This window comes from Mytilus trossulus, chromosome 3, assembly GCF_036588685.1.
Source record: "Mytilus trossulus isolate FHL-02 chromosome 3, PNRI_Mtr1.1.1.hap1, whole genome shotgun sequence".
Lineage (NCBI taxonomy): Eukaryota > Metazoa > Mollusca > Bivalvia > Mytilida > Mytilidae > Mytilus > Mytilus trossulus.
In genome coordinates, this window is record NC_086375.1 from 58,341,643 (window position 1) to 58,394,007 (window position 52,365).

A 52,365-nucleotide genomic window follows, 5' to 3' on the forward strand; every position below is an offset into this window, starting at 1 on the left:
CTATGGGACAGGTGAGCTAAAAATATTTGGTTGAACCTGGTTTTGTGGAATATAACATTAAAATAGCAACAGTACATGATAGGACTGCAATACAAATAAATTGGAGAACATATAGGAAAGAAAAACACATGAATAATAGCTAACAAAAGGTATAACAGGTCTAAAATTTAATATGGGTTTCATCCACAAAAGAACAACCAGTGACATTGTTGTTTTTTTGCCAATATTTCAACACAAAAAGTTAGGAAGAAAACAAGTTTAATTATTATTATCTACAGTTGCAGGTAAAGATTACAGCTTATAAAATTACTAACCTTATGAGTAGTTATGGTTTATCCCAGTCATTAAAGCTTATAATATGAATAAGTTTATGTCAGTCATTAAAGCTTATACAATGACTAACTTAATGCAAGTCGTGACTGTAAACAATTTATATACATTTCTCACAAAAAAAATTATAGTTTTATAGATACAATGTAAACTGATTGTAATAGAATGGCATAATGTGAATCAAATATCTGATATCTATCTATCTATCTTGATCTTCTGCGCCATGTTGTTTATGAATACTTGGAATGTAATAGGGCTGATCTTTGGTCTAATTAATAATATCACACAAAACTACATCTAAAACTGTTCAGTAGTTATATAATTACAACCTTCTTGATGGTTCATCAACTTATTATGATCTTGTTTGTTTGACTAGATATTCACAACATAGTCATCAGCAATGTCACGATGGAAACAGCTCTAGTATACAACATAGTCATCAGCAATGTCACGATGGAAACAGCTCTAGTATACAACTGCTCATAGTATTCATGTATCTGTCCCATACAACTTGTAATAATGGTTGATATCTAGAAAAGAAAGAAAACCTCAAAATAAACAAGAAATCATACACCAATACTCATGTTCAGCAAAAAATATGGATCATTTACAGAAGTTTTAGGTAAAATCGTTAGAAAATATACAGACACCTATTAAGTAATCTTGACTGTTCTATTATCCAGATATTTTTTTTAATTTATCAACGTATAAACATATATTTCTTTGATTGCAATTACTAAAAATAATAATATTAAAGCATATGTGAAGCAATTTCAATCATGTAGGGATATATACTGTCAAGATTTATGAATACAGATGACTTTCAATATTATTTTATTCAAATAACCGTTGTTGCATTTTATGGGATTGTGGTATTTTTTTCTGTTCTAAACCTTGGTTCTATAATAGTTTTTAAAACCTCTTTAAAGGAATTTATTTGGGGAATAAACTGGAACAAGTGACACACACACATTTTATGATAAGTTTGATACGTTTGTGACTGACTTGGTCCAGTTATACCCCCAATAAATTTCTTTAAAAAGGTGTTTAGTCCTTATAATTCTTTAAAATTATCATACATGAATTGTATTTTTGTGTCAATGACCTGGCCTGGCACATGACTATATGTTTTGGTTGAAGCATGTGCTCTGTGGAATTTAATATCAAATGAAAAATGATCTACAAAAATATCTTATCATTATTTAAATGAATGTTCATTATTTAAATGAATGTTTTGTGTGTATCATTTAATTTAAAGATAAACCTGAGGTGAAAAAAACATATTTTTAATGTCAAGCAGGTTTGAGTTAATATTATCACTGCCAACTTGTTTACACTGGATACAAAATATAGTTCCATCAACTACTTCTAACACAAAATAAATTACTTCAAAAGACACTACCAGAAGACCTTTTTACCAATCAAATAAGTGTGTTCCCTAATATGCAAATATAAATAAGAATCATGAACATTTACACAAAACTTAATCCAAAATCAGAAGTAATTCAATTATGAACTAATGTGTGATCCTATCTAAAATGTTTAAACCTACTTCATGTATTCCATATCTTTAGCTGTAGCTTGGTAAGCAGTAACAAAACTTTGCAGATCTTCTCTACTCCATCTGGCTTGTTGACAAGGTTCCACAATCTAGAATATATACAGATTATTCAACTATTACTGGCTAGAAATAATAATGCTGTAATATACAGTCTTCCACTGCATCAAGTGTGAAACAATATGTCTCCACATAAGACAGTTAAATTTTCAAATTTTAAACTCAAGGCTTGTCTATCGTTTTAATCTCTTTTAAACTAAGTCGAGTGTATGAATATCATAATGCATAAGATTTGTTTATCTACTGAATTTTATACCATATGTTGACAAGCTTTTACACTGATCTTCACATCTTATGTATAAAGTTTTAACGATTTGTGCAACAATACTATTAAAAGATGGTAATATACGAAGATGATGTTATAAAATCTTGTTCAAAAGTTAAAATTATTGACACTGACAGAGGCTATTTGTTCTGCTAAATTGAAATATTTGTCAACAAGATTTTATAACTTCATCTTCTTATATTACCATCTTATATCAAAACCATTGCACAAATATTTAGACTTTTATAATGTTTCCCTTCTATACACAGTTCTATCTATTTTAGACAATCGGTTACATATTAGATTTGCTGATTGGTCCTTTTTATAGACTTCTATGAATATAATATATATATATAATTAAAACTTTTGCAATATCCTTTTGGAAGGCATGTGCCATACAAGGTGATTACATTTTTGTCCATTTGTCTCTGTTGAATAGTTTTCACATTGGCAGTTATGCCACATGTCCTTATTCTATTTTTGTTAAACATAGTTTTACATAATTGACCAGTCTGACACTTTCACAACATATATGTGTGGTATCAGATAAGTTTTTGGTAAAAAAGCATTATCAATATTGTGTTATTACAGTGTGCATACAAGTGAAACATTTAAGACAATGCGTTGAGCAAAGTGGTCCTGCATTTGTTTATAAATTCCTTTCACTTTCTATTATACTCATAATTTCTTTATAATAAATAAAATAATACAGCAAATTAATTAATATGTTTACTATTTTCAATGATCAACTACAACTTATTTTCTAAAATTTTACACACTTTATTGTAAAGTACAGGGCAGAGGGTTCTATGAAGGGACTCAGATTAGCAATGATATTAATGCTTTCTTTTAATAACTTACCTTTTCATATATGTCAATAAAGATGTCCCTAACTTCTCTGCTGTGATTCAATCCCATTGCGATGTTTATTATGGACTTTGATATATTCTGAAGAAAAAAAATTTTTTGTTAATAGGCTTATAAGCGAGTACAGCTTTGTATGCCCCAGCTCCTGAAAGTTGGGGGCATATTGTTTCACCTCTGTCTGTCTGTCTGTATGTCCATCCTTCCATCCCATTATGGGTATGAAGCTATTTGAGATCACTCCCCCTACAGTATGAATGCTAGGAAGTTTTCACTTTGCTGGCTGTGTGTACATATGTTAAATGTGTACATGTGGTTAGTGTTTCCATTTTTGTTAATATTAACTTTTTTGGGAGATAGTTAAAATTTGTTATTTTTTGGGAGTATTTACTTGCAGAAGAAGTGCATACAGTTTCCAGATACCTCCTCCTATAGATAACCAGACTTTATGCACTCCAATGCTAAACTTTAGGTATTTAAAAAAAAATAACTTTGCATCTGCTTGAGGGTATCATATGTATCGCTCAGACATAATAATATCTCTAGAAAGTTCTACAATGACTTTGTTATAATACAGTACAGTTACTCCGAGTGCAGGAATTTCATGTTGCATTGCAGACCTGTTGGTGACCTTCTGCTGTTGTCTGTTCTTTGGTCAGATTGTTGTCTCTTTGACACATTCCCCATTTCCATTCTCAATTTTATACAAGTTTCATAGTGGAGAGCAAGGGGATCACTTTGTCCAGTTTTCTAATGTTATAAGTCCCATTAAGCAAAATGTTATTAACATTTAAGGAATGACTGTATTATATTTTCTGTCTATGAAGAAATAGCATAAACAATTTGGTGCACACTGAATAACACGTGTAGCAGGTTGATTAATAGTGTGCACCACATTTTTTATGTTATTTCAAATAGACAGAGAAATATTACAATCATTTCTTATAATTTTATTCCAAATTCCATTTTAAATCGTAGAAAACCATGAAAAAACGTTGATGACGTCACAGTCACATGACTAAATTATGTCTATTAGGTGATTACAAAAAAACGTCAGCCAATCAGAAGACGTGTTACATCCAAAATTAAATTATTATGATTTAAATCATTTAAAAACATGGTGATGATGCTTTGAACTGATGAAACATAAAAATTTGAATCTACCTGAATATTTTAATAAACCATACCAATCAATTTACTTTTTTTAATAACATTGTGTTTTTCTTGTTGTGTCGTTTTCTAGCAATTTTTAATTATGTAATAGTGTCATTTTCTGTTCCAAACCTCAATGGAACCTCAATGGAATACTGTTTTAGATATTGATCGAAATTATGCCCACAATTCCTCTACCCCACCAGTGATTTATAATAACTTTTGAAAAGTCTTATTATTCATATATTTCACAAATATTTCAAAGTGGTATTTACGGATAGCTTACAGAATACTCTTTCAAATAAATGCAATGTTAGTATTATACAACAATTGTGTATTCAATTATCATGTTAACTATGTCTACTAAATTTTACAAGAAATTTCTACTTTTAATTGAAATTAGCTTCTTCATGGTTTCTTTGAGAGGGTTGATTTTATTATATGTTGTTCCTACTTAAAAATGCATATAAATAAAAAAAAATATGGCATTCATTTTAAAGATTAATCTTTTATCTATCTATATACACTACTTTTATTAATTTATATGCATTTTTAAGAAAGTAACTGCATTTTAAAGGTTGGAGATTTGAAGTAAAAAAATCTTTGTATAGTGCTACCTATTAAATAATTGAGTTGGATCACCAAGTTCTCACCTTAAAGTTATCTTCCAGATCTTGCAACGCCCTCCTTGAAATACTAGACCTCAGTGCTTGCAGAACAAAACTATAAATAAAGAGTATCCATTCAATCTATGTTATAGGTTTAATAGAACAGTGTTATTTTTCACTTATACATTTTAATTTTTAATTCAGGATTCAAATAAATGTGTGATTTATTAATAAAACATCAGTGCCCCTAAAATATTGAAATCAGTTGAGGCAACCTTGAATTATCATATAACATGGAAGTGTAGACTGACAGATGGAGTATATAATAAATAAAATGCAATACAGACTAGTTTGCAAGTTACTATTAATTATTGCCAATTATTACCAATTTGTTAAAATAAAGACAAAAAACATTTAACACATAACATATGGAATACATGTATTATCCCATCTATGGAGATTAAAGTATTAAACAAATCTTAATATTTTTAAGGGCTTCAACCTTCTGTGTTCTTCTATGCTTTCTTTTTCAAGTAAAGGCTTTAAATCTCTAAGATCCTGTAGAAATTTACGATCTAAATCTACATCCATATCTCGATGGCTTTTACATTCTAAAATACAAATAAGGCAGCAAATATCAGTTCAGTTATTCATATATATTTGTATTGTTCATACATTTTAGAATGCATAAAATTTTACATTGCTAAATTATCAGGATTATTACAAGATTCTTTAAAGGATGGACAAAACAGCTAGTTGATTAATTGTTGCCATGTCAAGCAATACGCAGTTACATTATTCATAATAACAAAAACCTTGCAATAATTTCTGAATTTACAGTGGTAAAAAAAAATTATCTTTTCAAATTAAACCACAATATAAGCAGTGAGATATTAAGGTAGTGGTAAATATGGACACTATAGTATGATCTACATCTCTTACCATCAGCACTATATGACCAGTTTGTTATCATCTGATTTGCACATTTTATAAATGTAAGTAAAGAGTATTGGCTTAGTTTCTTCTTTCCAGTTTCAAATCTGTTGTTGGCAATAAATACTAAAGCAGCATACTTTCTGTAACAGCAGAAAATGGAGGTTACATTAAAGAGGGTTGTAAAGAATTGTTTTCTTGCAAAGTGTTTTGCCATTTTTATTTCACGTGCAGTTATGAAAAAGGTTTGCTATTCACTGTGTTTCGTGAAATCAGTAAAAAGATCAACGGGCAAGGCATTTTTAATTGTTCGTTCATCCTGAAATGGCAATATTATTTCGTGTTCTTCCATGCAGATACCCCCCTTTTCGCTCCTCATTAAATATAGCTTTGTCTGATAGAACTAAGTCTGGTCCCAAAATCCAGGCTTGTATTTTCAGGGCTTTTTTTAAATGTCAAAATTTCATAGTTTCTTTGTCCCATTTCCCAAAAAGCAAATCAAATCAAATCAATACATACTGGCTGCTCTGGGTATTTATCGGTAATTTGTATATTTACCCTTTGATCTTACTGCCTAATATTTTCAAGTATCAACGTACTGGCTGTATCACTGAAAATATTAGGCAATACATTGTGTGACGTCATAACATTGTGTGACGTCATAATTACCGATAAACAGAATAATAGGTAGTTTCATTTTTGATACTGACTATATCATGTTGAATATCTCAACTCGCCCTAATGGGCTCGTCTAGATATTCCACATGATATAGTCAATATCAAAAACTCAACTACCTATTATTCTATATATATTCATAAAATCAAAAGTACATAAAGTATTAAGTTTGCTGTTTGATGTTAGCCAAGGCTCCATGCTGAAGGTCATAATAAGAACTATAATTTCTAAATTTTTTATACATTGCGGCTTGAATGAAGAGTTGTCTCATTGGCACTCATAACACATCTTATTCATATCAACACGACTATCAACCATACTCTATATAAACAGCTATATTTATAATGGTATCTAATGTATTACAACAAACAATTACCTTGCTAAATCAGCAGATATCTGGTAATGTGTCTTTATATTGTCTACCAAGGATCCCAGCATTTCTTCTACAGTCTTAAAAACTCTTTTCAAATTATCAAACTGAAGTAAGATAGCAAATAATTTTCAAAAAAAGGCAATATTTGGGATATGTTTGCCTTATAATGGATTGACTGACCAAATCAAATTATTTATAACAGTGACTGAGAAACTCTCTTCAACAATTTTAATTTATGCCTCCAAGTTTTTGAAGGTGTGTATCATTAGGACAAAACAAGAGAGTCTTGAAAAGGTCTTACTTTAGGTTTACTATTACAAATTATGACTTGGATGGAGAGTTGTCTCATTGGCACTCATACCACATCTTCTTTTATCTCTTTTATACATTGTAAGGAGAATCAAAGTGTTGTCAGGTCTTTGTAAACAACACGTACATGTACACAAGATCTGGATTTTTTTCTTAGATTGATACCAAGCAGTAAAACCCTATCTTGATCTCGAGTTTTGTCTAAGATTTTTTTTTTTATATAGAATTGCTTTATGATATTTTACAAATAAGTATTGTACTTTTTATTTTGAAATGCTGAGAAGAAAAATCTCACTATAAGTTTTAATTTACCTGTCTTCTACATTTTTTTATACTCCTTCTTGTTTTTTCACTGACATCATCTAAATCTTTCCTATTTCTTCCAGATAGTTTCTTTCCAATAATTTCTCTGATGACAACTTCATCAAACTGGTAATACCTTAAACATATAAACAGTTACATAATTAACAAGTGAAACTGCGAGCTACTGCTCACTGATGGTACCCCACTGAGTATAAAGACTTAGGCAAGGTTTATGATTCACTTAGTTCTTGTTGCATGCAAATGTATGAAGGATGATAGTCTAAGCTATGAACCTGTGACAATATCAACTTTCACAGCAGCTATCCTTTAATAATACACATCTATCACATCTTTTACAAAATAAAATTTAAAGCAGTCACTCACCCAAGGAAATTAGGCCAAGGACAAAGGACATATTCCCAATAGAAACTTTAAAGCATAAGGCATCTGTATTATAAATATTCAGTATGAATGTTAGTCTACCTTCTAAAATATACAGCTTATCATCTGCTTATGTAAATAGCCAAAGCCATTACAAGTTTATTTATGAGGGTCCCTATGTCTTGCATTCTGTGACAAATGAAAACAGAATACCACAAGAATTGCCTATCAAACAAGGGACTAAACTAAATGTAGTGCATGACATTTAAAATACTGTTGAAATAAACATATTAAAATGCCAAAAATTTAGTTTATATCATGCTTTGAATACACCAAAAGGGGTCAAAAGAAGTCTTAAATTGTGCAAAATTGTTAGATTTTCAATAGATTAAAAAAAAAAATTGGGAAGACAATTAAACAATAGATTTTTAAGAAAAAATATGAAAAAAATTGGTCCTGAAAATGTGATTTCAGAAGATAAAATATTGCCATGTGATTCATTTTCATGCTAAAAAAAATCAAAAAAATCACAACACATTTCCTAATAAAAGTTATATTTGTTTCTGAATTACCTCCCCTTACATTGTAAAGTAAAAAAAAATTAATGACTTGAATCAAACAAAATTATTCTGTATTTAAATAAAAACAGTCATCAAATATAATCATACATATGGTTCCTCCATTTAAATAAACACATTTCAAATGAATTACATTCCTCTCATTCGATTAAATCTCTTGTTTTCGATTATATATATTCCAAGATGGTGAAGGCAACTTAAATCTGAAGGCCAACAATTTTAGAATGACAAGATTGGAAAAGTATCAATATAGAAAAAAAGCTTACTTTTACAAATCCAAATATAATTTCTGATGTAAATTGATCCAAGAAATGAAGAATATTGTTTTATTTTTTGTCTATTATTTTTTGCATAATCCTAAGGTTTGTTGTCCTCTTTGAAATATTTCACATTTTGTCAAGTGGCCCTAGCTATGTAAAATTGTATAAGTGTGAAAAAGATATGGTCTAAAATCTAAATATAACCTGTTTAAAATATACAGAAAATAATTACTTTTCTATAAGAAGTGTTTGTGCTTCTGCATCAATTTGATGAATTTGTTGGTCTGCAAGGTGTGTTGGATTTTTCAATATTTTCTCTAGATGATTAAAGAGCCTGTAGTGGTCATGAACCTCACTCACAATGTCCTCAATTGTGACCCAAGGACAATGCTGTAACTCTCCTTTCTGTAAGACATGAGCAGCATCTACATCTGTAAAAAAAATTCAATTATTTAAAACATAATTTTCTACATTTTTATTTTTTTACAGAAAAGTTGAAAATAGTTAAATGACTTTGAAAAACAATACCAAATATGTCTAAAGCAATTATAAATGATAGACGAATGTGTCCGAGGACATGAGGGACCTGCTGAAGGTTGCTTACAATACTAAAGTAAGAGTTGGTGAAAAAAAAATCCAATTTATAAAGGAACATAATTCTACAATTCTATAAGTGACTCACTGCCTCAAATTGAACTTTTGTTGCAAGTTTTGGTACTTATCTTGCTAATGAGGTTTTAAAAATTTGCTTGAGGTTAGAGTGCAGCTGGGGCGTAAATATATCAAAAATAGATTCAATGTTTACTCTCTCTGAATTTAGTTTCATTTATACTAGAACACACCCGCGAAATCGCGGGCATTCAGAGCGTAGTTTAAAGTATGTAAAGTGTTGTTGGAAGAATTTTGTAAAATATTGAATGACTGGAGAATTTCAGCAAAAGTATCATAAGTCATAGGTTATGGGGGACATGAAAATGCTTTTTTATGCCTCCTCCTTTATTTCCAATTTTTCCATTTTTGGTTTTCTATCAATTTCAATATGAACATACATTTAGTATGTTATGAAGTAAGGAGCCCAGAGGCAAATTTAGGGGAGGGGCCCGGGCCCCCCCTTTTTGGGAAAAAATTTGGTTGCTTATATAGGGAATCACTGAAGCGTGACTGAAGTGGGCCCCCTCTTAGGTCAGTCAGTGGGCCCCCACTTATGAAAATTCCTGGATCCGCCACTGGAGCCTGTAATTCAGTGGTTGTTGTTTGATTATGTGTTACATATTTGTTTTTCGTTCATTTTTTGTACATAAATATGGCCGCTAGTTTTCTGGTTTGAATTGTTTTACATTGTCAGTTCGGGGCCTTTTAAAGCTGAGTATGCTCGTTGTTGAAGCTCGTACGGTAACCTATAGTTGTAAATATCTGTGTCATATTGGTCTCGTGTGGAGAGTTGTCTCAACATGGCAATCATACCACATCTTCTTTTTTTTGGTAATCAATGAATTTTGTAAAAGATTTAAAGACTGGATAATTTCAGAAAAGGTATCAAAAAATCACATGCTTATCTGTATATTATGAACACTCATTACTATATAAATATAGTGTATTTACTTTTGTAACGGAGGGGGTCGGTGACGACACCTTCCGGGACGTGTAGCGGCCAGTACTTTGCCCCTATTCGACCATTGGGATACCTGATATCAGATTATGGCTGAACAACAGAGAATGAATCAAACGAAACTATATTTTATTAAAAAATGTACAATAGTTGCATGTATTAAACAAAGTCGGATATAAACAGGAGTCAAAAAACTTCTTAAACTGAAGTTCAAAAATAGAGTAATTTCAAAGGTAAAATGAAAATGAAGTGTTCCCAGAGTTAGTCTTAAAAGTAGATTAAATTTGCTTCGCGTTGTGCTTTAATGTAGTGAAATTTGCACCTTAAACTTAACTCTGGCGAACAGCACCGAAATAGTCGCTAACTCTAAACTCAAAAGTGCTTACTCTAAACTCAAAAAGTGAAATGATACAGTGCGCCGAGTATTTGAAGGCCTGTGCAAGGCCGACTCTGACGGACCGACAAATGATAATGGAAACTTGTCATTAAACAGGGTGACTTAAATGTCTTTAACTGAAACGGTACTGAAGAAAAGTTGAATAAATGAATATTCATAAATCATTATAAAAACATCGAAAGTTAAATACTAAAACAGTTAAATTAACCATCCTTACTTTTATCTTACTGTTTTTAAATAAAATTAAACTTAAAATAAACATTTGAATACTGAATTATTAATTTGTCCAAATTAAGGGGAATTAACCTAGGTACATCAAGGCACATCTATTACACTTTCAATTCTAAGTTTACTAATAGATCCATAGTGGTCATTGGTATAGTATACACACCCTCTCTATTTTATAAACTCTGTGACTGCCGTGGATAGTAAACTTGAAAATGATAGCAGATAGAATTCTGCAAATACACTTTATTCTTTGTATATGTATGTTCAAAGTATACAGAAAAAACGCAAACTGGAAGTCTAATCTGACTTATAATTTCGTTCAATGACGGGACAATATCCGGATGCCTTTTTTCTCGTTTTTCTCCAAAAATAACTCAATCTGAATAATCATATGAATGGATAACAAATGGCACTATGCACTGTACCTATAGGACACAGAGGCGTGTTGATCAATTTATTGTGGAAAGAAGAGAAGCGACACCAAAAATGAGGTCTTCTCGTTTAATAGTATAGATATATATATTGACTTTCATGTTTTTCCTGTCTAGCCTTTATAGCCTTCCATACGGTATGGGGGTTTCTCATTGTTGAATGATTATCTATAATTGCTTACACCCACTTCATTTGAATTAATGATTGAACTTCCATGAATAGTTGTCTCATTGGCAATTATACCACATCTCCTTATTATCTATTCTAATTCTAGACAGCTTGACATACATGTATGTCAGAATGAAGTCTTAAGCTGTGTTTAAAAAATAGGGATGGTTCTACAATGACCAAAAACAAATTTTCAACCACTGATTATTTCACTATGCTTTTGTAACATAACTGACTTCTGTTCAGCAGAGAAAATTGTTAAGATATAAGTAATGGACATTGACCTATAATCATGATAATGATTTACTTTTTGTGGCTTGGGTTGACATTTGTCTCATCAGCACTCATACTCATGGACATACATCATGTGTAATCTAACAATTGTAACATTAGTTCCATAAACTTTGATAATATTAAGCAGCATATATGTAATTATTTATAAGTGGGAAGTAAGTTTTAGAAATGGTCTATATATATCGAAAATGTAGTTTTTAATTCTTTTCATTTTTCCTCCCATTTAAAAATATTATCTTTCTATACTCTTTTACCTGATAATCCATTTAGCCATAGATCATACAGCTCAAAGTCAATTATGGTGAAGTTTCCAACAAACACATCTAATGTTGCCATAACAAAACTTGAAATAAATCCTGAAAAATATGAATGATGTTTTAAAAATGTAAAATCTATATCTTCACCTGGCCCTAGCTTGTCTGACAAAATATATAGCCATTGGGTGTCAGAGTAATCTCAGCCTACTCAATGTCTTAGATCACTACAACTACTCTTAGGTGCTTCACATAATCAAATATATTTCAAAATAAACCATGATATGTTGATTGATTGTTGGTTAGCTTAACATACAGTGGCAAATATTTCATGCATGTTCAGGACTGCATAGATATACTGTTCCCAGCTCCAACATAATAACAGATTGTACTTAAAAAATTATGTTAGACCACTGACTTTTGTGTTGTGTTTAGATATTTTTAACTGTTTATTTAGAGACATGATAGTCGTATACTTGAGTGACGGGTCAAGTGACAATAGCTTTGCTATGTCGTAGATGGAGATGTAATGGAAGTAGCTTCATGACAAATTGAAATAACAGTGAACATGATGCAAAATGACGTTTAGAGGTAATTTTTGGTGATTGATGATAAAATGTAAACTTTCTTTTGGACAATATTAAAAATCAACTGATTTTGAAGAATGAATTGAAATGTTTTTGATTTGAGTGTTTCGATAATTATTTCAATATTTGAGACCTCTGTCAAATCACTATAAGGATATTTTGACTTACCATGGTAATATTTTAACCAATTTGACAGTAGATCCGGGGTCTCATTAGGGGAAAACAATAATTTGACTTTAACGTGTCACTCTTACAAAAAAACGGCAATCCTGCATCACGCTTATAAAAAAAACCAAAAAAAAACCAATGAGACCTACTAGAACGGTAGCCAAATATGACTGATTGATGACCAACTCTTAAGGGAATTACTACCCTCATAAATTATACAAGTCAAAGTCAGTGGCTGATCCAGATTTGTTTATACACATGTATTCAATATGAATTGAATTCGATTCCTTACTTGGAAGAAGAAGAAGAAAAGGGGGAGGGCTTCAGTCATGCTTCAGTGATTCCCTCTCTAATCAACCAACCCAAGCCCCCTGGAACACCCATTCAAGTTTGTCTGGCTGTGAGTATTACAGTCAGTTCATCATAAATACATCATGCATTGAAACTAACACTTTAATAGACTAGTATCAGATAAATAGTGACCCACGGCCCCAGCAAAACAGCCGTTGGACGTCAGAGTAATCTCGGACTTATAGTGACAGTGTGAAAGTTCGGATAAAAATCAACAAATGGAGATTATCTTCTTCTCTTCTTCTTCTTCTTTAAGGTCAACAAGGCTTCAATACTGAAGAATACATGTTGTTGCGCATGCGTGATTGACAAAAATTTATACAAAATTTATAAAAATATTTTTATAACAATTGGAGTGTTTGTATTTACAGATTGTGATTAAAAAAATATATGTACATGTTTTGTTTGAATTTGTTTATTTGAAGCTAGAGAGAACAGCTGGTGTTAGCTGATCTCTGAAGCTGTCAACAGTGGTGGTTTCAATTACAGTTTGTGGTAGTAAATTCCATTGAATAATTGTTCACTGGAAGTATGACCATTTGTATGTGTCCTTGGAAGTTTGGATGTGTCTGTATGTCTGAGTATGATTTTGACTTGTTCTGCTGTCTTTTTGTTCAAGAATATGCGATGGAATGGCAACAAGACAATGTATTACTTTATAGAATAAAATGAGTCTGGTTTTTAAGCGTCTCTCAGCTAGTGGTGGCCATTTCAACTGATTTAGCATGTTTGTGACACTGCTCTTGTAGTCGTAGTTGTTGTGTACATAACGAGCAGTGCGTCTCTGTACCTTTTCTAATTGTGTCTGTTGTTCTTTTATATGAGGGTCCCAGACACTACAACTATATTCCAGTTTGGGTCTTACTAGTGCCTGGTATGCTCTTGATTTTGTTTCTGTGTTAGTAATTTTTAAATTTCTTTTTAGAAAACCTAGTGATCTGTTCCCATTTGATACTACAAAATGTATGTTGTCTATATGTTTGTTCCACTTTAGATTTGATTGTAAGGTAATGCCTAAATATTTTGCTGATGTAACTGATTCGAGAATATGATTGTGGAGGATGTAATTATGTCGGTAGTTATTTTTCTTTTGAGAGATGGACAGGTTTGTACATTTATCAGGGTGAAATGCCATAAGCCAATCTGACTCCCATCGAGCTGCTGAGTCAAGGTCAAGTTGTAGCTTATGATTCTGTATTCTGTAGGTGTCGCTGTTGACACTGGATTGTCTCCCTTGTAATTATTGAAATTTCGCGTGTATATATTTCACTCTGGTAAACACCTCACTTGTACTTTAAAATATATTCTTTTAGGTGGCAACTGTGCTTAACATATTTTGACAAAAATTAAAAATATACATTTATTAATTAAGAGGAAAAGAGATATTTTTAAAAATAAATAAAATAATATTTCATTAATCAAAACGGCGCGACTTGCAAATAAAGACACCCAACAAACGCATTAGTGTTTCATTAGAGACGGAGACATTGTCGTTTTTTTCCATTGACAATAAAAGTTCTAAATCAATATGCAACGATCCTGTGTTAAAGTATATCTCATGTATAAGTTTTTGTCTTGCCTCTTCATAGTTTGCACAAAATAGTAAATAATGTTCCACAGTTTCTAATTGAGCACAATCACACTTGGGGTCAATATTTTGATTGATTTTGTTAAGGTAATTTTTTAAATAATATCCGGATCTTAAATTTCTGATAATTTTTGCTGTTTTATGATCTGGATAATCAAATGTTGATTTTTTGCTGACAGTCTGATGAAAATTGTAATAAAATCTTCCTGTATCACTATTATCCCATCTATGTTGCCACTTTTTATTTACTAAAACACTTGCTGCTGTTTTAATATCTTGTTTAGTCACTGTAATATGAGCTTCTTTTTGAATTTGATTTGCTTCTTTGGCTGCCTCTTTAGCTAGTTTATCAGCTATTTCATTTCCTCTAACATCAGCATGTCCTGGGGTCCAATCAAAATTAATTTTAATTCCATGATTATTTTGTATTGATTTAATTAGAGAGATAATTTCATGTGAAGTGGATCTGTGATTTACAATTTTCCAATTTAAAGTTAAAATTCCGATGGCTGACTGACTGTCCGAAAATATTTTTACTTCTTCTATAATGGTTTTATTTTCAATTCTGCTAACATAATCTAATACTAATTTTATTGCAACAAGTTCTGCCAAAAGAATTGAACCCCTTTTTGAAACGGGTTGTTTGAGTTCTATTTCTTCATTGTTGACAATTAAAATTGCCCCTGCTCCACAAGGTCCTGGGTTGGATTGGCAAGAGCCGTCTGTAAAAGCAACAACTGTTGATGGAGATACTGTGTTAAGTTTGTTTACTATTAAATTTTTTCCTGTGATTTCTTGTTCTTTAGTTCTGTTTTTTGAGGAACCAAGAGTACGCCAAATTATATTCTGGTGGAGATTTTGATGCTTGTAGACCTTGAAATTGATATTCTGGCTCTTATGACAATCATCTTGTGTTTTTATTTCCCTTTAAATTATGCTGTCATCAGCAAAGAGTCTAAGTTTACTGTGTTCTAGATATTCCGGAAAAGGACATCTAAAAGGACAGCATAAGATTCTCTTAATACCGACCTACAAATTTGTCTTCAATAACTACATCACATTGCAAAGAACAGTTTGGTTCCACGGGAACTATCGGTCTTCTTTTATAAGTTTGGTAATTAGTTGTATCACGGGAGATAATCCAATTCAGTATCAGTCAAGTTTTCTCCCTTGTCATCCGAATTTTCACATGGAATAACTTCAAATCAAATTAACAACAGCGAAATAACCATTACTTGGATCTGATGGGGGGGGGGGGGGGGGTCCTATTTTTACCTCGGTGACAGCAGTTACGCTAGAATCATAGGTTCTTGTGGACAGGAAAATTTTTTGAACTCCCCCCTTTTTTTTTCTTTTTTTTTCTTAAATTTCGATTATTTTTTTGGCTTTTCTGTATTATTTGAACATGAATATACCAGACATATCTTTTTTATAATATATCAGTGACTACTGTGGATAGTAAATTTGTAAATGATAGTAAACAGACTATCATCAAGTTCTATTATATTTATAAATGTTCATTTCAATATAGAAAAAAAAACCGGCAAAAATTATCAAAATTATTAGTACCCCAAAAATATAAAAAAAATGAGTAGGAAGGCTTAAACAAATATCATGTCACAAGAACCTATGCTTATTATTGAATTTCTATGTTTACATGGTTTATAAATATTTAATTTTATTATTCCGCCGAAGTATCTCAATATTTTTGAGCTTATTCAAATTTTGCCACGCAAGTATAGATTCTCTTGTATCATACTTCAAATTTGCATAAACATGTGAAACCAAGTCATTCACGTATACATGCCAAATTGTGTGTACTGTGTGCAACTTGAAAAGTAAAATCACACAAATTCTTAACTCAGAGAAAAATCAAAACGGAAAGTCCCTAATCACTGATTGGCAAAATCAAAAGCTCAAACATATCAAACTAATGGATAACAACTGTCATATTCCTCCTGACTTGTTACAGACCATTTTCTTATGTAGAATATGGTGGATTAAAACTGGTTTTATCACCAGCTAAACCTCTCACATGTATGACAATCACATTGATGGGATAAAATTCCATAGGTAAAACTGTAATAAACAGGGGTACAGCATTCAACATTGTGTTAATTATAATCTTTATTGTAATATGTGTTGTTAATATTTTTTGTGTTATAAATATGTGTTTATGTTTGGTCAAAAGCTCTAGATCTTTCTTGTGATGTTTTATAAATGCCGAATCCAAATCAACTGTTCTTATCTTATGTTATAAGTGTTGTCGGTACCATGATCAGGCTTTTGCTCTCACATAGCCGAACAACAGAAACCAATTTTTAACACAAAACCTTTAATCAAGTTTAATTTAACATCAGTGCTGTATTTTCGAGTTATTCAAGGATAAAACTGACGAACCAATTTGAGAACCCTGATTTCTTGCTATCTTTAACCATTATAACATTTATATAATAGTTTATTGTAAATGTTTAATCTGCCATGACTTTATCGAGAATTGTCATACATTGAAGTGACGGCATGTTTGAAAAGAAGGTAATTTGTTGCGTCAACAGTTTTCGCACTGGACCGTCGATCTTGTCTTGATTATGACCATAAATACAATATCGAGATTCAGGACTTTTACTATCCGTTATTTCCGCGAGAAACAATTCCTGACATACAAAAAGACTTTATAGATGGGGAGAAATTACGGAGGTGTTGGTAAAGTTATAGCATCCTGGTGTAATTGGAATGTTGATACAGAAACATTCAGTCACATATAACTCACGATTGGAAAGTTATAATTGTATATGTCATACAATTTGTCATGTAACTTGCCTGTATGAAGACACATATATATATGTTTAAAAATTAAGCATGAATAACGTCTATATCTCTGCTGAACAACTGATGTCTCATTAGCACACTGAATTATCGTCTATTTAGTTCTTTCAAATGCATTTCGAAATAATAGTTGCCACGTGAATATAAGAAATACATACGTATTTGCAATTTGGAAAGGACGTAATAAATATTAATACCAAATACGCATCCTTTCTCATGTTGACAAACATGGCATTACTTTCAGGCAAATCGTTGCTTTATGTTTCTGTTATTATGAGAGAAAAAAATTATAGTAATAGCAGTTTTTTTTTGTTAAATTATTCACAACCTTTTTCAGTCTCGGGACAACTTAGAAATTAAAAACTTACATAGACACGCCCTAAATCCCTTTTGGGTGTTCTGTATTTTGAGCCTTCAGATGGCTGTATAATGAGAACTAAAACATCGCTCCTGACACAGACATTTCAAAATAGATGTTTTATGGTTGTTTGTATTGACGCAAATTCTACATATTTTTTTTATCCATAGATTGAGATATACAAGTTAGCATATGCATACATAGTTCTTTTAAAAAGATTGATGTAAAAGAAGGCCGCAAAGCATACAAATGTATACAAAGCTCGCCGAACTTTTTATTTGATTTTCAAATTCTTAAGATCAAAATCCAACAATCATATAAACGTTAACGCTACGTAACCAGAGATCATTTCTTAGGAACATTGATTATCAATTACCATGTAGCTGACTTGATGGTATGAAAGAAAACATGTGACAAAATCAGTTAAAGAAAAGAGACCACACACCATTTTCCTCGATTCTTTTAATTTTGATGTATATGATATAAACCCTATACTGTTTTACGATTACTTAATTTTTTTATCATTTAAATTCTCCAACACCGTTGACATTTCTTTTCTACACAATATTATCGACTATTCCTAGCGTGGCTTCATCGATCGAGTTTGTAGAATATAAACTGACAGAGTCTGGAGGCAAATTATCAATACTTGATTGATTGGTTCCAAAGTGGGAATTTTATGACAGGTCGATGACGTCGATTAAATGGAAGAAACTTGTATTCTTGGATTCCACATAACATCGCGGAATTAGATATTTTTGTGAGGTAAGTGAAAATAGCATTAGCCATTCTATTTTTACTAATTAAATGTGATTGTGACAAATACACTTAATAGCGACAATTTAATAAGTGTTGGGCAGCCTGTGTTGTGTTCTAAATACTGATTTTCAGTGTAACTTAGGTCAGATTAATTAGGAAGTGAGTTTTTACGGATTGACTTTAGGGTATAGGTATGAATTGTTGCATACTATCTGGAAAATGTTTTGCTTATTGTATATAAAGCACATACATACATAGTCCTTTTATTTGCTGAATGTTTGAACTGTAGACCATTTGCACATCTATTAATTTATTAAAAGGATTTATTGTACCTAGTTATACGTTACTCTTCATTATTTTCAGCATGCAAGAAAAGATCAATTGAGAGAAGACAATCTGTTATAAAATTGTACTAGCAGTTCTTTTGAGAACTGTATGAATTTATTGATGAATTGAAGATATAGACTGTTAAACATGTTGAGAGCTGTGTTGACTGCAGTTTACATTATATCTGGTGTCCATATATTTTTGGGGATTCTCAGTGTTTGTCTAGGTGTAGTGTCCAGTATTCGTTCAGAAGTGTGGCTTGCACACAGTGTGTCTCCAATATGGAGTGGAGGGTTTGTAAGTATGCAATTTAAAACAAAATTGGAACGTCTTAAATTATAATTTGTCACAAATAAGCAACACCCCCAAAAAATCAAAATAAGCACACACGCAATTTTGTTTGGTTAAACGTAAACTTTAACTTTAGGTTGTGTGTAGCGGGTATTCGGATTTAAAATATAATTATGTCGTGCGTTTTAACATCATATCTAAACAAATACAAACTGCAATATTAATTAGTCAACAATACTCAATCTCTTGAATGCCAGCATGTTTGGGAATCATATACCAAAAGCAAATATTGAAGATGCATTCATAAAATGAAAAACCTTTCCACGCTTTCACTTCAAGTTTTTATGTGTACATGTATTTGTGATGACTGTATTTTGTAGGTTTTACAGTAATTGTATATATTTTAAAATTTAGTTTATTGTGTTGTATTTTATATATTATATGACTTATATTAATGAATTAAAGGTATGAGTATATTAATTACAGATTGTAATTAATTGATTAGTATATTTATATATACTTTGTTCATTTTATTTGCGTATTTGACAGTTGGACTTATTGACATACGACATTGTCTACAGGTTTGGGTAACTTTGGTTTGACTCTAGTTTACTTCAAAGTTCTTTTTGTGGTTCATTGGACCGTACACTTTCTTTATTTCCATTGGTCATCATGTTTTGGCGCTATATTTCTTTTGTTCTTTTATGCTGGTCATCACTTTCTATATACTGGTGGACATATTCATATGTGCTTGATATAATTATAAGTCTGAACTTATATTCTTTCTTAGTTTTCTATATTCTGTATTCAGGTATATTTTAAGTAATCCTGGGAGTTTGTGAATTAATGTCCAATAGAAAATTCAGGAGGCCTTTGCACCTCATGCGAGGGTATTTTATGATACTTTGTAATTATCCTGAGTTTGTCCAGAAATAAAAGGAACCACCTCTAAAGAAAAGTATTGCGTTTTATTAGCCGTAGAAAGTGCTACTTAATATTGATCAATATTTTACTTTCTGTTTCAGTTCATTATCACAGGAATTATAGGGATTTTATGTGCTAAAAGGAAATCGTCATACGTGGTAAGGTAATATAAAATGACCAAAATTATCGTCAAAGACAAAAAAAAAAGAGGGACGAAAGATACTAAAGGGACAGTAAACTCAAAGATTGAAAATAACTGACAACGCCATGGCTGAAAATATAAAGACAAACAGACAAATATTAATAAAAGTTCAGAAGACAAAACATAGAAAACTAAAGACTAAGCAACACGAAACCGCAAGTGTTTGGAATACATATATCTAAACCAGAAACAGTCAGGCGACAACTACATGATCGATCTTTGGTGGTTAATATAAAAAAGAATATGTAGTAGAATTACCAATGAGGCAAATTCTCACAACAGACCGAATGTCACAGAAATTAACAACTATTTGTCACTGTATGAACTTCAACAATGAGCAAAGCACACACCACTTTCAGCTATTCTGTTATGGTCTGTTTTCATTGGTGGAGGAAGCCACCAGGAGACCTGCCGGAAAACAATGTAAATTTCGGGATGCATAAGTACCTAGCCGCCTCACTAAAAGTATATTACCAAAAATGAACTTAACAGTAAAAAAAAGATATACAAAGAAAACCACAGACTTTCGGCAGGAAAACTTGCAATCCTAGCCAGTTAAGATTGAGTGGACCACACATGTCACTAGCAGGGCTCGAACCTACAATATCAGTTTTTACAGGATAGTGACACAGTAGATAGACTGTATATTAACATATTGTGTCAACTAATTTCAATTTTTGTTTACACTTCCCATTATACTTTCTTCATAGAAACGATGCATTTGATATCCATTTATCAAGTTAAGAAACAAGATTGATAACAAGGCTTCGCTTTAATTACATTCACTTCATTAAAATCCCCATTTTGGCAAAGAATGAAAACAATGCAATCAATTTTACCGTACGAAATTCCATGATTTCGTATTCGTTAACTTGATGCTTCTATGAGTCAATACTATTGAAAACCTTATAATCTAAGCAATTTTGTATCCTTTCTTTATATTTTTAGATCATGAGCTTTATAGCACTGTCCGTAGTATCCATAGTTACAGCCGTGGTCAGTATTCAGCTTCTTCGTCTTGGACTAGTGAACCATACGACAGATGGGCACACTTTTCAGAAGGAAAACAAAGACATTTTAATACTGATAGCGTTGGCCGTAGCAGGAACAGAATGTCTTGTTTGTATACTATCATCTATTCTTAGCTGTAGAGTAGCAAAAATAGCGAAAGAAGAAATGTTCAAACAAAGAGAGGGAATGTTTTATGTCAAGGTACTTGGTCAAAAAGACATAGTCGTTGTTACCAAACCTTTGCTTACAAGAGATGAAAATACAGCACTTTGATAAAAAAAAAGCGTCAAGAGAAATAGAAGTTTGTATTTATCGCATTACATTATCGAAATTACAACAATCAAGATACTAATTTATCAATTTAATATAACTTTGCGTATCACTTAAACTTTCCAACACGAAATCAAATGATGTGTTTATATATTGTAGACATGAAACATATGGAATGGATTGTTTAATCTGTTAAGATTTGCAAACAGCACAATAAAGTTTAATGTTGTAACATTCATATGCATTTTATTTATCCAATCTAATATTCTATCAATCGCTTGTTTAACCCATACTCTATATACGTTACTACATTTCATTCAGTTTTTATTTTGTATTTTGTGAACAATCCTTTCTGTGTCTATAAATCCACACTTATCTATGAATATCCTGGTTTGTAACAACATGAGCAACACGATGGGTGCCACATGTCGAGCAAGATCTGCTTACCCTTCCGGATATGATATATGTGAATATCCGTTTCACAGGTGATATCGTTGATGTTTCCAATGTCGTAACTAAACTCCCGTCCGTTCCCTTTCCACGAATGTGACATACCGAATTTACCGGGTTTGCAATATACTAGTAATAAGCAACACGACGGGTGCCACATGTAGAGCAAGATATGCTTACCCTTCCGGAGTAGGCTGTCATCCCCCAAGTTTTTGGTTGGGTTCTTGTTGCTTAGTCTTTAGTTTTCTTTGTTGTGTCTTGTGTACTATTGTTTGTCTTTTCCTTTTTGGCCATTGCGTTGTCAATTTGATCTATGAGTTTGAACTTTCAGTAAAGAGAACCATACGAAAAAAAATAATCTTGGAATTTGAAAAAAAAGAAACACTTAAGTTTCAAAAACATTATCCCAAAAACTATAAAAGTCGCGAAATGGAGATTTTCCTGATAAAAATGGTGTCACACTGGTTCCAACGAATAGTCTATACTTTCGAATTGTTGAGAGATTGTCCAAAGAAGACGTGTAAGTAAGTATTGAATTTTCCTGATTATTTTCATTTTTATGAGGACAAACAGTATTGTTGTTGTAAATAATTAATGCCAACAATTATATATATACCCAATTAAGTCTTTTTATTTGCAAGGTCCATGCACACTTCTCCTTTGTAAGCTTTAATTGTATATCTTAATCATTCTTTAACTTTATTGCTTAAATTATCATTGCAGTAGGATTCTATAATGTTAATTTTACAATACCTTTACTGCTTGCAATTCCTAATCTATGTTCTAATATGGTTATTCTGATGTATAGGTCGTTGATAAATTAAGAACTCACATACAACATTGGAGTTATCATCTTATATTGAAAAGTTTGTTGTTAAAACTTAAATTTCCTTGACTTTTTTTAAAGGATGATTCAAATGAAGTCAACGACGAAGTCCAATCACAACTTGACACAGAGGAAACAATTTACAGAGAAGAAACAACAGAAACAACTGATTTACACGTAGAAATACAATCACAGTTCTTTTACAATGATGCCTTTATAAAAGACGAAGAAAACAGTTTTGTATTCATTTCGGATTAACAAGCACCATTATGCAAAGTTCAAATGTTGTAATTATTTATTTTAAGTTAAGACCCGTTGTCCTAATCAAAGTGTTCGTTAACCATAAAAACTTGTTGAAATTTGTTTTAGGGATTTGATAATGATAACCGCTAAAGAAATGTTTGAACAGAAACTTTGGACGGACTTCGTTGAAATAAAATCTATTTAAAAAAAAACCTTTTCTTTGTCCGGAATAAGCCAATGCTTACATTCTGTACTCCGTGCATGTTTTCACGGAATTTTGTTTGTTTTCTTAAAACAAATATTATAATATGTAGTAATTTATTGTATTGCTATATATAATTCAGATCAGTTGTAAGCAAGTTACATTATGCGAGACATAGAGATATATAGAGACACACAAAATAATGTACGACATTTAAAAAGTATGTGGTACTAAGAGATGTGGTATGATGCCAATGATACAATTATCCACCAAAGTTTAAACGAAGTAGATTTAAGCAATTATAGGCAGTTGTACGACCTTGAGCAATGAGAAAAACCGTGTAGTCGGCTATACAAGGCCTCTGCATGAAAATTATGAAACAGTTTAATTTAGAAAACTAACGGCTTTAATACTGAATATCAACAATTTAGGAAAACAACTATGATAGATATGAACCAACGATAACCACTGACCTATGGAATACTTCAGCACATAGAGAATGTGGTGGGGTTGCACGTGTTTGTATGCGTCCAACCATCCACCTAAACTAGGACAGTATTACAGCACAACATAAGAACACATTATAAGAATCAGTTGAATTTTAAGGGTTCAGCTCATCTGATCAATTCAAATCAGAAAACATATAACTAGATCACAGAATGGACGTGGCACAGTATTTATGTATCACTAACAACACAAACTGAAGGTACTCGTGGTTTTAACAGCTAGCTCAAAGCCAATAAAAAATGATACAAAAACATCAGGTATTTACGACTAAAATATAAATCAGTAACCATCCAACATCCAATGGATGTAAAGAGGTCTTTAACAGTCAGTGAAAACTGGACCTTGCGGGAATTAAAATATAGGTATCGACAAATAGTAGTTTCGTGAAAGTGTGACTTAGATGGAGAGTTTTCTCGTTCATTTGATGTGTAACTGTTTGAGCTTTTGTGTTTTTGTCATTTGTTGAGGGTATTTCAGTTTTGAATTTCCCTCGGAGTTCAGTTTTTTTTTATTTTACTTGATACCACATTTCTTATATTCATCGTGTATTGTTTGTGTAGTTGATACGGAATATTTATAAACAAGGTCTTGGTCGCTTTTTTTAGAATAGGGATAAGACATTCTTTGGTTCTTTGACATAACCGTGGATTCGAAACATTTTGCTGAGACACTAGTGACGTTTTTTTACGGGTGAGTAGCAGCTGCTAGCTCTTGAATACCGAATGAGTAGTAATGGAAATATATACCCCATATGTGCAGGTGAAGTTGGTATATTGATACTAAGGGGGGAGGAGGACTGATTATTTCAAAATTACAATCGGCTCGTTTGTCATAGATTCTAGTACTTAGTTGACCGCTTGTTTCCAACTCCAGGTAATTTAAAAATGAGACAGAGAGAGCCGTGTCTCTTGTTCCTTTAATTCTATTTCTGGAAGATATTTTGTTGGAACTTAATCAAAAGCATTTTGATTGCTATTGAAATGAGCATCATCATTATATCTGATTGCGAAATTAGAAGTACTTTCTTCTTTAATCTTCTGGTTTTTGACAAGGGTCTAAAGAAACTCTGACTAATACAAAAATTAGAATAGGCCGACAAGGAGAGGGGCACAGCTCGTTCCCATCGTAATGCCAACAATTTGTTGAAAGTAGTCCATGTTGTCAAAATTAACTCCAGCAAACTGGTAATTTGTAGCATGTTTTACATTTTTGTTCACTATTAAAAAAATATGCCGTAGTGTATCCAAAAGTTATGAATTTATAACGTATGTTTTCCTTTTTATGTTAAATAGCATTGTGAAATATTTCTTGTGGACGATTTTTTTTCATTTTGTAAGGGGAATGGTGTTATACAGGGTTTTAAAAAATAAAAATTTATTAGATAGAACTTATTTCAGAAAAAGAAATTATCCAGAAGTTCATTAGGTTTTATGGTAGAACCTACATCTGATAATCCTACTACGCAAGTAAACGGGTTTACAGTATTTCTGAGGACCCTCTTTTATTACAGACAGAATTTTTGCCAATCTTAAGGACAATTTCTTCGTCGAACATGCAGATGATCAGGCAATGTACCGTTGTTAGTATTTTGTGAAGTTAAGGTATCCAATGCAAACAACTAAAAGAAATATATTACTGCATGCAGTGTTAGCCATTATTTCCCTAAACATGTATTTATATAAAAGTATAAGTTAAATTATACATAAGTATGGACATATTCAAGCACACCTTTAACAGTGACGAAGCACGAGTTTTTTTTAATGATCAGGTTTTCAGAAGCACTGCATAAGCCAGTCCAGTTTTTTATTTACTAAAACATAGAATGCATTTGAATTTATTTATCGAGGGCTTTCTATGCATTAACAATTTTCCATGTATCACTGTAGCTAGTTATCTGGAGAGTACAGCTATATTCTACCATTTAAGTATTCATTCATACTAAAACATAATCATGTGAAATTCCATCATACCAAGTAGATAGGCCCAACTTTACCAACTGAGGTAGAATGGTGGAAATTCATAGCATGAAACATATAATTCTTATTCTTGTATATCAAAACTCTAAACTAATATACAAATAAAAAATAATGAAATAACGAAATATATTACTAGTATATACTATATATAAAAAAGATATGCAAAAATACAAAACGACAGATATCCAACAAGTAAAATTTCACAGTGGTACTCGCCAATTTTGTTTCGTGCTCCGAAATATTTTTTTCCACATATTCAACCATGTACGTCACATATCCTCTGATGGATGTCCACTAGCTTAGAAAACGTATACCTTATATTATCACCCTTCTTCCTTTTTATATGAACTGTGAATTAGATAAAAAGACATGGATTATAAGGCCTATATGCGATACAAGTAAAATAGAGCAAGAATTATATGTCCCATATGTAACTCATGCGTGCTTAAGTGTAAAACTCGCATTAGTACGAGTACAACGTATATAGTACTAGAAACAGCGGCGGGGTTGGCTTGCATGCATTATAAATTAGTGGAGAGTAGAACATAGACTAGATTTGCTTACTGTCCCTCAATGAATGAATAAATGCGTAAATGGTAGTAAACATAGTACACACAACATATAGTGTAGAACTAGTATATAGCTGTACTCTTCTGATACATAGCTACGGTGACACATGTTTCTTTGGACTCCGAGTAAATTTTGAGGTGAAAACGCCATTTTAGGCAAGGGTACACATGAACCTTAAAAAAGCGTATAAAATGTTTTGTAAGAGGCAAGACAGCATCTAGCTATGACAACAACAGTTTACATTCTGTACAGCAATAATTATTTTTTCTTGACTCAGTCCAAAACATTTTTTCCCAGAAAATGTGCAAAAAAAAAGAGGAGAAATGAGTTAAGTGAAAGGTTACTTCGCATCCTTTTTATACTGCGGTCAAAATTTGAGGAGGTTGAAAGTTATCTAGGCTGTTCTCAATTTCTGGAGATACTTTGAGAGGAAGTTTTAATTTCAGTTATCGTTATTTCAGATATTTTACAAAATATGAATGATTAATTTACTATTTAATTAAAAACTGCCTAATATTTATATATGCTATTATACACTACAATGCATCACAGCGGTTGTAAATTCAACCACTATCAAATTTTTTTTGCAAGAATGGATGGAAGACTTTTTGGTTATATTGTTTTTATATTGAGCGCATTTCTGTATCTATATATAATTATCTATTATCTGATCTTCAACATTTGCCCCCTCTGTTCACATATCAATCTGTTATTCAAATTAATATCGGATTTTAAGAGATGATTTTTTTTTCTTCATCAGTTTTCATAGATATTATATGTTCATTGACATTTTTTATACAGTGGGAATGACCTGCATATATATTATATGGATGAACGAATTTTGTGTATCAGGGTTATTTTTCTGGCTAGCGATTTTTTTCGGTTCTTTTGATCTCATTATGATCGCACACAGCGAACATCATTTCTAACTCTAGTACTTTTTACATTGTTTTGAAATCGTTTGACATATTAGTGTTTTCGTTTTCAGGTCTTCTTGAAACTGTATTGACATTTGTTGATATAGATGCTAGTTATTATTTCTGTTTAGAGAGTAATCAATCGAATTTGTGTTTTTTTCGGCGTTCACAAGTGCTTTGTAGCGGAAACCGGTGAATAAATGTGATGGGTTTTGAGCAAATTTTATATGAAGGTCTCTTCTTGGATTGTGCTCCATGTTTGTGTGCATTAAGCCATAGTCGTGACTTTTCCTGACCATGATAGTTATTGAAAAGGAAAACAAATCATTTTCAGGTGAAAACAAAAATACTAATTTTCATTCTTTTCTAAAATTTAAAGCACATAACCTATGAGACCTAAAATGAACAAAATGAAATACCCTAAGTTTGTAATTTGTCATCAAAACAAAGAATGTGTGCTTGAATTACAAAGTATCAGATAAAGGCCGAGTTATATGCAAATTTATTCTTTTTTTAATAAATGAGATACAAAATCTGACATCACGAGCGACACATTATAATTTGTTGAGGAAAACCCCTTTTTTAAACCAAACAGCGGCATACTACTGTTGCCTTTATATATTCATCTTTTCTACTAATCCATCAGATTCAGGTCTATAGGGACAAGTACGGCAATTGTCATCAAGGAAAGCTTTAAGTTTGCTGTTGTTTTTTTCCCTATGTCACCATATTGTCCAAGCATTTCTACAAAGTCTTCATTTTCTTCTATCTTATCTTTTAGTTCTTTCTTTCCAAGACTCATGGTATACTTAACCAATTTCTTCGGCAGATGGAATTTCTGTCACCCTCCTCTATCTATATACGTAATCAGTCTCTGTGGATTTTCTCTTCCTCTTAACAACATGTCCAGTTTCTTCGGATGGTAATTGTACGGCCCTCTTACTGTCATAGGAGTTCGAGCGTTGACGCCATATGATGGTGGCAACATCTTTTGCATTTTTTGTACTTGTTATTGTACCAGATGATACATCTGTTACAAACTGTGTAGCCCATGGTTCTGGATCATGTGCCTCCCCCTTTGCCATCCAGAATGCCAATTTCTTGTTCCTTGTAATTTCATTTTTTTTGATATTTTCTTTGTAAGAAGAGTCTGTAAGCTGCTTAAGAGGTCTTGTTATGGCACATATGTTTGCCTGCTCTAGATTATCTTTTGATCAGTTCATGAAGTAATTTTTGTTGTGTCTAGTTACAATTATGTGTACTCTGTCTAAAACAGGCATTTGCTTAGGAAAGTCTGAAATAGCTGTGTAATACCAGCCATATCAAAATTTGTTTAATGATGACCTAAGAAAGAATAATGGATATTCGGTCTAGCCGACACATCATTCAAACCCGCCATCACTTACATGGAATTAGTAGAGATGAGAGATGCTGCTACGCTATTACCAATAATTGAAAAGGCAGTAAAACCTGATACCATCATATATTCTGACCAGCGGAAAGCATACTGTAATATACAAACAGAACTTAAACTACAACATGCAACAATCAACCACTCAGTGAATTTTGTTGACCATGAAACATGGGTACACACACAAACCATTGAATCCTACTGGGCCAAGGCTAAATACAAGTTCAAAGTAATGAAAGGTGTATCATCAGACCTTCTTCCAAACTATCTAGATGAAAGAATGTGAAGAGTTCCACATATACATATATATATAAACAGAGTTTATTTTTGAACAAACAAACGATTCCAAAGATTCCACAATACCCTGACGGGATGCAAACTACATTGAAAACAGCTTTTCGGGGGTTAAACCAAGAATTAAGACTTCAGATAAAAAAAAAATCTTAATGTCAAGGTCATTATTATGCCAAACTCAAACCATCAACTAATTTGGTATAAAACTATTATAAGGTCACCGTTTGAAACCTGAGGTGTAAGGTTATCCTGTACCATACATGTTTTCCATGTCATTTGCTGATCGGATTTTATAACCTGTATAGGCGCTACAAATAGTGAATCTGTTTCTAACTGACAATTGTCACTGTTTTTAGCCGACACAAGATCTTTGTTCGTACAATCAGGACAAGCTTCTCTCTTTCATTTTTCAAAGGGGCGCCTGATAAACCATAAGCATTTGTGTGCAAACTACCACATCGATGTTCCAAAACCATTTTATAAGTATCCAATGAACGTATCCAACGGGCTTTTATACCTTCAGGAATTTTGATTTTTTTTCAGCCAAATCAATGAGGCGTGATCGGTCCTGACCTTAAAATGTTGACCTAACAAATAATGTCTAAACTGCTTACCAATTGTGACTTCCTGTTAGTAGTACAAAATTTTCTTTGTAAATCACTAAAAGTTTTACTGATATATGCAATAATTTGTCCTCACCATCTTTGATTTGTGACAAAACGGCATCTATACCATTGGCACTTGCATCAGTATCTTATACATAATCACCGTCCTCCCTAGGACAAATCAAAATAGGGACCGACATCAATATCTCCTTCAATTTATCAAAACCTTTTTGAAAATCGTCAGACCTCTTAAAATTTCTAGCTTTCTTAGTTAACTCCGTGAGAGGGGACTCAATCTCTGAAAAGTTTGGAATATATTTCTGGTAATACCAAGCAAGTCCCAGACAACTTCTGATCTCGGTTAAAAAGGTTGGAACTGACCAATTTGTTTACAGTCGTCTCAACTTTACTTGGATCACAACTGACATATGTATTAGATACTACATGACCAAAGAACACACCTTGAGTTTGAAACATTGTACATTTACTTGGTTTCAGTTTCAAATTAGTAGACTTAAATCTTTGAAAAAGCAGTCTCACATTTTCGAAAGTCTTTTCAAATGTTTCTCCAAAAATAATGCCGTCATCTAAATAGCATAGACAGCGTTCCCATTGATAGCCTTTTAAAACTTTCAATTAGACATTTGAAAGTTTGGGGTGCTCCACTGAGACCGAAAGGAAGTACTTTAATCTAAAAAAAGACCCTTATATGACGTAAAAGCAGTCTTTTCTTTCATGTCAGGTGACATTTCACATTGCTAATATTCAGACGTTAATTCAATTGTACAAAAGACTATTTCCCCGGAAAGTATCTATAGACTCATCTAGTCTGGGCAAAGGATATGCATCTTTTTTTGTTATTGCATTTAATGGAAGAAAATCAACACAGAACCTAAATGAGTATTCTTTCTAGTGACTAGGAATATAGGACTGGACCATGCACTTGAACTTGGATCTTTTGCATCATTTTCCAACATTTTGTCTATTTGTGTTTCTATAGTTTTTCTTTGAGTCAAAGGAACAACAAGTATAGGTTAAGCATCTCTCTCGTGTCAATGGAATGTTTTACAATGCAAGTACTACCAGTTTTCCATCAGGACTTGTAAAACTATCCTGGAATTCAACTTTTATTATTTTTTGTCGAGCCTTCGACTTTTGTCGAAAAAGCGAGACATAGCGATCCTACATATCAAGCTTTACAGGTTTAAATTTAGACTGAAAACCAAACGGAATCGCATGATCAACTCCTTAAGTAACGAGACGATCAAGGGATACCACCTAGGGTAACAGCATCTGTTGCTAAGCATGCATTATATATTCTTTCACGAATATAAAGTTATAAACAGCAAGAATGAAACCTCGATCGAAGAAATGCGAAAAACGGTACTAATTTCAGATTAAAAGAATGGACATGTGGGATGAGTGGCCAAATATACGTTTTTTTATTGTTTAAGTATAAAAGAAAAGTGATACAATGTTTTCAATTTTTTCAGCAGAGAGCATTTTATCTGAAATGAAGGCAATTATTTACCATAAAAAAATGGTCCTTGAAAACCACCATGATTGAAAACGTTTTTGACTTTGTTATTGGTATGGAAAAAGATATACTAATGTAAAAGTCAAGATTGCATACTATATCTACCGTTTTATTGACAAAAAAGTATGTTTTTGTCATGTTAAGGTGAATAACACAAAGGTAAGGTACCGATTACAGGTGTGTGTACATGATGTTTATTAATGTCTCTCTGTAATGGTAATTTCCCTATGACCATTTCCCAACTTAAAAATAAACTCGTTTATCATTTTGACAAGACAGGAAAAATATATCAAACTGTCCATTATAACACGGAAACATATTTTTTCCCGTTTAATTGCGTCGTTGAAATATTTCAAAATTTCATAAAAGGATGATATTGTTTCTTTTTTATATAAATAACTTTTTTGTTTTTTGGAAGTGCAGACCTACTTGGCCCTTTTGATAGAAAAAACCATTATATAGAATAAAGAAGAGAAACATGTGAGTTCATTTTTAAATATAAAGTTAATGCCATCAATGAAGTTTACAATCTCGATTGTCTTTTACCTAAGGGAACAAAGGGGTGGAGTTGGGTGAACATACTTAACATTATTTTAATTGGCTTTCACACATTTCTGTAAAAATTCGGTACTTTTTTTTGGGGGGGGGGGGGTCTCACAAAATTTGTTATAAAAAATCTTTTCATGTGAAAACATCTATTTACTCTTCCGGATTCAATCGTGAAGGTCATTTTGATTTAAAAAAAAATATTTTTCAGAAAATGAAGAGTGTACTTTTTATTACTGTTATTGCTGTGACATTATTGTGTGTTGTAAATGGACGGGGTGGTTCTCCTGGTGCACCAGGAAGACCAGGAGAACCAGGACGACCTGGAGGAACTGATTGGGGGTTTGAAACTACTACTACTTGGCCTATTGATGGAGGCTGTGGAGGAGAACCTGGTTACCCCGGAGGCCAGGGAGGGAGAGGAGGAAGAGGCTGTTGAGGTTCAAGGTATGTGTTCGTTAGAATTAGAAATTATTTACAATATATGTTCTATATATTGTAAATAATTTCATGTTAAACTTTTAAACATGTTTAACTTTTTTTATTCGTAACATTTGTTCTATAAAACATTTTAAACTTTTTTATTCACAATACTTGTTCTAGAAAACATGTTAACCTTTTTTTTATTTACAATATTTGTTCAATAAAACATGTCAATCTTTTTTAACCTCTGATAATGAAAGTCTTTTATAGCTGACTATGTGGTATAGGCTTTGCTAATTGTTGATGGCCGTGCGGTGACCTATATTTGTTAATTTCTGTGTCATTCTAGTCTCTTGTAGAGATTTGTCTCATTGGCAATCATACCACTACTTCTTTTTTTATTATGCGATATCAAAGATTTGAATAGCTTCTATTGATAAGTACAAAGTGGATTCAAAACAGAGAAAAAAAACACATTATAATGAAGTATTGAACAAAGGTACCATTTAGGTACTTGTATACATTGATTACTTTATAATTTTGCAAATAATATCAAACCTGTTCCATTTATTAAGTTATTTCTTTTCAGAATTATTGGTTTCCCCGTCAATAGGGCTATTAGGAGATAGAAAAAGAGTTACCAAAAAGAATTTTGTAGTTTTTAATAAAAATATTTCAAATACAGCAATCTTATCAATGCATGCATTTTCACTATATGTAAGCGTCAACGTCATTTATAGATTTAACTTTGAGCACTAATTATGATATTTCTTTAAGAGAATATCTATAATTTTGGAGAAGATGATGCTTCGTTGATTATTGACCTCCAGTGGGAAATTAAATGCATATTCAGGACGAAAATGTGACACGAATACAATCCATGCTTGTATTGGTAATAGACTGACACACTACGCCTTCTTTTCATAGCTAGTTCACAATTTAACAGTTCTAAAAAGACATGTCGACTAAACGGAATCATTATTGTGACTCCAAGACGAATAGTTTTTGTTTTTCCCTGTAATTGCAGCGTGCAAAGCGGGAGGTTCAATTTTTTTCTCTCAAGTATTTGGTTTTACCTGGCCAAGGAGGATTGAATCCACGACCTCCCACATATGAAGCGAGCATGCTACATTGATAGACTGGAATATTAAAATTATCAAACAAATCAATACTTTCATATCGTTTTTGTGATATGTTTTTTCCGAAGCTAACTGAAGTCTTAAAATACTTGATATAATATTTAAGGGATGAAGTGGCTTTTTTTTGGTGATGTGGAGGGAGGAGGGCGTGGTGCTTTAACGTACTTGCACAAAATGTATGACACTTTTATAAGAGTTTTTTACAAGGATATATGATGTAATCTGTTTTAAGGCGCTCTGTTGTTCTAATTTTATAAGTGAAAAACACAACAGCGACACCATCACAAAAATAGTCCTTAAAAAATACCAAAAAGACAAATATCAGTGCTCGAAAATCTTCATAATAAAAATGTACTACGGGAATCGAATATCTAACAAAAACTGGTGATACCAGGTGTTCTTGAAGGGATTAAATGCACCGTCCTTTTGCCCATCAGCCTCATCATTACTCATTATATCTGATATGGAACTTTGCAAAAAGTGTTTTATTTTTTATTTGCCCATAGGAAAACATTTCAATTGTATGAATTCCATATAACTACAAATACTAAACAGTTTGTAAGTGTGCACTGTTAGTATCCACTATAATACCGACGTTTTGTTGAATTGTCAATCCGTCAAATTCAGTAAATATATACATGTCGATCAAATAGTCTAGCATTTCTAGGAGGATGGTTGAACGATAACAAACATAAATCGAACAACAAATGTTAAAAAGGCCAAAATAAGTACAATTTTGAAGAGCAATGAGAGCCAAATATGCAAGAGGTCTTTGTTTTCAAGCTTTTTCAGCTATATTAATTCCAATTATATAACCAGTCTTGTTGATCTTTTGTCTTGTAAAAGATGTTTCTTGTTTAAATTTTCACATTCGGTGGAGCAGAATCAGCTAACCATACCCCAGCTCTCGAGATAACTTCCGGTAATAAGTGCGGTTTGTGTTGCTAAGTCCATAGCTTTCCATGCTGTGTTTTTTATACTGTTGTTTCATTTGTCTTTTGGTCCTTATTTGTCATAGCGTTGTTATTCGAATTATGAAACTTGTACTCTCAAGCTTGACAGTGCACGTGGTTACAAAGCAAACGGTCGAAATCAACAATGACTTTTTATATCCAGTAAAAATTCTTAATATATTAGTTAAATAACTGCGACTAATTTCAAATTGGTACTGTCTAACTTTAGTGTTTTGTAAGTAATTGTTTTGCTTTGTATCGATCTGATGAGTCAAACCCTCTTTGAATTATTTTAATCGCCTTTTTGTCTTATCCTGTTACATCACTAACACATGTTTTGGGAGGATGGTCACCTGCAACCACTCACAATCCAGGAAAGTAAGGAGCCAGTTATCCAGTGGGTGTCGTTATTTGCACCAACATGGGACGATTGGTTTTCTTGTTTGATACATTTTGTCAAGAGAAGACAAGACAAGACAATCTCTAAATACAATTTATTACAACTTAGGCACACGTATGGTGCTACAAGAGGATAACAATTATACATTAACAATTACATATATACGTATACAATTACAAGCAAGACACACAATAAATTAATAATTGATATCATACAATAAAACTGAAATATATTTAGTTGATTTGTTTGCAAAATTCTTAATTGCAACGTAATTAGAAATTCTTTGTCATGTTTGGTCCTTACATATTAATATTTTGTATGGTTTTGCTCATTGTTGAATGTCTTATGGTGACCTATATATCTACAAATTTGGTCTCTGGTAAATAGTTACCTCACTGACTATCATGTTACATTTAGTACTTAATGCCTGTTGATTATTGATAGAAGGAGAACAATGATCACTCGGTCGCGTTCATTTTTTACTTTACAACAGAGGACATGTCGATTTAGAACAGTTAAGTCAATGTCAACAAAATCATTCTTATCTACTTTTCCTTTTCTATAAGATTAAAAACAAAATGATGAAAACGTCCAATAATATCACTGCAAGTCTTCCAGACTTTGAATGATAACTTTTATTTTTAATTTTTTTGTAATTGTATTTAAAATGTGACCTTTTAATAATGGGCTTTGAAGAGGAATGTGGTAAGATCGTAACTTCGTAGGATGAACCGAAAACTAAAAAAAGAAAAAAAGAAACTGCTTTTATCATTATTGAAGTTTGCACGGTGACATTAAGCTATTACCCTCATGTTCATTGATCTAAAAATTAAATCTTTCCATATTTTTTTTTCGCCCATTGCACGGACTGTCAAGATTTCGAATCATGACATATATGTTGCATCCAAATCAATCATGAATGAAAAAACATCGGTATCACATTTCGTCAATACGAAAATTTGAGACACCGATGACGTTTTACAAGGTCTGAGTAGCAGCTGCAATCTTTAGAATATCGTATGAATTGAAAATTGTATACGTCATACGCCAGTGAAGTAAGCACATTGATGCTAAGATGAGCAAACTAAAACTTGCAAAATTGACATCGTCTCGTTTGTCATAGATAATAGTACCGAGATGACCGTTGTTTTCAAATTCGAGGTTAATGTTTAGAAATGAAGCTGTGAATGTCGTTTCGTAAATCTCGAGTTCAGTAAGATATACTAGTATTAATGGCTAAGGGAAAGAACATCATCAATATACCTGAATGAGAATTTAAATAATCTAGCTTTTTTATCTTCTTTTTTTACAAGTGTCTGATGGAACTCCGAATCATGAAATTTAACAAAAGGAAATTGGTTTCTGATTTCAAGGATGTGTGTTTTGTCGATAAAAAGAGTGAAACGGTTCGTGAAAAAATATCATAGTGTAATAACATATCTCCTTATCTTGCATGGCTCATGTACTTGAAATATCATTAAAAACATCTTATTTAGTTGTCTTCCATTATTTAATTTTTGTTATAGAGGATATGTAGTAAATTATGTGTATAATCGTTTTTAGTGTAACGTTGACAGGCGTTGATAGGACGATACTTGATGAAGGCGTGACAAACTATAACTTTCCTCCAATCAACTACTAGTATCCCATTGAACACAGTGAATTAAGCGTTGGGGGTGACACGTGATGTTTCATCTCACAGGCATGGTCATTCATATCATTTTCAAAGTAAGGTTGACATTGACAAGTTGCTTTCAGACGCTGACACGAGGTTATGTGTAATTCATTCCAAACCTAATTTGTTGCACTTCATAGGTGTAAGGTATTTTTTTTCTTCTTTCATATATACAACTTCCATTTTCTTGTGTATAATTAAGATAATAAGAATAAAATCAGTTCGCGAGATCTTTTTTAGAGCTGCGGTCCTATGGAAATTGTCTGTTTGATGCATTTACAAAAGAGTTTTCAACTGGTGAAACTATTATAAAGAATATCATTTATCATATATCATCCATTTATTATAAACATTTGTATTGAGTACTATGATTGTGTTTATACATCTAGTACAAGATATTCTGATATATTTGATGAGTTGTTATCACCAGTATGAAGCGTCCTCGTGTTTACTATGTATGCTACCTTTTGAATTGGGTAAACAAACTCGTCGTTCCCGTAATCTCTAGCTGTATATTTAAGCGTTTTTTTTTAAGCGTTCCCATGTTTACAATTGTACTACCAGTTACGTTTAGTAAATCCTCATCTTTTAATTGCTAGCTTTTTATCTACGCGTCCACATGTTTACAATATATGCTGCCATTTACATTAAAGGAAACAGTACCATGAATCCTTAAGTCTGTAGATGTTCATTTATAAACAATATAAAACGTCTTCCTATGTTAACCATAAAGCTACCTTTTGCATTAAGTATACAGTTTCATCGCGCTTTTCATCTATAGCTGGGTTTTTTTTACATTATGAAATATCCCCATGTTTACATTAAAGCTACTCGATTAAGTAACTTGTAATAATTCATCTTGTGACTATACACTTCCATAAAATATATTTATGTAGATAGATAGTAAATGTAGGCAGCAGTTGTTTACCGATGTTTAAATCTCAATCGATTAAGAAGACAAATCTAGTAGCAAACATTAAATGAGGAAATCACGTTTACTTCATCAGGGACAAGACCACTGTGTCTTAACCACACCGGCAAAATTTGATCGAACTCGATGGTATCTAACATCCGGCACAATGACGGAACATTTAAAATAGACAGAAGAAAGATAGGTTTCTCTTTATTTTCTTATTTTTTTTTTATGATATCGAAGAATATATATAGATATACAACTATTTTCTATTGTGATATGCAATATTTTCTACAACCGTTCTATATTAACGGAGAAATAAGTAAAAATGAACGTCAAAATGACGAGTGCAGTGAACCTTGCCTCGAAATTGTTTAATTTCTCGTTAAATTGTTCACATTGTACGAAAAGAAAGGTTCTCTTTCTCCTCATCTCGAGACAGTTAAATTTTAGTATTTGGATTGCCAAGCTTTTTAAATTAATGAAATTTAACTGTTTAGAGTGGAGAAATATCGTAATACACGAGTTACAGTGGAGGAATCTGTTTCTCTAATGATATTTGTCCTTTCTTTTCAAAGATTTGAAGAAAGTTGTATATTTTTATGTTACGTCATCAGACATTGTCGCCTTTTTTCATGATGCACAATAGGAAAATTCAAAAGAAACAAAGAACATTTAACGTCACATTCAAATTTCGACCAATCATTTGCCGCGAACAGATTTTCACTAGTGAGGAGAAATATTTTTCTCACACCGATCAAGAAATGTGAAAATAGCACAAGAATTACAGATTTTGCATTCAGCATTTTTGTTATACATTCAGTATCTTTAATCCCAAGTTCACTGAGTAAAACGTTTTGGAATTTTGGGTCCTTTATGCTCCTGAGCTTTGTACTTGTTTGGCTTTATAATTTTTTTGATCGGAACGTCAGTGTTAAATTTTATGAAGACGAAACACGCGTCTGGAGTTTTAAATTATAAGCCTGACACCTTTAATAACTATAAGATGCAAGCACTCACTGCAATATTGGTTGTTACACCCAATACAACACAGTTGCATTGCGTATAACGTTTTTGATATGTCCGTCAGTCTGTCAGACATGATCTTGCCTTCAAAACTCAATTGAAACAACACAATAACATTTCATGAATATTTGTACATGCAGATGATAGGGATATATGTGCATATCGACAAAAATAATGATTAAATATTTAATCAAAAAGAATTTTGGCCTAAATACCACCGCAACAGTTTGTCACTGCCACCCCACAAAACAGAATTTTACAGCACTTTGTAGTTAGTGAGGACACTATATGTAGATGTGCATATCCAAAGGAAAATTTTATAATATTTTAATGAGTTATAAGTCTTTGAATTCCAGTGATAACGGGGGGGGGGGGGGCATGTGGTATGTTAGTGTGCTTACACACAGGTTTTGTTTTCTTATTTTAGTAAGAGGACAACCTCAAAGCAATTGATATTGAAATTCAAAAACAAAAAGTACAAGTCAAGTTGCTTTTTTTGTATGCAATCCGGTAAAGGACATCCATCCTTGTTGGCGTAGAGAGCGGCTTACTCTATATCAGAAGGTTATAGACTATGATCGTGTTTACTAGTAGAATAAAACATACTATACTGGATGACACGTCGCCAAGGATAAAAAGGTGCCAATCGGGTGTTGTCACCGATTTTATCAGGTGTCAGCAGGATCACCTTACTGTTGCATTTATTTATACTTGCTGCGAGCTTGAGTCTAGAGCGGCATAACTTCATATCAGTAGGTAAGGTACTATGAGTATGTTAACAATGCTTGCGAGATGGTATCTAGTGTAAAAAGACTTCATATCAGTAGGTCAGGTACTAGGGACATGTTAACGGTTTTAGTTGGTTACCCCGATTTTGTTAATTGTCTATGGATTTATGAGCGGTATACTACTGTTGCCTTTATTAAACAATGACTGCAAGATGGAATCTAGAGCAGCATGATTTCATATCAGTTAGTCAGGTACTAGAAGCATGTTAACGATGACTGCAACATGGAGTCTACAGCGGCATGACTTCAAAGCAGTAGGTCAGGTACTTTTTGCATGTTTACAATGACTTCCAGCTGGAATCTAGAGTGATATAATTTCATATCAGTAATAGTTAGCAAAAGTACCAGGATTATAATTAAGTACGCCAGGCGCGCGTTTCGTCTACATAAGACTCATCAGTGACGCTCAAATCGATTATTTATAAAGTAAGTCAGGTACTAGGAGCATGTTAACAATCACTGCAAGATGGAGTCTAGAGAGAAATTACTTCATATCAGTACGTAAGGTACTATGTACATGTTAACAATGACTTCGAGCTGGAGTCTAGAGCGGCCTGACTTCATATCAGTATGTTATGTATTAGGGGCATGTTAACAATGACTGCAAGATAGAGTCAAAAAAAAGAAATGACTTTATATCAGTAGGTCATGTATTAGGGGCATATTAACATTGACTGCGCGATTGAGTCTAGAGCTGAATAACTTCATATCAGTAGGTCAGGTACTAGGAACATATTTGCAATGACTGCGAGCTGGATTCTAGAGTGAAAAGACTTCATATCAGTAGGTCAGGTACAATGTGCATGTTTACAATGACTGCGATCTGGAGTCTAAAGCGGCTAGAACTTTGCTCAGTGCTTGAAGCACTAAACGCATGCTCGAAATATGAAATCCAGCATTTTGATTGGTTGATTTTTAAAAATGAGTACAAAAACTGACTCGAAAGTTTTATGACCACAAGGCCTGAGCATAAGGTTAAGTACTATGAGCATATTATAATGGCTGTGAGCTGGAGTCAAAAATCGGCACGACATCTTATCATAAAGTTAAGTACTACAAATATAAGCATGCTTACAATGGTTGCGACCCAATCACTCCCGTTAGTGGTTTAGTATCACACCATCATAACATATATGAGAAGAACATGACCTGTATTACACCAAAAACTGGTTTTAGAATAATTGTGTTTATTTGCGATTCAAAGCTCTATGAGTGAATCAATATTGATATCTTTCAATTGCTGTCTCATTGGCGTTATCCCATTTCTAATTTCAAATACCTTTATGGTTACAATTTATTTTACAAATATAATACAATTAGTGATTGACAGTTAGTTAAGGATTTAATACTTCATAAACTCATCGAATTAAAACCATCCAAGCGCTAGAAAAAAAACCCAGTCATTATGTTCTCTTACGTCTGAAAAGAAAAGAAAAATGTGATATCTTTGGTTTTCGCCAGTTGATAAGTTCAACGAATATACATGTAAACTACAAACAAAAATCAAATATTCCAAAGCCAAAAATATTATGATTTAATATCTAATATATTCACACATTTCCTTTTTAGCTCACCTGGCCCGAAGAGCCAAGTGAGCTTTTCTCACCACTTGGCGTCTGTCGTCCGTCGTCCGTCGTCGTCGTCGTTATCTTTTTACATTTTGAACTTCTTCTAGAGAACCACTGAATGGAATGAACCCAAACATGGCATGCATGTTCCTTATGAGGTGCCGAACAAGTGTTTTTACTTTGTAGCTGATTCATCATCCAAGATGACCGCCAGCTGGGGACTTAGTTTAACATAGGACCCTATGGGAAATGCATACACAAGACTTCTCTTAGAGAACCACTGAATGGAATGAAACCAAACATGGCACGAATGTTCCTTATGAGGTGCTGACTAAGTGTTGTTACTTTGTATCCGATCCATCATCCAAGATGGCCACCTGCGGGGGACTTAGTTTTACATAGGACCCTATGGGAAATGCATACAAATGAATTCTTTTATAGAACCACTGAATTGAATGAAACCAAACATGGCATGAATGTTCCTCATGAGGTGCTGACCAAGTGTTGTTACTTTGTAGCCGATGCATCATCCATAATGGCCGCCTGCGTGGACTTAGTTTAACATATGACCCTATGGGAAATATATGCAAGTGTCTTCTTTATAGAACCACTGAATGGAATGAAACCAAACGTTGCATGAATGTTCCTTATGAGGTGCTGACCAAGTGTTGTTACTTTGTAGCCGATCCAATATCCAAGATGGCCGCCAGCAGGGGGACTTAGTTTAACATAGGACCCTATGGGAAATGCATTCAAATGCTTCTTTTAGAGAACCACATAATGAAATAAAACAAAACATAGCATGAATGTTCCTTATAATATGAGTTGCTGACCAAGTGTTGTTACTTTGTAGCCGATCTATCATCCAAGATGGCCGCCAGTGGGGGAACTTTTGAATGAAATCGAACATAGCCTGAATGTTACTTTCCTTATGAGGTTGTGTTGTTACTTTTAGCCAAATTTTATATTTTTTTATATGATTTAAAAACCCAAGTAGAATCAGGTGAGCGATACAGGCTCTTGAGAGCAAAAAAGGACAAAGAAGAAAAACAACGTTGCATCGTGACACTATTTTTTCAACCTGTATTCTACCTAAGGTTGATATCATAAACTTGCATTAAGTTTTGGTGTTAACGGCAAACTTTTGGCCTGTTCCATTAACATCATATTTATTTGCCCTTATGAATAAACCCTTTGAATGCAATGCTCAAAAACGTTTTAAAGCATTTTACTTTTGAATTTTTTACTCGACAACTTACTTACAACAACAACAAAAAACATAAAAAAAACCACAGGTTCGATTGAAACTTAATTTTAGAAATTATTGGACGTTTAAAATCAACATGTAACGATTGCCTATGTTATCATAAAGATACTCGTTCTCCTTTTAAAAAGAAGGGAACGTTTGATTGCCTGGCAAAATATTTTCAGTATTTTGAGAAAAAGAATTTCGTTGTTTGTTATTTCATTGTAACAAGGAGTAGCATATGACACTTTGGAAAATCGTTTTTTAAATGAATATGTTAACCTCATTCATTTTCTTCTGCCTCCTCCTCCGAAATCACCAACGGCTCCTCCTCTTTCTGCACCACGACCTCCAGGGCTGAAACTTAAACCAGTACCACGACGACCAGGTGTTGCAGATGTTATTTGTAGTATGGCAGTCAATAGAAGAAATAGAAAGTACAACATCCTGATTTTAAACCTTGAAAAAATAACTCAAAATGTAACACTTTGGATTGATATTACCTAAATGAGATAATACACTTACAAAAAAAAAAAAATTTAACTCCAGTTGTCAAAACAAAGGTTCATCTGTGAACTAACCGTCATCGGAACAGATTTGTTGTCTGTGATTTTGCTTTTTTCAACTATTTAAACACCTTACAAGTGTACACTATATGAACATTTGATAAAAGAAGGAACAATTGGTAGAGTAGCTTTTCTGTACATTACATCAAAGTTATATGATTCAATTGATGTTATACAGCGTTGAAAACACACAATTCCTTTTCGGGGTTCGTGTTGTGTGCAATCTGTAGTTTTCTATGTTCTGTTTAGAACAAAGTTGTTTGTTGTTTTGTGTCATGGTTTTGTCAGTTTATCTTCATATTTTAATTCTGAATGTCACTTTTGACCTTTCGCCTTTCTGTTGTCCTAATCTGTAGTGTTCTAAAGATTGATAAATTTATTTGAATTTGATACTTCTATATTAGAATGTAGAAAAAGTTTTTCCTTCTTGATGGTTTATGTAACAAGCAATATTTGATGAATATAATTAATCTGTAGTTAAAAAAAAAGAAGATTTTCCTTCAACATGAAAGAAAGAATTTTGTTTTCTAACTAAGTTGGTTTCGAGTTGTGTACGATTTTGGCTTAAATATTTTTGTTCAACTAGATGTGGATGATTGTCGAGTAAAAAATTCTAAAGTAAAATGCTTTAAAACGTTTTTGAGCATTGCATTCAAAGGGTTTATTCATGAGGGAAAATAAATATGATGTTTATGAAAAAGGCCAAAAGTTGGCCGTTAACACCAAAACTTAATGCAAATGTATGATATCAACCTTAGGTAGAATACAGGTTGAAAAATAGTGTCACGATGCAACGTTGTTTTTTTCCTTGTTTTTTTTTTTAAATCATATAAAAAATATAAAATTTGGCTAAAAGTAACAACACAACCTGATAAGGAAAGGAACATTCAGGCTATGTTTGATTTCATTCAAAAGTTCCCCCACTGGCGGCCATCTTGGATGATAGATCGGCTACAAAGTAACAACACTTAATCAGCAACTCATATTATAAGGAACATTCATGCTATATTTTGTTTTATTCCATTCTGTGGTTCTCTAAAAGAAGTCATTTGAAAGCATTTCCCATAGGGTCCTATGTTAAACTAAGTCCCCCTGTTGGCGGCCATCTTGGATGTTGGATCGGCTACAAAGTAACAACACTTGGTCAGCACCTCATAAGGAACATTCATGCAACGTTTGGTTTCATTCCATTCAGTGGTTCTATAAAAAATATAAAGAAGACACTTGCATATATTTCCGATAGGGTCCTATGTTAAACTAAGTCCACGCAGGCGGCCATCATGGATGATGCATCGGCTACAAAGTAACAACACTTGGTCAGCACCTCATGAGGAACATTCATGCCATGTTTGTTTTCATTCCATTTAGTGGTTCTATAAAATAATTCATTTGTATGCATTTCCCATAGGGTCCTATGTAAAACTAAGTCCCCCGCAGGTGGCCATCTTGGATGATGGATCGGCTAAAAAGTAACAACACTTGGTCAACACCTCATAAGGATCATTCGTGCCATGTTTGGTTTCATTCCATTCAGTGGTTCTCTAAGAGAATTCATTTGTATGCATTTCTCATAGGGTCATAGGGTCCTATGTTAAACTAAGTCCCAAGCTGGCGGTCATCTTGGATGATGGATCGGCTACAAAGAAACAACACTTGTTCAGCACCTCATAAGGAACATTCATGCCATGTTTGGTTTCATTCTATTCAGTGGTTCTCTAGAAGAGGTTCAAAATGTAAAAAGTTAACGACGACGACGACGGACGACAGACGCCAAGTGGTGAAAAAAGCTCACTTGGCTCTTCGGGCCAGGTGAGCTAAAAAGGAAATGTGTGAATATATTAGATATTAAATCATAATATTTTTGGCTTTGGAATATTTGATTTATGTTTGTAGTTTACATGTACATTCGTTAAACTTATCAACTGGCGAAAACCAAAGATATCACATTTTTCTTTTCTTTTCAGACGTAAGAAGAACCTAATGACTGGGTTTTTTTCTTCTAGCGCTTTGATGGTTTTAATTCGATGAGTTTATGAAGTATTAAATCCTTAACTAACTGTCAATCACTAATTGTATTATATTTGTAAAAAAAAATTATAACCATAAAGGTATTTGAAATAAGAAATGGGATAATGCCAATCAGACAGCAATTGAAAGATATCAATATTGATTCACTCATAGAGCTTTGAATCGCAAATAAACACAATTATTCTAAAAACCAGTTTTTGGTGTAATACGGGCCATGTTCTTCTCATATATTTTAAGATGGTGTGATACTAAACCTCTAACGGGAGTGATTGGGTCGCAACCATTGTAAGCATGCTTATATTTGTAGTACTTAACTTTATGCCGATTTTTGACTCCAGCTCACAGCCATAATAATATGCTCATAGTACTTAACCTTATGCTCAGGCCTTGTGGTCATCAAACTTTTGAGTCAGTTTTTGTACTCATTTTTAAAAATCAACCAATCAAAATGCTGGATTTCATGTTTCGAGCATGCGTTTAGTGCTTCAAGCACTGGGCAAAGTTCAGCCGCTTAAGACTCCAGATCGCAGTCATTGTAAACATGCACATAGTACCTGACCTACTGATATGAAGTCATGCCGCTCTAAAACTCCAGCTCGCAGTGATTATAAACAAGCTAATAGTACCTCACCTAACAATATGGTGTTATGGCGCTCTATACTCAACCTCGCAACCGCCATTGTAAACATGCACATAGTACCTGACCTACTGATATGAAGTCAGTTCACTCTAGAATCCAGCTCGCAGTCATTACAAATATGCTCCTAGTACCTGACCTACTGATATGAAATTATTCAGCTCTAGACTCAATCGCGCAGTCAATGTTAATATGCCCCTAATACATGACCTACTGGTATAAAGTCATTTCTTTTTAGACTCTATCTTGCAGTCATTGTTAACATGCCCCTAATACATGACCTACTGATATGAAGTCATGCCGCTCTAGACTCCAGCTCGAAGTCATTGTAAACATGTACATAGTACCTTACGTACTGATATGAAGTCATTTCACTCTAGACTCCATCTTGCAGTGATTGTTAACATGCTCCTAGTACCTGACTTACTTTATAAATAATCGATTTGAGCGTCACTAATAAGTCTTATGTAGACGAAACGCGCGCCTGGCGTTCTAAATTATAATCCTGGTAAGCTTGATAACTATTACTGATATGAAATTATGCCACTCTAGATTCCAGCTGGAAGTCATTGTAAACATGCAAAAAGTACATGACCTACTGCTTTGAAGTCATGCCGCTGTAGACTCCATGTTGCAGTCATCGTTAACATGCTTCTAGTACCTGACTAACTGATACGAAATCATGCTGCTCTAAATTCAATCTTGCAGTCATTGTTTAATAAAAGCAACAGTAGTATACCGCTGTTCAAAACTCATAAATCCATAGAGAATTAACAAAATCGGGGTAACCAATTAAAACCGTTAACATGTCCCTAGTACCTGATCTACTGATATGAAGTCTTTTTACACTAGACACCATTTCGCAGGCATTGTTAACATACTCATAGTACCTAACCTACTGATATGAAGTCATGCCGCTCTAGACTTAAGCTCGCAGCAAGTATAAATAAAGGCAACAGTAAGATGATTCTGCTGACACCTGATAAAATCGGTGACAACACCCGATTGGCACCTTTTTATCCTTGGCGACGTGTCATCTAGTATAGTATGTTTTACTACAAATCACGATCATAGTCCATAACCTTCTGATATAGAGTAAGCCGCTCTCTACGCCAACAAGGATGGATGTCATTTATCGGATTGCATACAAAAAAAGCATAGAGGGAAATCTCTCAGTATATATTTTTTCATAGATACATTTGCATCAATCAATAAGGTCGAGAAATTGTCTTAATAATCAGAGCAAGTTCATCGAATAAACTCAATGACATCATAGATACCACAAATAAATGTGTCTACGCCAGACGCTAATGGAAGAACCGCAATGATTAAAATAAAATACACCGAAAGTGGTTTCATCGAAACGCTGGACGTTTTGATCGACAACATATTCATTGAACTTGATGGATTTGGGCAATCGGTATTCAAATTCATTACTTATTGTGCACTTTTTATGGCCGACTTGACTTGTACTTTTTTTTTTAATTTCAATATCAATTGCTTTGAGGTTGTCCTCTTACTAAAATAAGAAAACAAAACCTTTGTGTAAGCACACTAACATACCACATCCCCCCGTTATCACTGGACAAACAAATAAACAGATTTCTAATTTCTAATTCAAAGACTTATAACTCATAAAAATATGATAGAATTTTCCTTTAGATATGCACATCTACATATAGTGTCCTCACTAACTACAAAGTGTTGTAAAATTCTGTTTTGTGGGGTGGCAGTGACAAACTGTTGCGGTGGTATTTAGGCCAAAATTCTAAGGGGGCGTATATTTTAGATTAAATATTTAATCATTATTTTTGTCGATATGCACATCTACATATGTCCTTATCATCTGCATATACAAATATTCATGAAATGCTATTGTGTGGTTTCAATTGAGTTTTGAAGGCAAGATCATGTCTGACAGACTGACGGACAGATCAAAAACGTTATAAAGAATGCAACTGTGTTGAATTGGGTGTAACAACCAATATTTCAGTGAGTGCTTGCATCTTATAGTTATCAAAGGTGTCAGGCTTATAATTTAAAACTCCAGACACGTGTTTCGTCTTCATAAAATTCAACAGTGATGTTCCGATCAAAAAAATTATAAAGCCAAACAAGTACAAAGCCCAGGAGCATTAAGGACCCAGAATTCCAAAACGTTTTACTCAGTGAACTTGGGATTAAAGATACTTAATGTATAACAAAAATGCTGAATGCAAAATCTGTAATTCTTGTGCTATTTTCACATTTCTTGATCGGTGTGAGAAAAATATTTCTCCTCACTAGTGAAAATCTGTTAGCGGCAAATGATTGGTCGAAATTTGATTGTGACGTTAAATGTTCTTTGTTTCTTTTGAATTTTCCTATTGTGCATCATGAAAAAAGGCGACAATGCCTGATGACGTAACATAAAAACACACAAATTTCTTCAAATCTTTGAAAAGAAACAGTTAAATTTAACTAATTTAAAAAGCTTGGCAATCCAAATACTAAAATTTAACTGTCTCGAGAGGAGAAATATCGTTACACACTGGTTGCAGTTGTGAAATCTATATTTCCAATGGTTAATGTCATATTTCTGAGCTGTACCATACTAACTGCCCGTCGTACGGCGTTTACATATATCAATTAAAACGTTATCAAAGTTCGTTTCTTAAATCACTGGCGTCACGCTATCGCACGGTTTTTCGTTCATTTTTTTGCACATAAATCAGGCTGTTAGATTTCTCATTTGAATTGGTTTTCCGTTGTCATTTCGGGGCCTTTTATAGCTGACAATGCGGTATGGCTTTGCTCATTGTTGAAAGCCGTACGGTGAACTATAGTTGTTAATTTCTGTGTCATATGGTCTCTTGTGAAGAGTTGTCTCATTGAAAAATCATACCACATCTCCTTTTTTATATTTGATTTGTTAATTGGATACTAGAAAAATTGTCTAATCCGTATGAATTAACTGTTTACAAACCACGGATTAGATTACTAAAGATGTATTTAGCAAAACCTTTTTGGAATTTCGGGTCCTCAATGCTCTATATGTAAGTACTTTATTTAGTTTTTAATACTTTTTTATTCGAGAGTCAATCCAGATTTCCATTTATTTACTGGTTGTGACATTTTGACATGATGCATCACGGAATGCATGAGACGCGTTTCCTGACAACACACCCGGTCTTGTCGCTGATGAAGTAAACGTAATTTCCTCATTTAATGTTTGCTACTTGATTTGTCTTCTTAATCGATTGAGATTTAAACATCGGTAAACAACTGCTGCCTACATTTACTATCTATCTACATGAATATATATTATGGAAGTGTATAGTCACAAGAAGAATTATAACAAGTTTATACTTAATCGAGTAGCATTTATGGTAAACATGGGGATATTTCATACTGTTAAAAAACCCAGCTATAGATGAAATGCGCGATGAAACTGTTCACTTAATGCAATAGGTAGCTTTATGGTAAACTTAGGAAGACGTATTATATTGTTTATAAATGAACATCTACAGACTTAAGGATTAATGGTACTGTTTCCTTTAATGCAACTGGCAGCATATATTGTAAACCTGTGGACGCGTAGATAAATAGCTAGCAATTAAAAGATGAGGATTTACTAAACGTAACTGGTATTACAATTGTAAACATGGGAACGCTTAAAAATTTAGATATATAGCTAGAGATTACGGGAACGACGAGTTTGTTTACCAAATTCAATAGGTAGCATACATAGTAAACACGAGGACGCTTCATACTGGTGATAACAACTCATCAAATATATCAGAATATCTTGTACTAGATGTATAAATACAATCATAGTACTCAATACAAATGTTTATAATAAATGGATGATATATGATAAATGATATTCTTCATAATAGTTTCACCAGTTGAAAACTCTTTTGTAAATGCATCAAACAGACAATTTTCATAGGACCGCAGCTCTAAAAACGATCTCGCGAACTGATTTTATTCTTATTATCTTAATCATACACAAGAAAATGGAAGTTGTATATATGAAAAAAGAAAAAAAATACCTTACACCTATGAAGTACAACAAATTAGGTTTGAAATGAATTACACATAACCTCGTGTCAGCGTCTGAAAGCAACTTGTCAATGTCAACCTTACGTTGAAAATGTTATGAATGTAATGCCTGTGAGATGAAACATCACGTGTCACCCCAACGCTTAATTCACTGTTTTCAATGGGATACTAGTAGTTGATTGGATGAAAGTTATAGTTTGTCACGCCTTCATCAAGTATCGTCCTATCAACGTTTGTCAACGTAACACTAAAAACGATTATACACATAATTTACTACATATCCTCTATAACAAAATTAAATAATGAAAGACAACTAAATAATATGTTTTTTAATGATATTTCAAGTACATGAGCCATGCAAGATAAGGATATATGTTATAACAGTATGATATTTTTTCACAAACCGTTTCATTCTTTTTATCGACAAAACACATATCGTTGTAATCAGAAACCAATTTCCTTTTGTTAAATTTCATGATTCGGAGTTCCATCAGACACTTGTAAAACAAGAAGATAAAAAAGCTAGATTATTTAAATTCACATTCAGGTATATTGATGATGTTCTTTCCCTTAGCCATTAATATATCTTACTGAACTCGAGATTTACGAAACGACATTCACAGCTTCATTTCTAAACATTAACCTCGAATTTGACAACAACGGTCATCTCGGTACTATTATCTATGACAAACGAGACGATATCAATTTTGCAAGTTTTAGTTTGCTCACCTTAGCATCAATATGCTTACTTCACTGGCGTATGACGTATACAATTTTCAATTCATACGATATTCTAAAGATTGCAGCTGCTACTCAGACCTTGTAAAACGTCATCGGTGTCTCAAATTTTCGTATTGACGAACAGTGATACCGATATTTTTTTTTTGTTCATGATTGATTTGGATGCAACATATATGTCATGGTTCGAAATCTTCTTGACAGTCCGTGCAATGGGCGAAAAAAAATATGGAAAGATTTAATTTTTAGATCAATGAACATGAGGGTAATAGCTTAATGTCACCGTGCAAACTTCAATAATGATAAAAGCAGTTTCTTTTTTTCTCTTTTTTTAGTTTTCGGTTCATCCTACGACGTGACGATCTTACCACATTCATCTTCAAAACCCATTATTAAAAGGTCACATTTTAAATACAATTACAAACAAATTAAAAATAAAAGTTATCATTCAAAGTGATATTATTGGACGTTTTCATCATTTTGTTTTTAATCTTGAAGAAAAAAGGGAAAAGTAGATAAGAATGATTTTGTTGACATTGACTTAACTGTTCTAAATCGACATGTCCTCTGTTGTATAGTAAAAAAAGAACGCGACCGAGTGATCATTGTTTTCTTTCTATCAATAATCAACAGGCATTAAGTACTAGATGTAACATGATTGTCATTGAGGTAACTATTTACCAGAGACCAAATTTGTAGATATATAGGTCACCATAAGACAGTCAACAATGAGCAAAACCATACAAAATATTAATATGTAAGGACCAAACATGACAAAATGTATCAAACGAGAAAACCAACCGTCCCATGTTGGTGCAAAAAACGACACCCACTGGATAACAGGCTCCTTACTTGGCTTTATTGTGAGTGGTTGCTGGTGACCATCCTCCCTAAACATGTGTCAGTGATGTAACAGGATAAGAAAAAAGGCTATTAAAATCAATCAAAGAGGGTTTGACTCATCAGATCGATACAAAGAAAAACAATAACTAACAAAACACCAAAGTTAGACAGTACCAATCTGAAAGTAGTCGCAGTTACATAAACTTGTTAACAGCCTAAATAACTTTAATATATTAAGATGTTTTACTAGAAATAAAAATCCATTGTTGATTTCGAATTTTCGATTTTCAACAATGAGCAAAACCATACAAAATAGTAATATGTAAGGACCAAACATGACAACGAGAAAACCAACCGTCCCATGTTGGTGCAAAAAACGACACCCACTGGATAACAAAATGATGTATATCGCTTTCATATTCATTTGTTAAAATTTACTGGTTGCAATAGCATTAAGTGTTCTATATTATAAGGATGTTCTTATCCCGTGCATAAAAACAATGCCGTGTTTGTCATAACCTTTTCAACTTTTGATCTTCAGTGCTGTACAACTTTGTACCGTTTTCACGTTCGATCTTTTATATCTAGGCGTTATGTATTCAGGTTTAGTTTTCTGTAATTTTTATACTTCAGTTTCTTTATGTATATCTCTTTCATATTCATTTGATAAAATTTACTGTTTGCAATAGCATGAATTGTTCTATATAATAAGAATGTTCTTATCCCGGGCATAAAAACAATGTCGTATTTGGCGAAACCTTTTCAACTTTTGATCTTCAGTGCTGTACAACTTTGTACTTTTTTCACTTTCGATCTTTTATATCTGGGCGTCACTGTGGACCAGGCGCGTTTTTGGCGTATTGAATTTTAAACCTGATGCTTTTTGTCATCTATTAATCATGTTTTTCTTTGTCTAATATGTTCTCCTATTTATTTGTATTGTAGTCCTGTAATATTATGTTGTCATTTCAATATTATATTTAACTTTGCCATTAAAGTGCGAGGTTTGGCATGCCATAAAACCAGGTTTAACCCACCACTTTTATTCCCCTTTAAAAGTGTCCTGTACCAAGTCAGGAAGATGGTCATTGTTATATTGTTGTTCGTTTCTCTGTGTGTTGCATTTTAACGTTGAGTCGTTTGTGTTTTCTCTTATTTTTGAGATATTGAGATAAGACGTGGCACGGTACTTGTCTATCCCAAATTCTTGTATTTGGTTTTCATGTTATATTTGTTATTCTCGTGGTGTTTTGTCTAATGATTGGTCAGTTTCTGTGTGTGTTGCGTTTCGGTGTTGTGTCGTTGTTCTCCTCTTATATTTAATGCGTTTCGCTCGGTTTTGGTTTGTTACCCCGATTTTGTTTTTTGTCCATGGATTTATGAGTTTTGAACAGCGGTATACTACTGTTGCCTTTATTTACCAATCTGAAAGTAGTCGCAGTTACTTAAACTTGTTAACAGCCTAAATAACTTTAATATATTTAGATGTTTTACTAGAAATAAAAATCCATTGTTGATTTCGACCGGTTGCTTTGTTACCACGTGCACTGTCACGCTTGAGAGTACAAATTTCATAAGTCAAATAACAACGCCATGACTA

The 52,365-nt window shown here is 32.9% G+C and overlaps 3 protein-coding genes across 5 annotated transcripts; 2 read left to right on the forward strand and 1 right to left on the reverse strand.

The window, feature by feature from the left end:
- Window positions 1-247: 247 nt before the first annotated feature.
- On the reverse strand, window positions 248-15,882 carry LOC134711970 (acidic fibroblast growth factor intracellular-binding protein-like). Of its 3 annotated transcripts, none has more exons than XM_063573035.1 (12): window positions 15,756-15,882; window positions 12,033-12,134; window positions 8,883-9,081; window positions 7,441-7,567; window positions 6,823-6,923; window positions 5,780-5,913; window positions 5,340-5,448; window positions 4,883-4,952; window positions 3,075-3,161; window positions 1,883-1,980; window positions 765-860; window positions 248-720 (listed from the first exon to the last, which is right to left on the reverse strand). In XM_063573035.1, the coding sequence occupies exons 2-11, from the start codon at window positions 12,112-12,114 to the stop codon at window positions 779-781; spliced, it is 1,089 nt and encodes a 362-aa protein (XP_063429105.1). In that variant the 5' UTR covers window positions 12,115-12,134; window positions 15,756-15,882; the 3' UTR covers window positions 248-720; window positions 765-778. The 3 variants fall into 3 exon arrangements, with proteins under 3 accessions (XP_063429105.1, XP_063429104.1, XP_063429103.1); XM_063573034.1 differs by having other exon boundaries at window positions 248-712; window positions 758-860; XM_063573033.1 differs by having other exon boundaries at window positions 248-860.
- A 424-nt stretch (window positions 15,883-16,306) lies between these two features.
- LOC134711971 (transmembrane protein 196-like) lies at window positions 16,307-21,930 on the forward strand. The gene is made up of 5 exons (XM_063573036.1): window positions 16,307-16,799; window positions 18,495-18,675; window positions 19,033-19,293; window positions 20,313-20,369; window positions 21,362-21,930. Exons 3-5 carry the CDS (start codon window positions 19,144-19,146, stop codon window positions 21,695-21,697), a joined length of 543 nt encoding a protein of 180 aa, XP_063429106.1. The 5' UTR covers window positions 16,307-16,799; window positions 18,495-18,675; window positions 19,033-19,143; the 3' UTR covers window positions 21,698-21,930.
- A 9,677-nt stretch (window positions 21,931-31,607) lies between these two features.
- LOC134710901 (uncharacterized) lies at window positions 31,608-33,336 on the forward strand. The gene is made up of 4 exons (XM_063571310.1): window positions 31,608-31,712; window positions 31,990-32,225; window positions 32,791-32,855; window positions 33,229-33,336. Exons 2-4 carry the CDS (start codon window positions 32,048-32,050, stop codon window positions 33,334-33,336), a joined length of 351 nt encoding a protein of 116 aa, XP_063427380.1. The 5' UTR covers window positions 31,608-31,712; window positions 31,990-32,047.
- Window positions 33,337-52,365: the final 19,029 nt, after the last annotated feature.

Excerpts from the sequence above, each read along its gene's own strand:
- LOC134711970 (XM_063573035.1), bottom strand. The coding sequence starts at position 12,114 with ATGGCAACATTAGATGTGTTTGTTGGAAACTTCACCATAATTGACTTT. Across the intron at positions 9,082-12,032 it reads ATGGCTAAATGGATTATCAG|ATGTAGATGCTGCTCATGTC; the intron begins GTAAAAGAGTAT and ends TTTTTTTTACAG. Across the intron at positions 3,162-4,882 it reads ATCTGGAAGATAACTTTAAG|AATATATCAAAGTCCATAAT; the intron begins GTGAGAACTTGG and ends TTTTTTCTTCAG.
- LOC134711971 (XM_063573036.1), top strand. The coding sequence starts at position 19,144 with ATGTTGAGAGCTGTGTTGACTGCAGTTTACATTATATCTGGTGTCCAT. Across the intron at positions 19,294-20,312 it reads CAATATGGAGTGGAGGGTTT|TTCATTATCACAGGAATTAT; the intron begins GTAAGTATGCAA and ends TTTCTGTTTCAG. Across the intron at positions 20,370-21,361 it reads AAAGGAAATCGTCATACGTG|ATCATGAGCTTTATAGCACT; the intron begins GTAAGGTAATAT and ends TTATATTTTTAG.
- LOC134710901 (XM_063571310.1), top strand. The coding sequence starts at position 32,048 with ATGGACGGGGTGGTTCTCCTGGTGCACCAGGAAGACCAGGAGAACCAG. Across the intron at positions 32,226-32,790 it reads AGAGGCTGTTGAGGTTCAAG|AATTATTGGTTTCCCCGTCA; the intron begins GTATGTGTTCGT and ends ATTTCTTTTCAG. Across the intron at positions 32,856-33,228 it reads GAGTTACCAAAAAGAATTTT|CGTGCAAAGCGGGAGGTTCA; the intron begins GTAGTTTTTAAT and ends CTGTAATTGCAG.